General features: G+C 42.6%; 4 protein-coding genes and 1 non-coding gene across 5 annotated transcripts in view; 3 read left to right on the forward strand and 2 right to left on the reverse strand.

The window, feature by feature from the left end:
- Nucleotides 1-3,742: 3,742 nt before the first annotated feature.
- LOC120699103 (protein NRT1/ PTR FAMILY 2.7-like) lies at nucleotides 3,743-18,162 on the reverse strand. The gene is made up of 4 exons (XM_039982969.1): nucleotides 17,823-18,162; nucleotides 17,470-17,687; nucleotides 4,792-5,330; nucleotides 3,743-4,698 (listed from the first exon to the last, which is right to left on the reverse strand). The coding sequence occupies exons 1-4, from the start codon at nucleotides 17,932-17,934 to the stop codon at nucleotides 3,876-3,878; spliced, it is 1,692 nt and encodes a 563-aa protein (XP_039838903.1). The 5' UTR covers nucleotides 17,935-18,162; the 3' UTR covers nucleotides 3,743-3,875.
- Nucleotides 18,163-40,973: 22,811 nt separating this feature from the next.
- On the forward strand, nucleotides 40,974-41,080 carry LOC120701711. The gene has a single exon (XR_005686267.1). It is a non-coding gene; the product is annotated as a small nucleolar RNA R71 (small nucleolar RNA).
- Nucleotides 41,081-51,305: 10,225 nt separating this feature from the next.
- Nucleotides 51,306-53,308, forward strand: LOC120699104. Its single transcript, XM_039982970.1, has 3 exons — nucleotides 51,306-51,693; nucleotides 51,839-51,898; nucleotides 52,906-53,308. Exons 1-3 carry the CDS (start codon nucleotides 51,445-51,447, stop codon nucleotides 53,062-53,064), a joined length of 468 nt encoding a protein of 155 aa, XP_039838904.1. The 5' UTR covers nucleotides 51,306-51,444; the 3' UTR covers nucleotides 53,065-53,308.
- Nucleotides 53,309-66,037: 12,729 nt separating this feature from the next.
- On the forward strand, nucleotides 66,038-67,755 carry LOC120699105. Its single transcript, XM_039982972.1, has 3 exons — nucleotides 66,038-66,234; nucleotides 66,941-67,228; nucleotides 67,429-67,755. Exons 1-3 carry the CDS (start codon nucleotides 66,157-66,159, stop codon nucleotides 67,510-67,512), a joined length of 450 nt encoding a protein of 149 aa, XP_039838906.1. The 5' UTR covers nucleotides 66,038-66,156; the 3' UTR covers nucleotides 67,513-67,755.
- Nucleotides 67,756-69,936: 2,181 nt separating this feature from the next.
- The window catches only part of LOC120699106 (ruBisCO large subunit-binding protein subunit alpha, chloroplastic), a 4,415-nt gene continuing 2,662 nt past the window's right edge, over nucleotides 69,937-71,689 (reverse strand). The window contains exons 7-8 of the mRNA XM_039982973.1: nucleotides 70,725-71,176; nucleotides 69,937-70,444 (exon numbers count right to left, since the gene is read on the reverse strand). Of these exons, the coding sequence (XP_039838907.1) occupies nucleotides 70,154-70,444; nucleotides 70,725-71,176 (743 nt within the window). The 3' untranslated portion in view covers nucleotides 69,937-70,153. The remainder of the gene's footprint in view (nucleotides 70,445-70,724; nucleotides 71,177-71,689) is intronic.

Consider the following 71,689-nt stretch of genomic DNA (forward strand, 5'->3'; position numbering starts at 1 on the left):
TGCAAAACTTGTTTTGGGTGAGGGTTTCACACTATATGAACTATAGTTGCATATCTAGATAGCGTCTTCTAGTTTATATTTTGTGCAATTTAGTTGGAGCAATAGATTAAGGTTTTAAGTTTGCCTAATTCACCTTCTCCCCTTCTTAGGCAACGAGCACCAATTCCTTTCAATTTATATTAGAGCCGAGACTCACTTCTTTGATAAAGAATCGCCAATTCCATTGGCAAAATGTTAAAATCGGCTTATAGGAACTATGACGCTTCACCTCCTCGTGAGTTAGCTCATTGAGGATGGATTGAATCCCTTCGAAATGGCTTCACGGTTCAACGGGGAAGGGTTGAATATTTTACCATGCAAATTTCCCCAACGGGTTGAGAGAATCAAGCACAATAAGAAGAAGAATAAGGAAAAGAAGGAGAAAAGGCCATGCATGAAGCTTCTATTTTTCTTGGAGAATGGGTGGGTGGTGGTGAACAAGCTCACTTGATGAGTCAATCAAGTGCCACACCAACTAGGAAGCTTCATCATCATCGAACATGTGCCACATGACCAAAGGTATGAATAGCAATGTAGGTGATGATGACTTCGACTCTCCTTCATTTGAAGATCTTCTTGACTTGATCCAAGAGCAAGAAATAGTCATGAAAAGACAATCTAAAGAAATTAAACAACTTAATGCTCTTGATAATATTATTTGTACTCTTGCTACAAATTATGATGACTTGTTGTGCATTTTCAAATTGCTTAGCCAAGAGCATGAGAGCTCAATTTAACCATCGACTGTTTGGAAATGGAATAATCTATCCCATGTGCAATCCCTATCTCTAAGGTAGATGCTTTAACTTTTTGCATTGAATCAATTGATAAATCCTGCTCTAACCCTTGCAATAAGAAGTGCTTCGAGAATGTGGTTGTAGAATCATGTGATGATCTCATCACCAAAGAAAATGGTGAGCTCAAGCAAGAAGTAGAAAGCCTCATCAAGGACTTGACAAGATTGAAGGGCAAGAACATTATCCAACCTTCTCGAGATAAGCACAAAGACATGGTGAAGTATGAAATCAAAGAAATGTGTGAGAGAATTTGCAAATATGGGAGAGAAGTTGATGGCAAAACAAGCCTTGGGGTACAAAAAATCTAATACAAAACACCTAAGAAATCATGGACTTAAGGGGAGACCATGTAAAAAATTGGATGCTGGTAAGGATCCAAGAATGTGTAAGTGGTTCAATTTGTAAATTCTTGCAAATTTATGCTTGCTTTGATTGTGTTGTTATCAATCACCAAAAAGAGGGAGATTGTAAGGAAGGCCCCATTAGGCCATAGTTCGTTATTTTGGTGATTGTGTGAGAACATGATCATGGGACTAACAAGTGTGTCAAGTGATTGATCTTAGGTCCCATGGATGAAGCACAAAGCCCTAGCAAAGCAAGAAATGAAGAAATAACTCAAAGAAATGTCAAATTGGATGAGTTCAGCATAAAGTAGGGTGTCAGTTAAACCGACGATGAAAAATGAGAGCGTCAGTAAATTGGACAGTGCAATTGGATAGCAAGTGAAGAAAGTCCAACAACACCAGTTAAACCGATGGTACAAATAAAGAAGGTGACGGTGCAATTATCTTACCATTGCCTACAGAGCATGTTAAGCAGTGAGAGACAAGGTCTTCAGCATGGGTTGAACCGATGGTGGTTGGATGAAGTGTCGGTGCAATACATCGGTGTAATGACGTAAGCAGAAGCTGGCATGTCAAAAGGAAAGCTAATGACTATATGCAGCTGAGCAGGGTGACCGGTTGATTCGACACCCCTCAGGCAGAGTGTCGGTTCAACCGACACTACTGCATTTTTACTAGCCGTTGGAGCAACGGGTCGACGGAGTTATTGGGCTATATATATGGATCACCCTAGGTTATTTAAGTCTACTGGAATTGAGAAAAGTCACACACACCCTGAAGAACATCACCAAGCCACATGAGTGCCATTTGAGCACATCCTTAGGTCTTAACATAGTTTTGAGAGTGTGAGTGCTAGGTTAGCTCTTGAGAGAGTGAGAGAAAGCAAGGTGTTGTGCCTTGTGTGCTGTGCTTGAGTGAAGAAAGCTTGTATTTTAGTTGCCGACCCCTTGGAGCCTTGGAGACACGCTGCCACGTCTTCAACCCTTCGGATTGGCGTGGAGCGGCATCGACGATATTGTGCGATGACGTGAAGAGCCCGTTCCTTTGTGGAGAAGCTCCTCAATGGAAAACAAGATTAATGTGACCGATGAACTTGGCGTGAGACTTTTGGTGGCCTAGCCTTTGTGGCAAGACAAGGGTTCTCGGAAGAGACTTGCTTGCCGGTAAGCAATACTATTGATTGAGTGCTTCAACAACGTGTACTAGGGGTGGCTTAGTGCCTACCGATACTACAGGATAAATCTTCTTGTCGAGAGTTTGCTTCCCCTCATTTCTTATTTACATTTCCACATTTCATACTTGCAACTTGTACTCATTTAGTGTAGCATCAAGCTATGATTTGATATAGATTGCAAAAAATATTTTGGGTGAGGGTTTATACTAGATGGACTGTAGTTACATATTTAGATAGCATGTTCTAGTTTATATTTTGTGAAATTTAGTTGGAGCAATAGGCTAGAGTTTTAAATTTTTCTAACTCATCTCTATCCATCTTAGACTATGATCCCGATTCCTTTCAAGCACAATGGGAACGGGGGAGTCTCTAAAAAAAGTCAAAATTTTAATGTGGTTTTTGTAGAATAATGCTGTCACTAAGGATAGCATGCTTCAGATAAACTGGCAAGGAGACTCTAAATGCTATTATTTTGTGATCAAAATGAGAAAATATCCCCACATGTCTGGATCGATCTGGGTCAAAATTATTTGCCGAAAAGGAGACAGAACGTATGTCTTTGGAGGCGCAACAATAATTTAGTGGGTCATCTGAACTACAGAGATCATTTGTCGTGCTTGCACTTCAATAAATTACTGGGCAGGGCTTTATCCAGGGGACACGCTATACGTGAAGGGGTCGGTCTGATGCTGCAAGTTACTCAGGCATTCTCGCCCTCGTCTGCATGTCCTGCTGCTGTCATAGAAGGATCAATTCTTGTAGGCGGTTGCTCCAGCATTCTTGTTCTCGCATCTAAAGTTGCTCAGGTGATCCCGTAATGGTTCTTAAGCCGCGCTCAATTATTCCCGTAATGGTGATCCCCTGATTTAATTTTCTTGAAAACACCAAGTAACATTCAGGTGGAGGGTGGTAAAGGGCCTTCAAATTTGACTTCGATAATCAAAGGGCCGGATCGGGCTCTGTTCTTAATTCAATTTTGTAACTAAAATTATATAAGGATCAAGTTGGATCATCAAAACATCACTAGGGTCATGGTCAGTTACCACCTTGTACGTGCGTCATGCACATCTTCAGTTCTTTCTTGGAGGATCAGGCTCGGGCAGTTGTTCTAAGCACAGGATCACCAGATTTTGTTGAAAAAATCAAGTACCTTTCAGGTGAGGCTGCGCGTGTATGGAGCACTTCTTCGGTTCTTTCTTGGACCGTTTGTCGGTCTATCCACACCCTGAACTTGTGAGCTTCATGTATTTCCATTGGCTCTTAATGAAATTGGGGTTACCCTTCGCGTTGAAAAAAGCAAACCGAACCGAACAATCAGTACTATTAATTAAACGCTCAAAATTGCATGCATGCATCGGATTCCGGTCTAGATGGCTACAAGGAGCAAATAAAATGAACTAGTAGATTTTATTCATCATACTGCCTGTTGTCCGAAAGAGTGTCTAACTAAGCAATACAATTCTCCAAGCAAATGAAGCTGGCACCAAGCCTTCATTTTCCTTGATCGCCCTCGTCGATCACTTACGAATTACGACTCTTGTACAAGCTAGCACAGACCAGGAAATACCCAAAGTTGACCGCCGCCATAACTGCCACGGCCCAGTACACGTTGTCTAGCCTCCCCTTGTTTATGTTCCCGGGCAGCCACGCGGTGACCCGCCTCGCCACGTCCACGAACACCGCGCTGAGGTAGAATCCCAGCGCAATAAGAAGCGGCGCCATGGCCGTCGCGGTGCTCCTCAGTGTCTTGGGGAACTCCTGGTAGTAGAACGCCATGTTCCCGGGGAAATGCAGGGCCTCCCCGATGCCCACGACGCCTAACGGGATGATCAGCCACAGAACGGACATGGGCGTCACCAACCCTGGCGCATCCACGTTGGCGCCGTGGTGTGCGCGCACGACGTGCAGCCGCCGGCGCTCCACCAGCGCCGCGGCCACCATGCCCGCGAGGTTCACGACGTGCCCCAGCCCGACACGCTGAAGCGGCGTCGGGAGCGCGCCCGTGGCTCTGCGCCAGAGCGGGAACACGGCGCGCTCGAGGACCGGCGTGGCGGCGATGAAGGCGGCGAGCGAGCTGACGGTGATTGACGCTGCTGGGATCTTGAACCTCGGGCCGAGGGACCGGTCCATGGCAAGGGCCTGCAGGATGGCCAGCCCCACCATCACGCCGATTGACACGCTGATGAGGATGCCCGACGACCATAGCGGCAGCACGGCGAGGAGGGACTTGAGGTCCTCGACTTGCTGCACCGTGCACAGTCGCCAGCCGCTGGGACGATGGCCGCCACCTGGTGAATCTGGCGTACCTTGGCTGGCCGTGATCAATGCAGCACGGTTTAGAAATCTGCAAGGTCGGAGAAGACTCACGAATATGCACCACGACCCAAGTAAATCAAATGTTTCATCAATCACTTGAATGCAAGAACACGCAACGCACCCGAGCCTCTTAGTCGGGGCACCGTCACTGCCAGAGTCCACGACGGTTCCATCGCCAAGGTAATAATGTGCTCGTCCCGTAACATCGACGCGGGCCTTGCGCACGGCGGTCACCACGACGCGCGCGAGCTCGGTGTACGGGCTTCCGTTGGGCGCGGGCATCCTGAAGTAGCGCGCACCAAGTACCAGCATGACCAGGCTTGCCACCGCAGTGCCGAGGCAGATGCTGAAGCCAAGGACCCAGGAGACTCCGTCCTGGAGGTAGACGATGGCCGTGTCGCCGACGATGAACGAGGCGTAGAGGAAGACGAAGTACCAGTTGAAGAAGGTGTCCTGGTCGCGCGCGCTGCCGAACTGGTCCGCGCCCAATGTCGCCACGTTGAACCGCGTCCCACCAGTGCCAATAGCCAGCAGACACACCGCGGCGTAGAGCACGGTGAGCTGCCCAGGAGTCCCATGCTGGCACGTGGCGGACGGCGAGGCGCAATGCGGCGGCCGCAGGGATGGCAGTGCCGCGGTGAGCGTGAACAGAACGAATGCCTGGGCAATAATAGCGAAGTCTCATCAGTTTTTTTCGAGGAGACAGAATGGTTATTCCCTTACTGTGTATATATTAAAACGAAATAAAAAAGTGGCACAATACAGAAGAAAAATCCTCAAGATATGAAAAAGGAAACAAAAAGTTGAAAAAATTAAACAAGATGAAATAGCTTTGCGGCTTAATTTTGCTCGTAGGATAACTAGAGCACAAGTTCTCTCCTCTTGAAATACTTAGCTCATTGTTGCACACAAGGCGCAATTGCTTTGGAGATGAAGTCATTTCATTGCATCTAAATGTGATTGGTAACATCCACGAAGAGAGGGACATACATAGGCTTTTTGCAACTGTCAAAAATGGTTGCTATAGGGCCATAATATCATATTCGCTCGCAGACGTGGCAAATACTTGCATGGTTAAAAGATTGGACCATATAGTTTTCTATTTCATTGCAATAGCTAGCTAATTGCCACGCAATGAAGCATCCATTAGATAGTAGTTGCAATAACTGATGTTGTTGCAACAATATGTTGATAGTGCAACAACATGTAACAATTACAACAAAAACGTGGTCATGGCAATAAAAGCATTGTAACCACAATTTTTAGTAAATGGTGGTAATAAACTATTCTTGTAATTATATATTTTTGTGGCAAAAAATAATAATAAGTAATAATAAAAATTATAAACATTACTACTATCTGGCTTTGAACTTAAGATCTAAAGGAATACGATACTATACCACTACAATAAGAAGGCACAAAAACGTGGCATATAGTTAGTAAACATGCCAATAGTATTTATATAGTGCAACATTACTTAACTTGTTGCAATAAAAACCTTTTTGTTGCAACTAGTTTTTTAGTTATTACCACACTAGTTTAGCGTGGCAAAATAATCACCTTAATGCAACGTCTTAAGTTTGTGGCAATACGACAGATATATTGCAACAAAAATTCAATTGTGGCAATATCATGTACTTATTGCAACAATTTATATGTTGTTGTAATATTTTTGGTGGCCGAAGATTGTTTCCCTACAAGTGGTAACTGCATTTTTAAATCCCCCAGGACTAGAAGGGGATCGTCAACCGAAGGCAGATTCATGCTGCATCTCTGAAGAATGTATCTAGTGCCTAGTCTGTCAACAAGAGTAGCTAGAAGAAAACATGGTTTTTTGACATGCTGATTTCTAGAGCCACACTGCTTTGTGACAAGTCAGTTGTTCATATGCTTTGGCATATGAGAAAAGAGGAGACCCCCTAATGCACGTAATACCGACTGTCTGTTTCTGCTATCTCAGGTACGGACTTCAGGGACTGTGTTAACTTAACAGTTGCTCACTGGCAACGGAGGAGATTGACAAATTGAAAAAAGGACCAAGGCCCAGCTACTTCTTTGACGTTCTTGATCAAAATGTTCTGAACTCTTGTGAAGGACAAAATCTTTGGGTAATAAGCATTCTGTTGGACAATATTGTGCTAAGATCTTCCTAGACAAAGTAGGTTGCACCAACTACTTGTATCGTATAAACATTTTTTTGAGGTAATATTTCGGGTATGTATCTCATTTTGAGCATGATAAACAAAATTGAATTGTGCATAGTTCATAGAAATGGGTGATTGGCAAGCATACAAATGATACTTGGGGTTGCAAAAGACAGTTCGTTTGGGCAATGCATGATTATGCTGAAGGCCAAACAGGAGTTAATGAAGGAGTTTGGTTGATTATGGTTGAGAGATGTCTTTTTACCTATGATTATTTGTAGTTGAAGCAAATGAACATAAATCAAGTCAATTGGAGTTCAAATTATGTGATGAAGTGCTGATAGGCACGTAGACGGGAGGATTGGAGCCGATGGACCACAAGCGGCCAGATGAGGCAATCCATATCAGGCTCACTTGCAGGGCACAAGAGGTATGAATGCACGGAGGGCATGCACAATGGGCATGACATGTAGAAGAACATGATGCTAACACTAAGCGCAAATTTTAATGGGAGTAGCAGCCATGTGTTTTGATCTATCTGGCTATTTTGTGGTGATATTACTTTTAACAATAAACCTATTACATCTTTTATGCATGTAATATTTCGTGAACTTTTCCATAATGTCAAAAATCCAGATTGCTTGCCATGGTGTGGAAGCGATGGCATGGAGGTCTATGCAAAGAATGGCTAGCAAATTTCTGTTTACATTTATGTGAATGGTATGAGTTATGGAGCCTTTTACATCTATATATAATTGACATGATGATGTAATAATTGACAATGGACATATGCATTGCATAATGCAAAAAGCAGAAACTTTCTGTATTTTCTAAAAAAGATGACGAAGAAGACGATCATCAGCTTGTATAAACTAAGTTAAGGTTGGCACCGGGTTCATGTCACGAGATGACTTGGTGGCGGGAGTGTTCAGCACATGACAACAACTTAGGCCTAGGATGAGACGGGACATGCATACACATTAGTGTGCTTCCTTAGAAACTAAGCAAGTTCGGCTGTTATGCTACTAGATACAAAGTAAATATTATATTCCATTTCTTATAAATTTAGGATGCATATTTTTATCTAATATTTAATTTATCTAAGTTTAAGATTCAAAGTTTTATCCTAAATTAAATTTATCTAAGTTTATCAAGTCTAACAAAAAAAATGTATTAACTTCTACAATACCAAAAAACAGTGGATTTGAGGACATGAACACTAGTACAGAAATGGTTTTTAAACTTTGACATTTGTCTCGGCCATATTTGGATCCGGGACTAATCTAGGCAATGCCTAGGGGGCACGGGGTCCTTTACTCCCGGTTGGAATCACCAACGAGGACTAAAAATCACCATTTAGTTCCGGTTTATAACACCGTAGTTTTTGCTTTAGAAGAGTCTAGCATAGTTTCACAATTTTTTTTGCTAGCTTAAAAGGAATTAGTTTAGCACTTTGAAAAACTCACCTTAGGCTTTAAATTGTTTTGTTGCATACATGCTGGTGCATATTTTATTTTTGTATGATTGTGCTCAAGTCCCTAGAGTTCCCAGAATTTTCCTGGAATTTTCTGAGCCTTCCTTCTATTTTCTATGCATTTATTTCAATTTCTGGGCGATGGAAATACTCTTTTTCTTTTACTTTTCCTTTTTCTTCATTTTCCTTGCTAACTGGGCCGCCGGCCCGTTTTCCTTTCCATTTCCCCCCGCCGGCCCGCATTTTTTTCTTCTTTCTCCCTATTCAAACAATGGAAAAGATACCACATGAGATGTAGACTAAGAAACGTCCTGGACTGTCTTTCCTCAAAGTTTGATGTTAGATAAACTCACTCCAAATCAAACAAGTGTTTGTTTGTGGGGTATCCGAGGAAAACCAAAGGTTATTATTTTTATAATCAAGCAGAAAGCAAACTGTTCTATTGCCCGCAATAGTGTCTTCTTAGAGAGATTTTCTCTCAAAAGCTGTTAGTGGGAGCAAGGTGCAACTTGAAAAAAATTGGGATGTACCTAAAACAGTTTTAGCCCCCATTGAACCTTCACGGGATGAACAAAGTGTTGTAGAACTCCAGCTAAAGAACTAGGCCCATGAAGGTCTATGAACGTCGTGCACCTCAAAAGTTCACGCTTCTAACTATAGGGCAGCGTTACATATTATTATTGAATAATGATGATCCTAAAACCTATGCAGAAGAGATAATGGGACTAGACTCTAATAAATGGCTAGGAGCCATAAAATTAGAAATAGAATCCATGCATGACAATCAAGTTTGGAACTTTGGTTGATCCCATTGATAGTGTTAGACATTTGGAGTACAAGTGGATTTTTAAGAAAAAAATAGACATGGATGGAAATGTTCATATCCATATGGTATGATTGGTGGCAAAAGTGGATTTTTTAGAAAAAAAATAGACATGGATGGAAGTTTCATATCCATAAGGTGTGATTGGTGGCAAAAGTGTTTAAACAAATTCTAGGTGTTGATTATGATGAAATATTTTCTCCCGTCGCAATGCTAAAGTCTATTTGAATTGTTCTAGCTACTGCTGCATTTTGTGACTATGAGATATGACAAATGGATATCAAAATAACATTCCTAAATAGAAACCTTAGTGAGGATGTGTATATGATACAACCTGAAGATTTTGTTGATCCTGGAGATATGCAAACTTTGGAAGTCCATTTATTGACTAAAGCAAGTATCTTGGAATTGGAATCTTCATTTTAATGAAGTAGTCAAAGGGTTTGGTTTCATCTAAAACAAAGAAGAGCCTTGTGTTTACAAGAAGGCTAGTGGGAGCGCACTTGTGTTTCTGGTGCTATATGTTGATGACATATTGCTCATCGAAAATGATATTCAAATGCTTGAGGTTGTTTAATATGCATTAAGAAATAGTTTCTCAATGAAAAAAATAAGGAGAGGCAGCATATATTTTCAGCATAAAGATCTATAGGGATAGATTGAAAAGGCTAATTGTATAAAGCCAAGTTACATATATTGACATGGTATTGAAAAGGTTCAATATGTAGGATTCAATGAAGGGTTTTCTGCAATACCACATGGTGTTAGTCTCTGCAAAAGTCAGTGTGTCCCTCGACACCTGATGAACAAGAAAAGATGAGTGTGATTCCATATGCATCGGCTACTGGATCCATAATGTATGCCATGCTTTGTACACGCCTTGATGTATCCTGCGCTCTAAGTGTTGCAAGTACATATAAGTCAAACCTAGGAGTGGCACACTAGGTTGCAGCTAAAAATATCCTGAAGTACTTTAGAAGAACTAAGGATAAGCTCCTTGTCTCTGGAGGTGAGGAGGAGCTCGTTGTAAATGGTTACACTGATGCTAGCTTCCAAAATGAGAAGGATGACTTCAGATCACAATATGGATTTGTGTTTTGCCTTAATGGTGTAGTAGTGAGCTAGAAAAGTTCCAAGCAAGAGATGGTGACCGATTCTATGGAGGCCAAGTACATAGCAGCTTCGGAAGCTGCGAAGGCTATTTGGATTAGAAAGTTTGTTTCTGAGATGGGGGGTTGTTCCTAGTTGATAGTGCATCTAGGCCCCGAATGAGTTTTGGAGAGTGTTGACGCTCAGTAACAACCAATTCTAGGCGTCAATTTGATCAAAAAATCATGAGAATTTGTATTTCTTACATGCATCATCTATCAAATAAATCCCAAAACACACTTTACCCCTAGAGAAATACAAGATGTGTTTTAAGCTAAAATACATGTTGCAAGTGTACTTTGGTCTGAGATAAGATCACAGATGAAATTAGAGCGCAAATTTAGGCTCAATTGTACCAAAAGGAGCCCAAGTACTCAAGTAAACCAGCTTAGGACAAGGCATTACACATGCTTTGGACAAGAGGAGGCCCAGGACAGCCCAACCCCACAAGTTGGGGTGGTTGGAGCCGTTGGCAGGCCTGCCGACCAGCCCACGGGCCCCACTGCCTTAATCCTTCGATGTGGCAGCCTCCCATTGGTCCTAGACGTCGGTTCTTGGAGGATCACCTGCAGCTCACCCCATGGCTTCCTGCTATAAATATGAGAGAGGGGGGAGAGAATACCATGACACACCACCAAGTGAAGAGCTTCTCTAGCTTGTGTTTAGAGTAGAGGAGAGGGTAGAGGTACTAAGGAGGGGCACCGGGTTGTCGGCGCTCTTCTCCAATTTATACCTCCACAAGAGAGTAAGGAGGAGTCGGGGAAGTGCCGGGTTGTCGGCAGTCTTCTCTGCTTGTACCTCGACGGATGCTTATTCGGTCATTTTAAGTGTTCGTTTCTTCCTTATCTAGAATTAGAGTCGAATTGCAAGTTATTTCTTCTGCCTTTTACTGGATTGAGTGTTTACTTAGAGTAGTGAATGATCCTAGCTTAAGATAACTAGTAGAGACGAATAATCTTGGCCAAGGTTAGGATCAGTGCGAAATAGTGTAGACGTGGTGTCTAGGCTAGACCTTACCTCACTTGGTTGTTTTGTATGCCTATGGTTTGTAGAGGTAGCCAGCAGGTGGTGATAGCCCTATCCGTTGTCCAGTAATCCTCCACATTTAGTTAAGAAACAGTGCACAGATGCTGAAGCAACTGGCTTAATTAAGTAAGGAGAAACTAGTAGCCCGAAGTTTAAAGCGAAGTTATTCCTTCCTTAAGCATAGATTCTAGGAAATCCTCTCTATCTTGTTTTTCCCACAGGAGTGTGTGTGTCCTTGGATGAGCCTGAATCCGTAAATAGTGTACTCATGTTCCTCAATGGATACGGTACCCTAGAATACTCCTATGTGAAAGCTACAATGGTATGCTTGCGCTTGCGGATTTTATTCGTGACGTTACAAAATACCAACAGTGAGTTGAATGACAACATGATTAAAGAACTATTATCTTTGCTATAGAAATTATGAGAAGGAGTTTATTTGAAAATCAATTTGTAAATTGCCTCATGGTACATGAAATCAAATATAGAGGTTATATTATTAATGGATGTCAAGCAAAGTGTGAAAAATATAGAAGCAAATGATCATGCAGTGACAACAAATGATTTCTATCTGTGGCTTGACACATATGAGAAGTAATCTGCCAAAAGTATTATTGCAAATCGAGATTAGCATATGAATTATATGATTGGTCTTATCGGAAGTTTCAGATATGGGATATTACTTACAAATCAAGACCAAGCAATCAAAGGGAAGTTTCAAATGAAATTCATTGATGATGCACAAAGCTTACCTCAATGTGGTGAAGGTAAGTTGGGAAGAAACCAATCGAGATGAGTAGAGCGAGGGACTAAGCAAGCATTGGTGAAGCAACGGCTTACCATGTGCGAATTGCTAAGGTGAAGTGGCAAGTATCCGTGGGGTTTTCAAAGTATCATACGCCTTACCGAGAGAAGCATTGCAATGCATCAAACATATTTTGATTAATTTTGGAGTGACTTATGGATTCAAGTACACTTTACCATGAAGGAATGGAACATCCTAAGTCACTAGCTCAAGTATGAAATGCTGAAGAAAGATATGCAATGCTGGAATCCCAAGTTCGAGAAAGACAAAGTATGGCACGATTGAAGCAAGTCAAAACTCAAGTGATAGAATTAAGATTTTCTTTTAATCTCGAGTAGAGGTGCACCGTACTATCAATAGGGATGCAACATTTGTTGATTAACAACACTCAAAGTGCTCATAGTTACCCATGTGAGAACCATGTGTTGGCTTGGAGGACCAAGTGAAGCTATCTGTCTCGGTTTGAGTCTTCTCTGGCTCAGACCAGTCTGAAGGACCGGTTTGACCACTAATGGCTAGTTTATTCGAATAGACTGGTCTAACCGATCTATACTGACAAAGCAATGGCTAGTTTTAGAAGGCTAGGTATTTATACCCCTTTGCCCTCTCTTTTGAGAGTTGCTGGTTCTTCTGCATCTCTAAGCTTTCTAAAGCCATTCTCTTGACTAGCAGGCTCACCCCAACACTCTTCGTAAGTTGTGCTAACTAGATGGCATATCCTTTAGTTGGGCCGACAGATCAAGTGTGTGTGTGAGCAACAAAAGAGCTCCTATGAGCATTCCATAGCTTGAGCACCAGTGTTTGAAGTCAAAGCAACTCGTGAAGCATTTGTTACTCTTGGAGGTTTGCCTCCTAGACGGCTAGGAGTTTCTATCTAGCCACCAACGTGTGGTGATCAGCGGCTGTGGTGAGCAGTGACATGTTTGTGAGGGCTGTGATCTAGCCTCCTTGCTGGAAAGGATCATCTTAGTGAGGTGGGAAAGTGGCTGGAAGAAGACCCGACTCGGTGGAAGTAAGGTGGAATAGACTCGCATCCTAAAGAGTTCCTCAATGGAGATTAGGATTCACTTGTGATGAATCTGAACTTCGGTAAAACAAATCCTCGTTTCAACTCTTCGGTTGCCTATCTTGTTGTCCTCTAGCTTTAATTTGTGCTTCCGCTTCGATCTAGTTGGGTGTCCCTTCTCTGTGTGCAGGGACTTGCTTGAAATACTTGATATCACCCACAAAGACACTTCACCAATTATGGTTTGTGCTAGAGCTTGAGAAGGAAACTTACCACAAAGTTTGTATGTTTTCTGCTCCTGACCGGTTTGATCGGTCAAGCCAACCGGTCTGACCGGTTGGTATTTTTGTCAGCTGTTCTAAGTGTTAGACCATTCTAATTGGTCAGCCTGACCAGTCGGTGTACTAACACCTGCATTAAGTTTTGAATTTGCAAAAGCGCTTTTTCACCCCCCCCCTCTAGGCGACATCAAGATCCTTTCACTAGTGCATCTAGTCGAATGGACCTCTATTGTGATAATAGTGGTTCCATTGCACAATGTAAGGAGCCAAGATCAAACTAAAAGTCCTAGCACAAACTGTGGTGTTACCACCTGATTCGAGAGATAATAGATAGAGGTGATGCGATGATATGCAAGGTACACACGGATCTAAACATATTGCTGATCTGTTGAGGATGGCCCTCTCATATCTGAAGGATGTGGCACATATGAGTTCCATGGGTATCAGATACTTGATTGGTTGACTCTAGAGTGATTGGGAGATTATTGTGATCATGTCTAAGTTTGTATTTTTTTTAATAAAGTGTTATTTGTTCCCTGATAATTATTTACATTGATTAATTATTACATGACTTGTTTGCGAAAATCTCTTCTTTTATTATATTATTGTTCTAAATAATCCCTAGTTTTCACTATTATGAGGAACAATAATGTTTTATAAACTAGCACATGTATTGATTGATGATCATGTTTCATATACCATAGATATGGAGATATCAAACCAATAAAATGGACACATGTTAGGGAACATGGTGTTGGATGGACCCACCACGAAACACTGTGGAGTTAGTTGTCTTAAATTTGCTATCAGTTGATCTTGAGTGGTATACCCGCTGAATCCTTAGACTTGAGATCACCATTGTTTCTCACTATGCACAATGATGCATTTTGGGGCTACCAAACACCACTCTGTAACTAGGTGCCTATAGAAGTAGTTTTTCAGTGTATCATGAAACATGGAATGTGGTACGAGTGGATCAAGATGGAATTTGCCCCTCCTTGACAACGAGAGAGATATCTCTAGGTTCCTCGATGCAGTTGGATTAAGAAAGTGCATGGTCCTTCCTAAGTGATTAAAGAGTTAATCATAAAGTGACTAAATTACTCATAAATTGTAATCTGCTGCAAGATCGAGTTAAGCGGTCCAGCTATTACAAGGGTGGCACGACACTCGCCTTGAGCTTGGCTGGTATCCCGAGGCAAAGGTTTTGGCGATATGGTCTTTATGTGTGCGAGTCAGTACGCCATGCTAGGTGCCTCTGCTGATTAGTAGTGCAAGAATGGTTCTTGTAGCACAACTTTGGGTAACACAACGGGTTGGAACAAAAACTTGTCTATATAATTGTCTCTAGTGCAGGTGCGAGATTTTTGGTGATATGCCGTAGATGCAATCATGCGTGGGCTGGATATTGATCCTAGAGATTAGAACCCTAAAAGGCTTCTGGTTAGTGGGGTCTACATAACGAGAGGCAGGGCCAGGGGCGGATGATGATCTCGCAACATAAACCTTAGCAGCGACCGCCTCTCCACCTCATCACAAAACACTCTGTTTTTTAATTTAGTCGAACATGTCAGGAAAACTACTAAAAACTTGGAACATTTATAGTGTATATCAAATTCAAAATTATACTAAATGATCCACATGCCCTTAATTTTTTCACAACTTCACAACATTTATAAACACAAAGTAATTTTTTAAAAATAGAAAGAAAAAGGAATCTACTGGAGCACTAATTTTGCACCAACTCCCTCCAACTCAATTTATATTTTTGATTCCCTTTTATTGCTTTACAAGGAATGTAATACCTCCTATATATTGCACCAGAAAAAATACTAGAAAACATTAAGCTATGGAGTAGCTTGGCATTAAACGAACACCATTTCTAGTTGTGGACAAATTGGTCCAAGATTTGAGGTTGCCTCGTGTCATCGTTAGAGCACACATATGGAAAAAGTCTGATCTATAATCTACGTGGAGGACTCATGGCGATAATAAATAATTAACCTACCATACCACCAAATCTTGGGTCATATATCCAAGAGTTGAGCAAGGCTTATTTAGTTTTGATGTTTATTTTATTTCATGAGAAGGTAAAGCCCATGTTACTGTGACAAATTCCTAGAAGTTTGAATCAGACATAGAACTTCCTTAGGGCATGTGTTACACACGATTTTAATCCTATTTTGTAACTCATAAAACTAAAGCTTTTGTGGTCTGAAAATAAAAAAGCTCCAAGGTGAGTTGAGTAATGCATTTTCAAACATAAGTTAGAAAGATTGGCGACTAGGGTACTAAGACTTTCACTTGTAACAAAGTAGCTTAAGAAGTCAATATTCATTCCTTTCGAAAATTGTTACTACTTGTAATAGCACCCTATCATTTTCTGTTGTTTTCTTGTAAAATGAAAGGTGGAAATGTAGTTGTTAGTTGTCAGTGTCATAGCATCAATGCACAATTATCCTGGATGCATAATATATAAAGTTCATTTATGGAGAGATTCCGACATGTTAATTATTTGTTGATTTGTCATATTATTAACCATCAATAAAGACCTCAAAAGGAGAAAATAAGGTCCTGTTTGGATCCTCCAGCTAATGGTTATAGCAGCTAAAAAAACTTGATCTGCGAGGAAATTAAAGGTCGCCCCCACGACATTGCACTAAGTAGAAACCTCAGCCAAGCTGGCCAAGAAAACCCTTGATGAACCTCAGCTTCACCATATAGAGGCGCACTGGAATCTGGCCCGACCATGACCCGCTGTGTTAGGGACCACTAGAACTACACTCTGGTAGGATGGCCAAACCAACCAAAAGTGCCACAGGCCGGCGCCCTACTACTTTTTTGAGTTGCCAGCGAGCTGAGGGGTTCTTTTGCTGCCACTAGGATTTGAACCCTAGTTGGTGTCTTGCTCGACTAAGAATCTTACCACTACAGTACAAGTGTTAGCTAGGCAAATTTTGCTATTATGGATCCAAACAGGTCTGCTAGCTAATGAATTAGTTAATGATATATTCCAGACAATTGAAATATTTTATTTCATTAGCTGGTTGAACCCAGCAACTCTCAGCTAATAACGTCAAAAGGGTATTATATTACCCCCAACCCAAATGTTAAATTTCCCGACACAAGGGTAGCATGGTCTATTAATTTTAATAATTAGCAATTAGTTGGTGGATCCAAATTAAACACACCAAGCTAATAGCTAACTAATCTTTAGCTAGCTGAAAGAGACTATTATAGATTAGCTAGCTAATCATTACTTGGGGAGGATCCAAACAGGACCAAGCCAGAGGACATATGAATATCAGGCAAAAAGCACAAGTGTAACTGAGATGCTACTGGACACTGCATGAAGCCAATTTAGTTGTTTGGTGATCTATAAAGATTCAGTGAAACTGATATCTACCCTATGCGACCTAGGTATTTTGTTAAACCTTAAAATACCCAAAAAATCAATTTCTATTAGGAAACTGAAACAAAATGTTTCTTGATGTAGCGATAAGAATGTTATCACAAGGAGGTCATTCATCCTACTCTGAGTCACTGGTTTTACTTTTACAATGAAGACAAGCTCAGCGCCAATCAGAGGATCCCAGCGTGAATCCTCAAGGAAGTTCCAGTACTTTATTATCGACAATACAGCACTATCCTTGTCCCACTTGAGGACACATCTCCAATCAGCTAGGAAAGAGACATTGCAATCACCACGAAACAGCGACAACACATTAAATGCAAGTCATCCATCAAACCAAGAAATTAAAGTAGGACATTTAATTTCGATAGTTACGTAGTTGCTTTGCTTCGTATTTAGACCAGTGTCACTAGCTAGTAGGGTCTTTGCATAGTTATCAAGACTGAGAACTAGATAACCAATCAGAAGAGTGTCATGGTGATTATACTACCCTCACATCCCATGAAACTCCTCTCCTCTCTCTTCATAATAACTCTATCATATTAGTAAATTCAATGCCCATAACACTACTATCATACTCCCATTGATATTGGCCTTACGAGTAAAGTGTATACAGTACCTACCACTAGTAAATGATGCTTATTATGAAGATGCAGGAAGCATGTATACACCCACGCACCAGGACGTTTATAGCTGTGCCGGCGAGGATGATGGGGAAGCAGCCGAAGTAGGAGTCAGAGACGACGGCTCCGGCAACGGGCACCAGGTTGAGGGAGCCGCGGACGATGTTGGCGATCTGCGCCGCGTCGATGCTCTCCACGTTGTACTCCTTGAGCAGGTACAACAGCAGGTTGCTGGTCGTCCCGTTGATGGCCAACCCCAACCCCAGCATGCTCCCTTGTTCCATTCATCCGTGCAAGCAGTCATATAGTCATGAAGACAGAGAGATCATATATATCATCAGATACGATTTCTTGACGAGATCAAAGAGAGATCGTTCAGAAGGAGAAAGAGAGGTGATCTCATATGCACCTGCAATGAAGGGGAGGGTGATCCATCCTCCCTTCTTTCTGCCTTGTCTTTCCTGGGCCGCCTCCCGGTCAATAGGCTTGAGCTGAGAACCAGGCGAGCTCTCTATCTCCATCTCCAGCTCCAGCTCCGCTCTCTCGCTAAACTGGGCTCAGTTCACAGGAACCATGGGTCTGGTCTGTGTACATCATCAGCCGTGCATATATAGACATGTGCAAATAAAGTCATGTGGACCGACAGCAACATGCTCGAGCATTATAATTCATTTGGTGTGTTGGATTTCAAAGTAGGTGCGCGCAATTTGATATGGTTTGGTATTCGCATTGCGTCCATCTAATAATATCTTATAAACTCCACCTATTGTTAATATATATATATATATATATAATGGAAAAAAATTCCGGCTTCAAACCCCTTTAGAGAGAGGCATCAGTCCGTAATTATTACAGTCACACACTGAGAGTTTAAACCAAACTGAGTTTAAAATTAAAGACCACTACGTAAAATGAAGGGCCATCTATGGGACGTGAATAACTGCAAACCCGAGGACTCTAGAAGCTGGCAAGCTTTGACTAGCCGCTCCCTTTGGTCATCAGTGTGCTGCAACAGAGCTCACGATCGGAGCCAATATGTCCCCCTGAAAAGCACCTTGATTATTAGAGACCTCCAGATTCTTGTGGGCTTTAAGCTGAGATGCTCTCTCAATCGAGTCTTGGTCTGCTAGCATCATATTTCTTTTACTCTTTCGAGTTGGAGTTGTTGCTGGAATTTTTTTGGAAGTACCGTCATGGGCTGTTTGCCCATAAAACGACTCGGCCACCCAGGCTCCAGTGTTGTCTGCAGCTCCAGTAGGATTCAAAACCACTGTAAGACGATCATTGTTGGGATCTGCAATGCTAGAAAGGGCAGTAGCTTGAGCAGCCATCAAGGCACTTGGTGCACTACCCTTACCAGTAGCAGTCCCTTCTTTTCCTAATTCCTTGTCCCTTGGGTGAGCATCGCCAGCATTCTTTGCATTAAATTCTTTGTCTGCCTCTTCTGAATTCTTCTCCTTATCTTTGTCTCCAGTCCCTTCTTTTCCTAATTCCTTGTCCCTTGGGTGAGCATCGCCAGCATTCTTTGTATTAAACTAGAAAAACTGGCACGGCCTCGCCGCGCCGCGACCTGTAGTCCACTGTGGTAGGACCCCTGGTTTGTTTATTATTTTTGTGATACAAAGAAGATTGTGCAGGGTGGTGGCTAAAATAGAGAGAATGATGTGGAAGCTCCATGGAAAAAACTTAATTGTTGAGCACTTGGAGTAACACTTCGTTGCACGCACATAATTATATTTTTTATGATAACAGGCTTTGGATCCCTATGTATATAGGGAATATTTATGAACTTGGCATATATGATACACCAAAATATTACAGAATTGTGTTGTATCTTTGATTTTTGGTAGTTGCGAAGAGCAGAACTTTTTACCCTTCCTAAACATCTTAGCTATTTCTGCGAACTAACAGGTAGATCATATCATGTCTTGTGACATTCACCATACTTACAACAAAATATAGTGCACTGACACCAAGATTTGGCAGCATACCATAGTGTCGGTGTTCCGAATCACCGGCTAGTATAAATTTGTATGCGCGTCACAGGAACAAATGGTAATACAAGGATAAGACACAAGATTTTATACTGGTTCGGGCGGAATGTCCCTACGTCTAGTTCGAGCTCTCGTGCTTTTGTATTCAATGTCTACAGTAGGGGTTACAAACGGGCGAGAGAGGGAGCTGGGGTCCCAAGTCTCTGGATTGCGTGCGTGTGTATGCGTGTGTGTATAAACGGGCGAGAGAGGGAGCTGGGGTCCCAAGTCTCTGGATTGCGTGCGTGTGTATGCGTGTGTGTATGAGTGTGAATGCGTCGAGCGGTTATGGATGCGAGTGTGGATGCCTTGCGAAAGGTACGTCTCCCCCCTTTTATAGTCCAAGGGGTGAGCATATACATGGAGGGAGAAGGGAAAAGTGGGGGTCGTGCGAATTCCGACCCCAGCCTATCATCTGTCCAATGCCCTATGGTGGGCCCCGTTGACCTATCTTGACTAAACCGTTGAGGCGCCTTATCCGTCCGTATTGGCACAGTGTCAATCACAGTGGTGTGGAAGGTACTTCCCACCGAAAGTAGGGCAATTATTGCCTGGCTCTCTCTCATGGCTATCCTACGAAGCCTAGCTACCTATTAAACATTAAATGTTATTCCCAACCATAATTACCCCTAATCCAAACACCTTTATGTGATAAAACTATTAGGGGCTTGAGACATGATATCTAAGTATGGAGCGATAGTTCAAATGAAGAAGCAGCACCATTACAAATTAGAATAAGGCGCAGTGATTATATTCTTAATGGAATCAACTCAAATCAATATTAAGTGCAGTACAAACGGTGTCAGATATTTGGTTGAGCACCTTGTCAGTGTTGGTTAGTCGTGAGATTGAGTGCGGGGGGGGGGGGCAAGGAGGGGGATGATGGGGCTTCCATTCAGCCCGGCGCTCATGGCGGTGCTTGAGTGGCCGTCGGCTCAAGGTTGACCCAAAGTGGAGGCGTGGGATCCGTATGGAGCGGGGGGGGGGGGGGGGGGGCGGGGAATGAGAGGTAAAAATCATGGAAGAATGGTGGAGGATTTTTCTTCCGATAGATCCTAGGTCCCGTAGTCATTGTCTGCTTCCATTCGTAGGTGTTGACAGCCAAAATTGGCACCAACCGGTCTGACCGGTTTGACCTAGCAGTCTAACCGGTCGAGGCACTGTGGCCTGTCCGGCAGGGACCGACCGGTCTGACCGGTCCAAGCAGAGTCCGAGTACAACTAGAGATTTTCATAGATTTAGATCTTGTAATAGGATTTCTTGCGGGACAAATCCACCCACCCTATAAATATAAAGGGCCACGGCCGATTGAGACATCCAATTGATCAAAAAACACATCAATACATTACTTTTCCTTATGTTTATTATTTCTATTTTTATCTCCAAACCCTAGCCCCTTCTAACCCTTTTCTGTTGTTCTTCCTTCGTCTCCGCGACATTTGAAGGCGTTCTAGGTAGCCTGCCGATCCTAGAACAACCCTACGCGCGCTTGCCCTGACGGGGTCCCTCCCGGGCGAACGTTAGTCGGATTTCGCCATTCTGCACCGGCGAACCGGTCTGACCGGTTACCCCGACCGGTCTGAGCATCGGCGCTGCAATTGTGCCGTCACTCACCGCGCAATCAAGCGCATTCGTGTGTTGGCCCTAGATTGGCGCCAACATATTTTGGCGACTCCGCTGGGGAAGAAAGATCATGGTTGTAAAACCGATCTAATCTACTTCATATGCTACCATGGTGAAGCTATCGGATCCCGGTGAGATCAACATCAATAATATCAGTAGGTCGTCTATTGATGAGTTGCCGCCCGAGGATCGTCAAGTTTATGAAGCCTTCATCAAGGAGTGCGAAGAGGAGAACACACGGTGCAAAGAAAAAGAAATCAAAGAAAAGCGTCGGTGGTTCTTGTCTCACTTTTCCAAGAATCGGAAGGGTGATATCTCTAAGGACAAGGAGGTGGTCATTCTTTCGGATGAAGATGAGAAAGCCAAATCAAGTGCTATTGTAAGTGCTACAACACCGCCTACTTTAGAGCAAATTAGTCAATTGGTGGTTAGTGGTCAAGAAAAATTCTTGCTACTGTTCAAAATATGATTGATAAATCATTAGGCAAGCAACCTTTGATTGATGATAGTGGTACTCCTAGACCTAATATTGATGGCACTTTTTATCATAATACTATGCATCTTGAATCATCGGCAGCACATGCGCCCCAATACTGCATGCCGATGAATTTTTATGGTCAGAAAACTCCAAAGCAGTATCACGCGCATGGAGCGGTCGATGGAGCGGTCGGACCGATCCTGCAGACCGGTCAGACCGGTCATGGAGGACCAGTTCTGGAGCTTTAGTTGCATATCCATCGTCTCCTGAACCAATTACTAGTGTATGTTATGTTTCGGCTGGCTTTAGCCGAATGAATAATTCATACACTATGTCTCCTCAGGGTTCAGGTTATTCATATGGTACAATGCCAAATAATGGATATTTGCAGCAAATACCATATACCGTATGTGCCGAATAGCTCTAATACCAATGTTCAAAGGCCAAATGATTCTTATTTTAATTAAATACTTGAGAAGCATAAGAAAGATTTGGCTGTTATGTTTAAAGAAACTTTCGGCGTAGAATTGAAGGATAAAACTCTTGTTTGTCAAAAACCATATCCTGAGAGTTTTGATTCCATACCATATCCTTCGAATTTCAAGGTGCCTGAATTTATTGAATTCACTGGAGAGGATAGTAGAACTACATGGGAGCATGTTAGTCAGTTTAATGCACAAATGGTAATTTATGGGAGTCTTGATCATTTGAAAATTAGAATGTTCCTTTTGTCTTTATCTGGCACTGCTTTTTCATGGTTTTCGGCATTAGCTCCTAATTCTATCCAAACATGGTCTCAGTTAGAGCGTAAATTTCATGAGCATTTTTTGAATGGTGATAATGAATTGAGGCTATGTCATTTAACATCAGTTAAACAAAAACATGATGAATCTGTTGCTGAATTTGTTAGAAGATTTAGAGATATAAAAAACCGATGTTATAGTTTGGTTATTTCTAAAAAGGATCTTGCTGAATTAGCTCTTAATGGTTTGAGATCTCATATTAAAGAAAAATTAGAGGGATATGAGTTTCTAACCGTTAATCAAGTGTTGCAAAGGGCTTTGGCTCAAGAAAGCCGAAGTAAAGATGCAAAATTTAAACCCGATCGTCTTAGTATGCATATGCTACAAGGAGAATCTTCAGACGATGAGGGTAATGAAGTATATGCTGCTGAATTTGGATGGTCATCTAGTGATAAGCCCAGCACTTGTACTTCTTTGAAGCCGATTTCTAAAAATCGGCGAGATGAGATTAAATTCACTTTTGATGTGACAAAGTGTGATAGAATTTTTGATGAATTGGCAAAGCTTCGGAAGATTAAGTTCTCTCACACTATTCCATCAACGGAGGAGTTGAAGCTGCGTGCATATTGTAAGTTACACAATACTTTTTCTCATGCCACTAATGATTGCTATGTTCTTCGTAGACAAATACAATCGGCTATAAATGATGGACGATTGGTTGTTCCTGCAATGCAAATTGATCAAAATCCTTTTCCCATTCATACACTTGAGTTGTCAAATCCAAAAGTATTGATTCGGCCGCATCAAGCTGAATTGACTAAAGGGAAAAATGTGGTGGTTGGTGAGGAAAGGCATGAGAAAATGGTGCTGCAGAGCAAGACTCCTCGAGTTGCAATGGAGGCTTCAACGCTCGGGGGGCAGGACAAGGAAAAAGGGGCCGATAGCGAGTCGACCGGTCTAACCGGTTCAAAAGGCGGTCTGACCGGTTATAGAACTGGTCTGGCCGGTACGCCTAGTAAGTCTGGGAATTCCTCCAAAAGCAAGACAAGGCCGAGTTTCAAGGAACTCTTGGCCAAATATGAGAAAGAGAGAACTGCTCAGAAGAGGCGATCAAGTAAAGTTAAAGATATGAAGTCCTCAACGAAACATCAGGAGCAATCGGATTCTCATCCAAGACAAGTTCATACGCCATCCAATGAACCGGTTACTCTATGGTATTGCTGGTATCCTTACTTTTATACACCTATTGATTATAGTAGGATGCATATGCAATCATATTATATTCAATAGCCTCCTATGTATCCAAATCATGCATGACTACAAAGACTGATTGTTGCTAGCAATAATCCGGTCAAGCAAGATGTTAATTGCAGCAAAGAGAATGAGAAGAGCAAGGAGCAAGATTCAAAATATTTACATCCGAGGTGGTGTCCCTCAGGCTTATCTCATACTCAGAAGCGAAGGCTACAACGTATGCGCAAGAAGAAGGCAATGGAACAACAACTGGATGCCGTGCCAAAGACGTCAGCGACAATGAAGAAGGTGTGGCGGCCCAAACAAGTTGTTTCAACATCAACTTGAGCAAAACATGGTTGATAATTGTTTATCGCCTTTAGAACAAAAAATGGCCGATGTAGTGTTAATCATCGCCCTTAGACAATTTTGGCTCAGAAGAATATTTTTTGGCAAGCAAGCTTTACCAAAAAAACAAGGGGGCATATGTTGATAGCCAAAATTGGCACCAACCGGTCTGACCGGTTTGACCGAGCGGTCTGACCGGTCGAGGCACTATGGCCTGTCTGGCAAGGACCGACCGGTCTGACCGGTCCAAGCAGAGTCCGAGTACAACTAGAGATTTTCATAGATTTAGATCTTGTAATAAGATTTCTTGCGGGACAAGTCCACCCACCCTATAAATACAAAGGGCCACGGCCGATTGAGACATCCAATCGATCAAAAAACACATCAATACATTACTTTTCCTTATGTTTATTGTTTCTATTTTTATCTCCAAACCCTAGCTCCTTCCAACCCTTTTCTGCTGTTCTTCCTTCATCTCCGCGACGTCTGAAGGCGTTCTAGGTGGTCTGCCGATCCTAGAACAACCCTATGCGCGCTTGCCCTGACGGGGTCCCTCCCGGGCGAATGTTCGTCGGATTTCACCATTCTGCACCGGCGAACCGGTCTGACCGGTTACCCCGACCGGTCTGACCGGTCTGAGCATCACCGCTGCAATTGTGTCGTCACTCACCGCGCGATCAAGCGCATTCGTGTGTTGGCCCTATATTGGGGCCAACAGTAGGTTCGTGATCTCCTCGTCCTTGGAGCCTATGAGGCTTCTAGTGGACTATAGAAACTCTCGATGCTACTTGCGCTGGCAATATAATAGATGTTGGATAGAAATCACACGACTGCCAATTGTTGTCGACGGGGCCCAATGGTGAGGCAAAAATTGCCCCCCCCCCCAATTAGTGTTGGAATTTATTCAATAATTCAATGGAAAAGAATTAAAGCCCACTACTAATGCTAGGGAATCATGAGGAGGTAAATATTGGTGATTAAAATAGAGGATTGATGGCCGGTTAATAGTGCAAATTTATGGCCATTATTGCACCTAAAAATGTCCAGGTTCATTGAATCTGAGGGTGCCGCACGGCTATATAAACCAGCTCTCTCTCCTCTCATTCTCACTCACTCAAGCACTTGCTTCAGGTAGTCCTGCTTAGGAGACCTCTCCCTTCTCTCTCTGCTGCTTTCTGCAATCTCCATCACTAGCACTGCGCGCACAGTCCTAGTGAGGGCAGGCCTCTGAAACCATTGCCCACTGAAGGTCTTGCACGGGATAGTAGGGCAATCAGGTTTTTGGAGAGTGTCTTGACGCGACTGCTCGCAAGACTCCCGAACGACTACATCCTCTACTTCTTGGTGACCTGAACGACTACATTCCAGCGACCAGAACAACTACTTCGTCTACTTCCTGGTGGTCGTTCGTGGGACTGCATTGTGAACATCGTCCTGCATCGACATCGTTCGACTACTTCAAGCAAGGCCAGTCGAATAGCATGGATGCTATTCCAACTGGTGACGGAGCACCCAATGCCTCCGGCACTGGTCCCTCCTTGGGGTACAGTCTAAAACTCATGTGTTTCATTCTGTTTATTTTTATGTTAATTTTGAACACTTGCAAATGCTCTGTTTCACTCACAATAGTCATGGAAATATTGTTTATTTACAGGTTTAATTTTGGAATTAAAATATGTCAGAAAATGCCTATATTTCTAATAATTCGAAAACCTAATTCTGTTAATAGGCTTTCGGTAGCTAGCTTTTCATCATCAATCAAACCGCCACCATTTACTGGTTCCAATTACAAGCGTTGGCATGAACGGGCTATATTGTGGTTTACGGTAATGCGCGTGATGTTTGTGACAGTGGGATGCTCTTAAGGCTCAATATGGCAAACAAATGTGGGATGCTCTTGAGGCTCAATATGGAGTTTCTGATGCCTGCAGCAAGTTGTATATCATGGAGCAATTTCTGGACTACAGGATGGTTGAAGATCGTTCTGTGGTAGAACAAGATCATGAAATACATACGCTGGCCAAAGATCTCAAAAATTGCAGCAAAGAGACTCCATGTGTACTTCCAGATAAGTTTGTGGCCGGAGGTATCATCGCTAAGTTGCCACCTTCTTGGAAGGATTTTGCTACTTCTCTAAAACATAAGAGGCAAGCGCTCACCATTGATGGACTCATTGGGACTCTTGATGTTGAAGAGAAGGCGAGAGCAAAAGATGCACGTAGAAAAGGAACAGTTGGAACTTCTAGCACCAACTTTATTCAAAAGAACAATCCCCACAAGAATAAGAAGAAGCCATTGCAGAACCAAACAAAGACTAAGCAGACAACCACGTTCAAGAAGAAGAAGGGAGCTTGCTTTGTGACAGTCCGGACCACTTTGCTGCAAAGTATCCGAATCGCAAAGGCAAGAAATCTGCCAATATGGTCATTAGCGAGCCTGGAGGAACATCGGGGTATGGTAATTTACTACCTACAGTTCTTTCAGTATTTTATTCACTCGAGTGGTGGATGGATACTGGGGCTAATATTCATGTGGGTATTGATGCTTCTTTGTTTTCTTACCAGGTCGGAGGGACTGCCTCCTTGTTGATGGGGAACGGATCATATGCGTGTGTTCTTGATGTTGGTACGGTAAATCTGAAGTTTACTTCGAGGAATACCGTGCAGTTGAGGAACGTGCAGCATGTCCCCACCATCAAGAAGAATCTAGTCAGCGGCTCTCTACTATGTAGAGATTGTTATAAGTTAGTATTCGAGTCCAATAAATGTGTCTTGTCTAAATTTGGTACTTTTATTGGAAAAGGTTATGATAGCGGAGGCTTGTTTCGCTTGTCTTTGTCAGATGATTGTAATAAAGTTGTGAACAATGTTGTTAATGTTGATGAATCAAATGTTTGGCATTCGAGGCTTTGTCACGTTAATTTTGGTTGTATGATGCGGCTAGCTAATTTGAGTTTAATTCCAAAATTTACCTTTGTCAAAAAATTTAAGTGCCACGTATGTGTTGAATCAAAACAAACTCGCAAGACACACAAGGCTGCTGAGTCGAGAGACTTGGCACCTCTTGAATTAGTTCATTCCAATTTGTGCGAAATGAATGGTGTGTTAACAAAAGGTGGTAAAAAATATTTCATGACTTTAATTGATGATTGCACTAGATATTGTTACATCTATTTGTTGAAGTCAAAAGATGAAGCTTTACACTACTTTAAAATTTATAAAGCTGAAGTAGAAAACCAACTTGAGAGAAAGATTAATAGAGTTAGGTCTGATCGTGGTGGTGAGTACTTCTCAAATAATTTCACTTCATTCTGTGAGGAACATGGTATTATTCATGAGAGGACGCCTCTCTATTCACCCCAGTCAAATGGGGTTGTCAAAAGTAAGAACCACACTCTAACTGATTTGGTTAACGCCATGTTAGATACTGCGGGACTTTCCAAGGAATGGTGGGGTGAGGCTATATTGACTGCATGTCATATCCTAAATCATGTTCCTACAAAGAATAAAAAGATTACACCATTTGAGGAATGGGAGAAGAAAAGGCCAACACTTTCATACTTACGTACATGGGGTTGTTTGGCCAAGGTCAGTGTGCCAATAACCAAGAAACGTAAGTTTGGACCTAAAACTGTGCATTGTGTCTTTCTAGGTTATGCTATTGACAGCGTTAGTTATAGATTTCTAGTAGTGAAATCTGGAGTACCTGACATGCATGTTGGTACTATAATGGAGTCCAGAGATGCTACATTTTTTGAAAACATTTTTCCTATGAGAGATGAAACAAGTTCATCTAGGCAAGAGTTTATTGAGAATGATAGCTTTACTGAATCGATAGAACACAGTGAACTTACACTTATGGAAAATCCTGAGGAGGATAACAATGAAACTCTTAGGAAGAGTAAGAGATAAAGGACTACTAAGTCTTTTGGTGATGACTTCATTGTATACCTCGTGGATGATACACCCATAACTATTGAAGAAGCATATTCATCTCCTGATGCAGACTATTGGAAGGAAGCAGTGAGGAGTGAGATGGATTCTATTATGTCTAATGGTACCTAGGAAGTTGTTGAACGTCCTTATGGGCGCAAACCTATAGGATGCAAGTGGGTGTTCAAAAAGAAGCTCAGGCCAGATGGTACTATTAAAAAGCACAAGGCTAGGCTTGTGGCCAAGGGTTATACCCAGAAAGAAGGAGAAGATTTCTTTGACACTTATTTACCAGTTGCCCGATTGACTACAATTCGAGTGTTACTTTCCTTGGCAGCTTCTCATGGTCTTCTCGTTCATTAGATGGATGTTAAGACAGCTTTCCTTAATGGAGAGTTGGAGGAGGAGATCTATATGGATCAGCCAGATGGTTTTGTATCAAAAGGTCAAGAAGGAATGGTGTGTAAGTTGCTGAAATCTTTATATGGTCTCAAGAAATCACCTAAGCAGTAGCATGAGAAGTTCGACAGAACTTTAACATCTGCGGGCTTTGTTGTAAACAAATCTGATAGATGTGTGTACTATCATTTTGGTGGAGTTGAAGGAGTGTTGGCGCCTATCAACGTCACCACCGGGAAAGCAGCGATGACGTCCACAGACGCCAATTTTGGGGTGGCAGTATTTCATGAACCACGAATAAATCCGCAAGTGCACGGAATACCGCTGTATTATTTTACCCAGAAGTATACCGGGGTGTCATTTGTATTTCCGCAAGGAAGGCGGTGAGTGAAGAGATATAGACTAGTTGATGAACTTTATCTAGATTAGATACTCTCATGCATAAATAGGGGTAAAATATATAACAACTTACATTTTCTAGAAGGTAAAGTGTGGTTTAGGAACTTTATTGGACAAAGATGCATGTCAGAAATGCGAACTCTCATGATTTTCTGATCAAGTTGCGCCTGAAAATGATCGTTAGTGAGCGTAAACAAGATCCCCCAAGCTGTCCTTTGCTCGTCCCGAGCAAAGTAGGACAAATCAGGTTGTTGATCAGAAAATCACTTTGACTCGTACCTTATTACCTGTCATGTCATAGTCTGAAGCAGAGAGATTCATCTATAAGCTTAAATAAGTTGGCTATCATACTTTTGCACAATTACCTTACTCCTTCATGGGGCTTTTTAGCTGTCTCCTTGTCTTGGGCTATTGAGAGTTAGAACGGTGCATAGAGTAGTACTTACTTGCTCATAGATCTGCATTCCATCTGGAAGTACTTTTTGAAAGATTTTTGAAAACATGGAAAAGTTCCCAGGATAACTCTCTCGAGGTACTCAACTTGTATTTTCCATACCAGGGCAGTATTTGCCTTCGATCTTTCCTACTACTACAAAGCTTTTGTGGAGCTCAAGGTAGGATAGGAACAGGGCATACTTGCATTCTATATGTTGTAAAGTTAAAGAGATGATCCATGGAGAAACAGTCATGCAATCTCGATCAAAAGGTGCAAGTGTATGAGTGGATGGATTGTGGCTTACTCCTTGAGGTAATGGTTTTCTCTCTCGAATCATCCCTATCTCTTTTTTTTAAGACATGGTTACCCCTTTTTTTTGGGTCATGCTTCTTTGTCATGCCATCTTTTCTCTTTTTGGGGCAACCATAATCTGACTTTATTTTATTTCAGGGATGTTCTACGAGAGAGATCACCAAGATATGGAGCATTTATTAAAGTGGACTGGATGGATGGTGGTGCTAATTCCCAGTGTAGGAATGTTGCAAATGGATGGGTCATGTACATGCTTATGATCGTGAAAGCATGAAAAGCATCTAACTAGGGTCACACAATTTGACAAAACTCAACAGAACATCAAGCAGCATTGTGTAAGGTTTTTCATGGAATATGACATATGGCTCTGGTAGGACTTTGTGTATCACTGGGGAACTTGCCTTTTTAGATTTTCGAAAATAACTCCAGATTTCAAGCATCACTAGAACAAACTTGCACAACTTTATTTATCATATCTATACTCACAACAACTTAGACTTGGATCAAGCATATGCAACCCTAGGAACTTTCAGGTTCATAGGCAAGGTATTTGCATAACCAACAGATTTAAACTCAAGAGAACTCTCATTTTCAAACATAGGCACAACAGATATGGTAGAGCAAAGCAAAACTCATCCTTTCAACTTATCATAAAGAGTTAAAAAATTCTTACCGTGCATGATGGAAAAGGGAAATAAAGCAGTAAATATTTATTTTGTTTTTGAAAATTTTTATCAAATTTTATTCAAAAGCAAGTAAAGGATACAGTTAACTTAGGGGAGGGAACCTTCCCCAAGCTAGCTCTTAGTTTAGGGTCCGAAAAGTAGGACCTTTCTCCATACCTCATCAGGTTGAGGTCGTTTCGTCCGTACCTGGAGAAGTAGTAGTGGTCGACGACGTCTTATTCTTCTTGCGTCATTTCTTCTTTTTCTTCTTTGATGGCGTAGACGGTGCAGGAATTGGATCCTTGGATGTAGGATAGACGATCTCCAGATCTTCCCATGCTATATTGGTGATGAAATCAGGGATCTTCGGGTCGTCTTCCACTGGCTCGGTTGGTGGAGTATGAATCTCCCAATCCTCCCAAGCTGGCTTGGGAGGGGAGTGATAATCTTGATCATCCCAACCGGGTTCTGCCCATAACCCCTATTTCTCAATAACCTCGTGAATCTGGAATACCTCCCTCTTGTTTTGAAACTTGAATTTCATGGTCTTTCCCATGATGCTGAGGCTGATTCTTCCTATCCCTACATCAACTCTGGTGTTTGTATCCTTGAGGAATGGTCGCCCAAGTATAAGCGGAATCCTAAGATCTCCTTCCATATCGAGGACTACAAAGTCCACTAATATGTAGGTATTCTTGACTTTTACCATAAGCCTTTCCATGACTCCTTCGAGATATCTTATCGTGGAATCCGCCAGCTGAACACACATAGTGGTAGGGGAAATTGATGGATAGCCTAGCTTTTCAAATGTTACCTTGGGCATGATGTTGACGCTGGCTCCAAGGTCACACAGGGCGTGATCAAATTCACAATCGAAGATTGAGCAACTGATCACTGGGGTTCCAGGATCTTCTCTTATTGTAGCTGCTAACTCTCCCCCACGTACCTCTTCTTGGGCGTGCGAGCTTCTCTGCATAGCTGAGGGGTGTCCTGCTAAGTGAATTTTTCCACATAGCATTTATGACATTGATGCTTTCTAGAGTTGATTCGGGTTGCCCCGGGATCTTCCCTAGTTCAGCAGCAGGTGTGGCAGCAGCTAGCCGAGCTTATTGAGTTTCTAGCGTCTTATTGAAACTCAGCTGGTTCTTCATGGCGATGGAGAATCCGTCTATCTTGGCATGGATGGTCTCCATTGATTTGTCTATAGCGGCCAACTTCTTCTGAAAGGACTCATTGATCTTCACTTGGTCGTAGACAAGATCTCTCAAGGTAGGCTGGTTAGGATTGAAAGAATTTGAATTTTCATTACCTCCTTGGTAGTATGGGCGAGGTTGATTCCACCCCTGACCTCCTTGTGGACGAAACCCATTCATTGTTGCCATTGAGAAATAAAGCTTCCTCTTGGGTTTTTCGGCAGTTGTCGCCCGAATGTCCAATATTCCCGCAGACCTCGCACGTCATGTGAGTTTCCAAGGCTTGAAGTGTTTGCATTTGAGCCTTAACTTGGGAATAATCCTCAAATTTCTTGAGGAGGAGATCAATCTTCATAGCGAGCATGTCAGCCTCCTTGACGGAGTGCATGCCTCGCTGGCGCGGTTGGAGGCGATCATCGCTCCAACCTTGGTTGGAAACCATCTTCTCGGTCAAAGATGTAGCTCTTTCAATGGTCAGCGAGAAGAAAGCTCCACCCGCAGCGGCATCCACATGATCACGAGATGACTGTGTCAACCCGTTGTAGAAGTTCTGTAGAATGAGCCAATTATCCATTCCATGGTGCGGACACGCTAGAATGTACTCCTGAAGTCTCTACTAAACTTCAGGAATTGACTCATTTGATGCCTGCTGAAAATTTGAAATCCGACCATGAAGAGCATTGGTTTTGCCCATCGGGAAGAACGTCAAGAGGAATGCCTTGGCACATTTGTCCCAAGTGTCCGCAGCAGCCTTGTTAGCATAAAACCACTGTTTTGCTCTCCCCAAGAAAGAGAATGGAAACAGACGGAGCCGGATTGCATCTTGCGATACACCCTTGATAACAGAAGTACTGCAGAGCTCCAGAAACTGCTGGAGATGAGCGCTGGCATCCTCAGTGGCCTTGCCACAGAAAGGGCTGTCCTGCACCATCGTAATAAGGCCCGTCTTGATCTTGAAATTTTCCCCTCCAGTGTTAACCTCAGGCCCGGTGGGGACTTGGTTAGCACACGGAGCAGAGTAATCACGGAGTGCCTTCTGGGCCATAGCTTGAGAAGCTGACGATGATGCAATGATTGGTTCGGCTGCCGAGAGTGAGATTTGAGTAGGTACAATATGAGGTCGAACTCTTCTCAAAAGTGACTCTAGATTGGAATGAAAGTTTTGCGGCAAGTCGAAACCGGTCATACACTATCCTGTTTTCATATCAACAAAGACAAGAAAACAAAGCCAAGTTAGCTTGTTTAGCAAGCAAATACCAATTTCGATTTTGTTCATAACTTTGTCTATATACTTTAATCTGTGCCTTCCCCAGCAACGGCACCAAAAATGCTTGTTGGCGCCTACCAACGTCACCACCGGGAAAGCAGCAATGACGCCCGCAGATGCCAATTTTGGGGTGGCAGTATTTCATGAACCACGAATAAATCCGCAAGCGCACGGAATACCGCTATAGCATTTTACCCGGGAGTATACCAGGGTGTCATTTATATTTTTGCAGGGAAGGCGGTGAGTGAAGAGATATAGACTAGTTGATGAACTTTATCTAGATTGGATACTCTCATGCATAAATAGGGGTAAGATATATAACATGGTAGGAGGTAGTGTGACACACACACAAACTACCCTCTTGGATAAATAAATAAATAAAAGAAAGGATAAAAGATGCTCTAGGCCGGGAGCAAGGCAGAAGTTAGAGCTCGAGTCAACTGTTCTAGGCTAGCTATATCTATACTATCTCATTGGTTAGATCCTCAGAGATTAAACTACACAACATCGAGACTGTTATCGAAGCAACGGGAGGAGCCCGTACACCCCGGTGGCTTTATGTACCTCCTACCCCCCATGCCGAACGAGGAGGATTACTCAGGCTCGGACAGGGCTGTCACCACCTACCGGCTACCTCTACAACCCGTGGGTATAGTTGACATCCAGCAACTTTTAGCTAATCTAGATACCATGTCTACACTAGTAAGGGAAACTCTTGTGTCCCGTGCGGAGCCCCCACCCTTCGAATGGACAGACATCACACTATAGAAAACATATGAATACTAGAGCAGTTGATAGAGTTCTAAGCATGATATGTTAACCATCTCAAGCACAGGGCGATCATGCAATGCATGCATTGAACAATAATGCAACCATATCAAGAAACATATATCCGATAACTCAGAACATACTTTGAGCAGATATCGATAACCATAGTCTAATTCTATTACAAACAACCGAATATTACAAGAGAGAGCTAGAAATGAACCTATACCAGACTCTCGAGCAGATTCGGCGACTCGAAGACTCCTAGACTTCTCCTAAACTCCACTAAGCCTAAAGACTATGCAAGATGAGCTAGAGAGAAGAGGTAAGTGTGTGTGTGTTTGTGTGTTCTAATCTCCACACCCATTGTATTTATAGCAAGGAGCCATGGGGGTGAAACTCTCCAAACCGACCTAAGGGACCAACCAGGAGACAACATGCGGCTTGGATGAGGAGGTGGGGCCCACGGGCCAGGTCGACCGACCTAGTATGTCGGTCGGCCTAACAGTGGCGCCAACCGCCCTCATCTTCTTCCAGCAGGCTGTCCTGGGCTGCCTTGTCCTAATCCCTTTGGTCTTGGCCTGTCTTGAATGGTTTGAACTAGGTTCTTGGGCTACACTTGGTCCATTTGAGCCTGAATCGTCGCTCTGATATTTTCTGTGATTTTATGTCGGGCCAAAATGTGCTTGCAACTTGCATATTAGCTCCAAAACACAACTTGCATTTTCTAGAAGGTAAAGTGTGGTTTAGGGACTTTATTGGATAAAGATGCGTGTAAGATATGCAAACTCTTATGATTTTCGGATCAAGTTGACGCCTGGAAATGATCGTTAGTGAGCGTCAACAAGGAGTGATTCTGTGCTTGTATGTGGATGACATACTAATCTTTGGGACAAGCCTTAATGTGATTAAGGAAGTCAAAGACTTTTTATCTCAAAGTTTTGAGATGAAGGATCTGGGAGAAGCTGATGTTATCCTTAATATAAAACTAGTAAAAGAAAGTAATGGTGGGGTGACTCTTACACAGTCTCACTATGTGGAGAAGGTTTTAAGTCGCTTTGGTTATAGTGACTGTAAACCTGTCTCAACACCTTATGATGCCAGTGTGGTTCTAAGGAAGAACAAAAGGATAATGAAAGATCAGCTGAGGTATTCCTAGATTATTGGTTCATTGATACATTTAGCTAGTGCAACAAGGCCTGACATCTCATTTGCTGTGAGCAAATTGAGCCAGTTTGTTTCAAACCCGGGAGATGATCATTGGAAGACTCTTGAAAGAGTTATGCACTATCTAAAAGGTACAATGGACTATGGAATTCACTACACCAGGTACCTTAGGGTACTAGAAGGGTATAGTGATTCAAATTGGATTTCTGATGCTGATGAGATAAAAGCCACAAGTGGATATGTGTTTAAACTTGGAGGCGGCGTTGTTTCATGGAAGTCTTGCAAGCAGACCATCTTATCGAGGTCAACAATGGAAGCAGAACTCACAGCATTAGATACCGCCACAGTTGAGGCTGAGTGGCTTCCTGAGCTCCTAATGGATTTGCCGATAGTTGAAAAATCGATACTGGGTATCCTAATGAACTGTGATAATCAAACTATGATTGTCAGGGTAAATAGTTCTAAGGACAATATGAAGTCTTCCAGGCATGTAAAAAGGCGGTTGAAATCTGTTAGGAAATTGAAAAACTCCGGAATTATTGCCTTGGACTATGTTCAAACGGCGAAGAACCTGGCAGATCAATTCACAAAGGGTCTATCACGAAATGTGATAGACAATGCATCCTTGGAATTGGCCATGAGACCCACGTGAGTCATTCTATAGTGGTAACCTGTTCTATGTGATCGAAGATCCTGTGAAGTAGGATGGTCAAACAAATTATAGTCTGACTGAGAGAAGAGAATCTTTGTAAAAGGCTCGTAACATGTGAAAGGTGCATTTCTCTTCTAATCTGTATGGCAGGATAGTTTATAGCTTAATGTGTTTCATGTGGTTTCTAGAAAACAAATAAGTTGCTTTCTTGAAACAAAGATGTTGTCCTATAGAACATCTGAAAGGAACACACCTATATGAGTCTGACTGCTGGTCATAGTCTATGAGAAGTGTTGTATTCTCTAGAAACTCATGAAAGGCCTGGAGTATGACTTATAAGCTCCAAACCGCGGGGATGCTTATGTAGCCTAGTACCAGTGTAGGACTTTGGTAAAACTTGTTCGCACAAGACTGACAATTCAAGGCATAGTATATTGTATAGTTGTGAGTAAGTGTAGCCCCAGTTCTAGATAGAAGTTCAACTTAACAGTCTATGTCAAATACTGGTATATCAAAAGAGGGATTGAGAGTATTTCTAGTGTGGCTTGAAATTCTTGGTGGAGATTGTTGGAATTTATTCAATAATTCAATGGAAAAGAATTAAAGCCCACTGCTAATGCTAGGGAAACATGAGGAGGTAAATATTGGTGATTAAAATAGAGGATTGATGGCTGGTTAATGGTGCAAATTTATGACCACTGTTGCACCTAAAAACGTCAAGGTTCGTTGAATCCGAGGGTGCTGCACGGCTGTATAAACCAGCCCCCTCTCCTCTCATTCTCACTCACTCAAGCACTTGCTTTAGGTACTCCTACTTAGGAGACCTCTCCCTTCTCCCTCTGCTGCTTTCTGCAATCTCCATCGCTAGCACTGCGCGCACAGTTCTAGCGAGAGCAGGCCTCCGAAACCATTGCTTGCTCAAGGTCCTGCACCGGATAGCGGGGCAATCAGGTTTTTGGGGAGTGTCTTGACACGACTGCTTGCAAGGCTCCCGAACGACTATGTCCTCTACTTCTTGGTGACCTGACCGACTACATCCCAGCGACCATAACAACTACTTCGTCTACTTTCTGGTGGCCGTTCGTGGGACTGCACTGCGGACATCATCCTGCATCGACATCGTTCGACTACTTCAAGCAAGGCCAGTCGAATAGCATGGACGCTATTCCAGCTGGTGACAGCGCACCCAATGCCTCCGGCACTGGTCCCTCCTTGGGGTACAGTCTGAAACTCATGTGTTTCATTCTGTTTATTTTTATGTTAATTTTGAACACTTGCACATGCTCTGTTTCACTCACAATAGTCATGGAAATATTGTTTATTTACATGTTTAATTTTTTAATTAAAATATGTCCGAAAATGCCTATATTTCTAATAATTAGGTCTTTTAAAGATTCTTTGTCTGCCTCTTCTGGTTTCGTCTCTTTATCTTTGTCTCCATCTTCTTTTGGCTGCTCGTCCATGTTAATTGGCAGAGGGTTATTTTCATCCCCCTACTTCTCCACCCGAAGCTGAAGTTCGTAGACAAAATCACCAATCACTATATCCACAAACTCAGGAATGAGGTCAAGGTTTATCACAGCCACCTTCATTCTTGGCCTCCCATAGCGCTTCGTAAACTTCATATCCACCATACTAGGGACCCCAAAAATGGAGCCAATAGCCCATATGATAGGAAATTCCTTGAACTCTTTGGGGATTCCTCATAATTGAATCCAAATTTTTGGATTTTCATATTTCCAAATCTCTGTATCTTTCTTTTCTTTAATCCCCTTTTTTGCATTGGCACATCTCGCCACCACTGGGCCCCATAGTACCATATGTTGTAGTTCAGCTTCAGAAGGAAAAGTTGTCGCAAATGACTTGTCACCAATTTCCTCTATCACCCAATTCCACTTTATGCTTGGTAGAAGATGCTCCAACTCAACTATGACTAGTGCTGCAGTAAGAGAACCCTCGGAGATCGTCACCACGGCATCTCTGGACTACACATATGAGTTATTCATCATTTCCATAATAAGAGTTTTCACGGATTTCCACACATATGAGTTGGGAGTTTTATTCAAAGAATGAAGCATTTTTTATGTTTTAATTAATTTTTTTTGTTTTTATTTTATTCTATTCTATTCTCTTTTTTTATTTTTGTGAATGACTCAAACTAACTAATGTTTTTATTGTAGACACAAGATGAAAGGAAAGGTCAGATAACTTACCCAGATACATTGGCACCTCCCCCAAGCTTGAATGAAGCTCTGTAGGTTGCCATCTTGGTCGATTTTTCTCTTTTTTTTATGCAGTATAAAGTCAAAAGAATGCATTTGCGAGAATTTAAACATGCCATGATGTGAAAGGGAAAAACTATGCGAGAAAATAAACTATCTTATATGCAAATGCAGGAATGGATAACTACCATGTACCTCATGGCAAGGGCTCAAGTTTCTCGTCCCAAGCGAGACTATCCATACCTTGAGTTCGGTCGTCGACACCTAATGGAGACCTTGGTGGCGATGCTTTCTTCCACCATAGGCAGAGATACTTCGATCTCTTTCTTCCCAAATTCCACAAAATTCTTACGTTGGATATTTTGCTTCGCGTTCCGTTGGTTATATACACTGATCTCCTCCCGAGTTCGAAGATTCTCCACAAATTCGATGAGGGTAGAGTTGGATGGGTTATATGGCTTCTCCAGCTCTTTTATGGATTCCTTCTGGTTGAAACTTTTGATATGTGAGCACTATTCATCATTCGGTCTGAAGCTGAATCTCTCCTTATGCCCATTGATGTTGAGTTGGATTACTCTAACTCCCGCATGAATGTGTGCAGTTGTCATACTCAAGAATAGCCTTCCCCAATATGAGAGGGATCATAGTGTCGACTTCCATGTCGAGAATGACAAAATCAATGGGGACAAAGAAATTCCGTATTTTCACCATAATATCCCCGGCAATCCCCGCAGGATGACGAACTGATTGGTCTGCTAGCTGCACACACATGGCAGTAGGAGCAAGCACATGATGGTTAAATTTATCATAAATTACCTTTGGCATGATGCTGATACTTGCTCGTAGATTGCAAAGAGCATGCTTAAAGTGTTGAGGTCCGATGGAACATGCGATGGTGCGGCATCCTGGTTTCTTCTTCTTCAGAAGAGGGTTGAGTATAGTGTTGACATCCTTAAGTGCCAAATCCAACCGTCAACTAGACTCATTAATAAAGGAAAACTATACACCTTACTCACATATTTGTATCACTAACCTTGCTCCACAATTGTTTTCGAGTTTTGTACAATGTAGATGAGCAAGAGCAGAATAAGACGAAAACATGCAGTAGATGCTACACAACTACGTTGAAGATCGCATAAGGCATCACACACATACAAAGAGGGCCCATCTTGCAGAGCAAACGGGCGCGCCACGTATAATGCACACAAGGAAAGAAACAAGGGCCCACCTATCAGCCTGCCAAAGAAGGATAAGGACGAGGGCCGGCCGAACCTGGCTTGACTTCTATCCAGGTGCATTTCGAGGAGGAGTCACCCCCAAGTCTCCTGATCACCTTCCATACGTGCATTTGGTGGGAACCGAGCTCTTTTAGTATAAATAGGGCCCCCTCTCACCCCTCTCAACACACACACACCTCTCATTCCACTTTCTCCAAGGAGGCTCTCTCTCTCTCTCTCTTGCTCTCTTAGCTAGGTAGTGGATCTAGGCTAGTTCTCTTTAGCGCAGAAAGTCATCCTTGGGGTCATTGAGCAATCCTCAGCTCCCGGTATGGCTTTGTATTCAACTTGTCAGACTTCAATTCATAATATAGAGATATGCCATGGTCGCTTTGCTATCTTGATAGTTTATCAATTCATGCTTAGTTTGTTCATGAGTTATGCTAAGGTCTTGGTTAGGCCAGATGATCCGGGTATGGATAGGGGTTCTTGTGCTTTTGGGCTTGCTCTAGCATTTTACTTGTCCATCCGAAGGGTGGGAGACCCGGGGATGCTAGGGTAGTGACCTCATGCACGAGCGTGGTGCTCGAGTATGCAGGATCCTTCGGATATGTCCATGCTCCACGGTGTAACTGGGGTAGACGGTAGGTGGTGACAGCCATGTCCGTCCGGCGTAACAGCTGTGTTGCGTTTAGCGTATTCCCTGACGTTCGGGTTCGATGTAGGAGTTTATGCAAAGAGGTAACAGGACTGGATGTACTCCTATGCAGGACATTCTCCCCGCTATCCCATTTTTCTGGCACCTGTAGTCCTAACCATGTCCTAACATGATCCCAGCTTTGGGTAGAAGCACTAGGACACCTAACCTAGCCTAAGCTCCAACTGACTTAACGTAGGATAGATTAGTCCTTTATTTTGTCGTTTCTCTCTTTTATTCCTTCCTCTTGGAGTGTGGATATGTGATGTGCCGCATTACCCTTGCTTAGTTCTTTATCTTGACTTACCCCTGTTAGAGTTTTGCCTATTGCTTGAGGCACAATATCATGGTTAATGTTAAGTACAGTACCTTTCCCACTGCCATCCTTTGGGACAAAATAAATAACGATACCCTTACTCTCCAAGTGAAATGCTATAACGGTATATCCATGCGCTTGCGGATCCATCTGTAATCATATCAATTATACCACGAGAGTGGCACTCCTTGGGTGCAGCTGCTAGGATGGGTTCGGTACCCTCATTTCTAGTGATTGCACTAAGGACCGCCAACAGGCATTTCTGAGGCCGTTGCCGAGGTCTTCGCGAACCCGATAGCAACTTAAGAAATGCCAACATACAGCTGTGCTACACTCACCCGTAAGCTGCACGAACTCAGTGGTTGGCAGAACCCTCTTATTGCCAAGGATATTCTTGAGATACTTGGCGTATGTGGGAACCTACACGGTGTCAAAAAGTGGTGTGTTGCCATAAATCTTCTTAATTACCTGACAAACTTGATGAATTGCTCATCGGCCACCGGCCTCCTTCTCCGCTCTAGAAATGGTAAGGCTGTTATATCGTGGTACTTTCAGGAAACCCTTGGGACTTCCTCGGTGTCTTCCTGGGTAGCAATGTTGTTGGATTCTTCAGCCTCCTCCAGCACCCTGTCTTCAGCATCAGTATCCCTAGCGGTTACGGTCTTCCGCCGTGTACCTGCATCCTGCGGAGGATGTGGTCTCTGTGCGGATTGTCTTGCCCACACAGTTACTGCATTCACACTTATTTTTGGGTTCACTTCCGGTTGCTCGGTTAGCTCCCCCCATGTTATGATTACGATAGCATGAGGCCAGTTGAGTTACTTTAGTTTCTATCATTTTCTTGAAGCTCAGCTGATTTTCAATAACAGAGTTAAGCCTCTCTAGCTGTGCGGCCAAGGACTCAAGAATTTTATCATTAGCAAAAACTTTCTTACTAATGTTGTCATTAATTTGTTGTTGGTCGTACATGAAGTCTTTAAGCGAAGACTGAAAACTGTTATTAAAATCATTACCTTGTTGTTGGCCGAAGGAGAGGTAGGGCGTAGAATTCCAACCTTGCTGAGGATGGTTGTCTGAGTTATTGGGAGTGTTATTCCCAATGAAGTTCACATCCTTTTGAGTGAATGGGCAAGAGTTGTCCGAGTGTCCAGTATTGCCACATTTCTCACATGTCATCTGAGACTCCATAGTCTGGTTAACCTTCTGGTGTGGAGATTCCAGCTTTTTCATGAGAAGATCCATTTTGGCTACCTGCATATCAACACTGTTGATTTCATGTATTCCTTTTGCATGAGCCAGCTGCCTATCTCCCTTCCAACTCTGGTTGGAAGCAACCTTGTCGATGAGCGCTCTAGCTCCAGCAACATCGAGGCAGAGGAATGCTCCTCCTGTTGCTGTCCATGTGATCTTGCAATCGTTGGTTGAGGTCATGTTAGAAGTTCTGAATGATAATCCATTCTTCCATGCCGTGGTGTGGGCAAGCTGCAATGTATTCCTGAAGACGTTCCCAGGCTTCTAGGACTGTATCGTCCTAGAGTTGTTCAAAACTGGAATTCCTATTCCGAAGGGTGTTGGTTTTGCCCACCGGAAAGTACTTGACCAGAAAAGCATTGGAACACGCATCCCAAGTATTGAATGCATGCTTGTAGGTGTAGAACCACGTCTTTGCTTTCCCAACCAAAGAGAATGGGAATAGTCAAAGACGAACATTATCCATCGTAGTGCCTTTTGGGTTGATTATGCTGCACACTTCCAGAAAATTCTGTAGATGAGCGTGGCATCCTCTGATGCCTTTCTACAGAAGGGACTTGCTTGGACCATGTTGACAAGCCTAGTCTTTATCTCAAAGCCATCAATGCCTTGATCATTGTTCAGTCTAGTAGGGATATGGCTATTGAACGGTACTGTGAATTGACGGAGTGTCTTCTGAGCCATGGGTATTGAAGCTGGTGTTGTCTAACCTTGATCCTAATAAAATTTCTTCTGGTAGGATGACTATGTGTCAAACAATTCTCCCAATTCTTTCTGGATCTGAGTTGAAGTGATATGGTAGATCAAAACTGGTCCTGCACTGCTCTATAGAAATCACAAAGATACCGAAAGCAATGGTAATCCTGCTAAAATTAGAGGTGATAAATTAGTAAATTTTATCAAACTATTCGACGATATCTTTAGCCAATTGCTTCTCCGGCAACGGCGCTAGAAATGCTTGTTCGCGTTTCTTATGCCCAATAGAATATGGATTCCGTAAGCGCATAGAATCACCATTGTAGCATTTCACCTTAGAGTATTCCAGAGTATCGAAGAATTTCTCAGGGAAGCACTATGGTAAAGAGTATCTGTGACACCTCAGGTGTCTAGCTATTAGAACATAAGGTTATTTGAGTAATTGTGTGTTTAACTTTGTTTGATAGTCAAAAAATTTCAAAGCAAATTAAGGGCATATTTGTAATTACACAAAATTACTAGCCCCTTTTTACAAAAAGTTTTAACTTAGGGAGTGATTTCAAAATTTTGAAGGGTTTTCTTACAAAATGCAAGTAATCATGATTTTGGCAGCTTTATTGCATTTAAGTCCAAGATTGTGATGAATTTGCAATCAAAAAGGTGTTTTCCTTTATTAATTCAAGTTCTTCCAAATTTTTCAAAATATTTCAAAATCCTTTGATCTAGTGAAAATTTACACAACATAAAAGTTGTAGGTTTTGAAAAACTAAACAACTTTCATTTTGGGCACTTTTTCATTTGATCCCTAGATCAAAGGGAAATTTTAGTTTACAGTCAGCCCCTTACACTTTTCTGGTTTTGCAAATAGGTCCTCACCTCGTTCTTCAACCTCTAGCTCTCCAGGAGCTCGGCAGGCCGCCGCTGTCGGTTTCCCCTCGCCGCAGTTTAGTCTCGCCGCCTCTAGACCCCAACCGACCTCCTTGGCCCCCTCTTGGCCCCACCCTTTTCCTTTTCTGGCCCACGCGAGCTAGCCACGACACGCCGCTAAGTACCGCCCCTGTTCTTCTTCTCCGGTGAGCGCGCCACCGCTGATTTCGCCCCCAGAGTGGCCGCACCGCCTCGGAGCACTGACGTGCCACCCCCACGCATCGCAAACAAGTCTCTGCCGCCTTTTTCCCGACCCTTGCTGGCCATCTGCGCTCGCGCCACGCCACCCACCCGCGACACCTCGCCGGCGCCCGTGGAGAAGCCGACGTCGTCGCCATTTTCCATTCTTCTACTGCAAAACCCATCCCCGAGCTTCCTCTTGTGCTCGTCCTCCACTCCTCGGCCTATAAAACACCCCACCAAGCCCCATCGCCAGCCAAACCCCACCGCTGCCCCACCTCCATCTCCAGCGAGCCTAGCTCACTATGGACCCGCTGTTGTAGCCTTTCCCCGACCACCACAAGCCTCGTGCGATCTTTGCAGTAACTCCGTGAAGCTAAACCCCCACTTCCCGTCACCAATCCCCCACCAAAACACCTCGCCGTCGTTCATCCTCCGCCGCCATGCTCTGTTCGCCGCCAACGACCCTACTCCAGTCACCATTTCTGGCACCCAAGTACACCCAGAGGTACGCCTCGACCCGCTGAACCTCCGTGGACCCCTAGACCTCACCGCCGGCGATCACCGTCGCTGGAATCGGCCGGTCAACCCCTGTCCTCCCCTCTGACCTGACCTAGGGACCCGATTGCATTCTTTCAAAACATTCTAGGGTCCTTTCTGCAAAAAAATCTTTTCCTTTTATTTCTTTTTCAGTGAACTTCAAAAATTCCTAGAAAAATATAGAAAAATCAGAAAAATGCCAACCCAATTTTGTTGTTTCCTTGTAATTAGCTCTACAAGTTTGATGTTATGAAGTTTTGCTGAAACTTTGTGTATTTAAATCTAAAAATAGGATTAGTTAATAGCCCCTTTTATTTGTATCCAATGTTCAAAAATGATTTTGCTTGTGAGCTTTGAACCATGTGTTATTTAAAGCATGTCAAACTTTGCAAAAAATTTCTAAAACCTTTAATAAACTTTATCTTATGCTTTCAAAAATTTCTTTCCTATGTCTTGTTTATGTTTTAAGAAAATAATTAAAACTTTCCTTTTAGTAAAATAAAAACCTCTTTTCCATAAAATTTTATGAAGTTTATTAAGTTTACTTTCACTCTATAAACAATTGCCCAATAAAGTAAAATTATTAAGATTTATCTTAATGTTTACTTTATTAGTTTCCAATTCTTTAGTGAAGGAAAGCTATACTCTAGCACTTCACTAATCTTTAAATATTGCATAGCATATAGAAGCGAATTCATTAGCAGACGGAACATACGAGATCATCCAGGAGCCAGACGGGGATTTCTCTGAAGCTCAAGATAACATTGTTGAAATAACTGAAGTCCCGAACTCCGATTCGGAAGAACCCCAACACACTGACTCTATAGACTCTTCTAAAGGCAAGCCCCGGTGCATAATCCTATTATTTTATGCAACTTATTACTATTTGCTTGTGCATTTAAGTTATTGGAGTTGATTGAAAACCTTAGATGCATAATTCTAGGTTCCTATTGTCTGAATACTACAAACAGAGTTCGAATAGCTGCTATGCTAATAGGACCGGTAAAAGTCGAGTGATTGCCTATCACTCGCGAGCTTATAGGAGTTGATTGTTTACTTTATGCAATCACTATAAGGATCATGGACAGATTTGGTTACAAACTTCATATTGAAATCCGTCTGTGTTAATAAACTTGATAAGGCCGCAATGTGTGGTAGTGTTGGTTAAGTGTTTGAAAGTACTAGCCACATGCCGTAAATATGGTACGCGGCAAGCCTAGTAACCAATCGGCCCGGCAAGTGGACATACCCCCCCCCCCACTCTCTCTTAGGGATAGGATGGATAAAATGAATGAGATGGAAATTATGTTAAGTAGCGCTACAACTATGACTATGAGGGACGAGGTGTGGTGCCCTATAGTCGGGGAGAGTGGCCCTGATCCACGACCCGAAATGAAAGGCAAAAGATTGCTTGAGAGTGACTCAATAGTGCTCCAAGCGTGTGTGTTAGGTTTACCTTGCAAGGATTAAAATTCGGTTCGAACTGTTCCGCCTCTCACGGATAATGAGATTGCTTAATCTCTTTGCCACATAGAGTAAGAAGTGAAACCAAGATAATATTCAATCTTGTTGAATGCAAATATATCCTCTACCATGTTTGTATAGTTAGGTGCAAACCTAGAATGGTTACTTCAACAAGAATCTGAAAGCTAAAACTTGAAATTAAGGACCTACTCTTAATTGCTTTTAAGCAAAAGAAACCCCAGAACCTTCACAAGCCTTGCATGTCTAGCTAAAGGGCTATGATATACCCTTAGACGGGTCAGTCTTGCTGAGTATTAGTATACTCAGTCTTGCTTGTGACCTTGTTTTCAGGATTAGCTATGGAAGACTTAAACACTAGTTTGACTTTGGCCTAGTGTTTTACCTCCGGGCTGGTCTATGGAATGGGAACCATCTTCGACCAGCTATGACTCAGCTGAATGATGTCATGTTTGGGCTTACCATGACATCTACCCACTACAGTTGTGTAGTGTTTTACCTTCCGCTACAGAACTTCTTTCTTATGTTCTACTTCTGTGAAAACTTCTCTAGTTTCCTTTGGAATAAAACTTGTAAAAGCTAGAATTTCACTCTCTAGACTCAAACTCTGATGTAACATATTTTGTTATCAATATAATGTGAAATATTATGGAATTGTTGTATCTCTGACTCGCCTTCGTGCGGGATGTATACTTGTGTTACGATCCGATATTCTATGGTTTCATCAGGATGTTACCCGACAGATCAGTGATTATATCGGTTGAGGTGCTTTTAGGTGTTTAGTGCACTCAAACTGGTATAATTCAAACTGGTTCTGCCACAGTATCGAAGAATCGAATGACAAACTTTACTAGAGATATCAACCAACTAACTTAGTGGGGGTAATCCTGATATGATAGATAAGATAATGGCCAAGCGATGGCCGTCTGACATAGGAGACTCTACTCTAATCCTTAGAGAGGTAAGCAGCTAGGAGGACAACGAGCGAGAAAGACTCCTTAAACACTTCTAAATTATCGAGCTAGCCTCTCTAGACTAAACCTTGCTTCTAACTAGTTATCGGAAACCTAGAGCTTACTTTGGCGGCTGGAAGAGGAAGGACTTCAGAAAGGGGTGAGAGGGGAGTCCTACAGCAACCTGCAACTAGTGCTATGAAAACACCTGAACATGGTGGACTACAAGGGACAGACAGGGATGTCACCACTCACCACCTGCCGCCTACCACAATGGTACCATGGGGTCGAACACACTTTTTAGCTAACACTGAGCTCAGACACCATATCCGTACTTAGTGTTAGGATTTCTCTTGTCACGAACAAGAGAAATCTCCCTCCACCTAGGGAACTGACTTGAGCTCCCTAATCCGGGCGAGAAAACCCATAAGGTAAGAGATCCCGATAAACAAGAAAGATACAAAGCCTAAGCTACATGAATTACTTCCGCACACAAGCAAGATAATTCGACAGGGTAGATAAATGTAGAAAGTAAAGCTGAATCGAAAAGATAAAGAAGATAACTTGTATTGATAAATGTCAAAGGAAAAGATACAAGAGCTTATACCCGACTTCCGATGACGACTCCAGAATCCTGAGACAAGCTCAACTCAACTCTATCTCCCAGACTACCTAACCTACTCTAGAAAGTAAAAATGAGAGAAGAGAACTCCTTGGTGTGTGTATACAAGTGAGGATGGGGGTGCTATTTATAGATGCTAGAGGTTGGTAGTTGGCCAAGCGTCAGTTGTGCACAGTTGTAGCGGTTGTGTTTAACTTCCATACCAAAGTTGATCTTGAGACGCTGCAAAGTGGGGCCTGCCGGCCTCTCCTAGGTCCGCTGGCCTGGGATTTTCTCTGTTTGGTGCCGACCTTCTCGTGGAGATCTTCTCTAGATGACGGTGAAAGGTTGCTTCGGTTTAAAGCTAAAATTTGTAGGCAGGCAGGCCTCTCCTGGGTTCGGCACGTCTTGGCCTTCCATTTCACCAACTTCTTGATCAACATGTGTATGATGTCCAGAGAGGCTGTTCCGGGCCAAAAGATCAGGGTAAGTGATGCAGGTGGGTCCTTTAATCCATGTGTTAGGCCTTTCGGTCCATTTGATCAAACCAACTTGCAATCCACGATTTAGAGGCTTTGTAAATGTGTGACACATAGCTCCTGTACCGAGGATGTGGCATGGTATGTTGAGGTGCCAGGCTGGCCGGCCTAGGGGAGGCCGGTCGGCCTGGGTTTTTGCCTATTTTTTCTGATTTTTTATGTATAATCTCCTGCAACCACAGCTCATCCAAAACTTATTGCACTTGTTAGAAATAAGTAAAATATGTATGGAACATGGTGTAAAGCTCAATTATTCCCGAGTAGTTGATGGTCAAAATGGGAAATAATTTCCATCAACATATGCCCGGTCGGCCGACCGGGTTGGTTGGCCACGGCCCACAGGCGCCAACCACCCCCAGCTTTGGCTGGTGGGTTGTCCTAGGTCTCCTTTTGTCCTAAAGTTGAGACATGGCATGTCCTAAGCCGGTTTGACTTGGTCTTTGGGCTGCACTTGATTCATTTGAGACTTAATCTACGCTCTAATTTTATCTGTGATTTTATGTCGGGCCAAAGTGTGCATGCAACCTGCATATTAGCTCAAAAACACAACTTATATTTTTCTAAAGGTGAAGTGTGATTTAGGACTTTATTTGAATAAAGATGCGTGTAAAAAATGCAAACTCTCATGATTTTCTGATCAAGTTGACGCTTAGATATGGTCATTAGTGAGTGTCAACAGTAACACCCTCGAACTCCCTAATTTCTTGAGTTTAAACAAATTCCATTTTGATCACTAAAATTAAACTCAATGAACCATGTCAACTCTCATGTTAAAACATGCCTTACCCATGGTTGGCTTGCATATACTTTATGTCAACCTTCTCATGTTAAAGCATGTCATCTTTCAAAAATTCAAAAAAAAAACATGTCCCCTCAACGATGTTGAAATTCCTACCAAAGCCATATCTTGATCTCCTCAATGATGTTGAAATTCTACCAAAACCATATCTTGATCTCAAGGCATAGCCCTACCTCAAAAAATAGGGATAGTGTGAGGGGTAGCACGGGGGAGGTGCCGACCAGTCGGCGCTCCCTATCTTGTACCTCGACGGATACTTCCTTTTGAAGTAAGTATTCGTGATCTCCTATGGTGGTGAGTCTTTTGGTTAAAGTAAGTTGTATTCTTTACTTGCTTGCGGGATCATCGCCCATACTTGTTGCTGATGCCCTAGTAGAGGGCCCCTGATAAAGACGGGTAAACCCTATATGATTACTTGCTTGCTAGAGTAGTAGTCGACGGCATAGACGTCGTGTCTAGGCCCTAAATTACCTTTATTTGCCTCATTCCCTACAGTGTTGTAGGGGTTGGCGGTAGGTGGTGACAACCCTGTCCATCCATCACATTTCAGCATGTCTTGTGAACTCCCTCACATTCGGGTTTGGCGTAGAGCTGTTGGCCGGAGGTCCCTAGCAGACTAGGGTTAAACCGGTGCTGCTGTAAGGATCGCCGGGGTGTCCGACCCTAGAGGGGGAGGGGGTGAATAGGGTCGCTAATTCGCTTTCTAACCTAGGGCTCAAACTACTTGCATAAGATAAATCTAACACGTCCTACACATGCTAGTTATGACTAAGGTTTATCTATGCTACTCTCTACTTACCCCAAAAGACTTGCAACCTATAGCCAATCCTAATCAAACTAACTAGGAAAGTAAAGGCACGCAAGATAGAGTAAATGCGGAAATGTAATATGGTAAGTAAAGAGGTAAGGGAGAGAATATGCAAACTCCCGTGAAGACACCAAGACACACGATTTAACGTGGTTCGGTTAGGACACCAAGTCCCTCCCTACGTCCACGGCCACTTGTCCAACAAGAACAAGTGTGATGCCGAGTCTCTTCGCTTGATCACTGTCTTGCGTTCGCCACCAAGGCTTTCGGCAAGCAAAGGCTATGTGGCGCCAAGTCACCAAGACAAGGTCACCGCCACCGTCTCTCTCAAAGCGTCACCAACAGCACCGTCTTCACTATCGGAGCTTCTCACCAAGAGGGGTCTCCTTCCCCGCACAAAGTGTTGTTGCCGCTCCACACCAAGTCGGAGGGTCACACGACGATTACAATGATTGTTTGCCGCAGCAAGACTTCTCTCAAGGGAGCTCTCGCAAGAACTAATCCCTATTACAAGCACTAAGCCTACTCTCGCAAGAGTGCTTAAGCTTATATGATGTACAATGAAGCTCTATGGTGGTTGGAGGTGTTCTTCAAGTGCAGTGGACTTCTCTATCTCTTCAGCAACTCCAGCACACACCAAATGAGGCGTGGGGTGGGATATATATAGCCCAACCCTCCAAAACTAGCCGTTAAGAAAAGCTGATAGATTTCCTTAGCACCGGTTAATCCGACGCTCAGGAAAATCATCATCGCCGGTTTAACCGATGAGTACATTTTCCCAGCAACTAGCCGTTACTGCTCCAACGGCTACTTGATCAATTGCACCGACGCTCTTGAATTCATCGTCGGTTTAACCGGTGTATGTAAGCTCAGAAAACACCAAAAAACGGAGTCTCTGGACAACTGCACCAACGCTTGTCTTCAGGCATCGTCGGTTCAACCGACGCTAAACCCTATCCTCAGCTTCTGGGTCCATTGCACCGACGCCATCATTTTTCCCATCGTCGGTTCATCCGGTGCACTCTGCTGACTGAGTCTTCTCTGAACTCATTGCACCAGTGTATGTAATTTGCCTCACGTCGGTTTAACCGGTGAGTGCAAATTACCTCTGTCTTGGTCCTTTCGACCTGATTTCTTTGGGGTTTTGTATATTTTCATCCCTTGGACCTATAAGCCTGATAATGATCATCTTAACACATATATTAGTCCAAGTGTTGTGTGTGTCATCAATCGCCAAAACATTATATTGAAATATGGCATGAGAGGCTATTTTCGCTACAGCTGCGAAGTAAGCAAGTGGAGATTGAACTTATCTTTCCCAGAATCTCGTAAATCAAGGAATCCTCTCTGTCCTCGTCTACCTATCTCTTGTTTGTCCTTGGACGAACTAGCTAGAAGGCTAGTACCTCCATTCCTATGGAAATATGATACCCTTGAATGCAAGTTAAAAAGTACCAACAAACATTAACAAGTTAAGTGAGCATTTTTACTAATTTATGTTGGTATTTTTCTAATCTAATTAAGCAATTTATGTATCTAAAAATACTGTTGAAATATATATGAGTGGAGTCTTGTTTTAAAGGTTTGTTCGAAAGAGAAACGATTGTGCAATCATAATTTGAATTTGATAAACAATTTAAGAACTACAACTTTTAAAATTTTGAAATTGCTTCCTTGTGCAATAGCAACCTCCGTTGCTTACTATGGTAAACACTGCATGCCCGTGGGATGACAAATTTAGAGCCGTGCAATAGTAAACGTAGGCCGGCCGAAACAAAGTCATTACTTATTTCTAAAGCATGTAATGTTTTCACCCCTAATTTTCTGTTTTGTTCAACTTCTATCATCGACCGCCATGCTTGGTCCATCTGCGAGGCAGTCCAACCCGTCCTTGACTCAGTCTAATATTTATGTTTTTTTTCCTTTGGTTTGTCATCGTGTATTAACTTATTAAGGTAGGATGCGATATCCACACGGCAGATGCAGACGCTCCAAAACAGTAAAGCGCTAGAAAGATGTTGGCGCCCCCGCCCCGAGAGGCAACATATATATCAGTATTTATAAAGTTTTGTGGCAGGCTCAGTCAAATTTGATTTGAGTTGTTAAATATTTGTCTATGTGGTGTGCAGCGTTAAAATCTACATATGGATCGTTCATGCATCGATAGCGAGAAAGCATGTATGTGGTAGTTATCATAGGTGTCGATGTTGTAGTATATGCAGTGTGTAAGTGTGGGAGGCTATTTAACCCATCACCAATACACATTAAGGGGGTTGATTTCGCAAAAGTCTTAAAAGTTTTCTGTGAAATTGATGTTTGTGGAGTGCAGATTGATTTCGCCAAAATTCAGGCGGTTTTATGCAAAAATAAAGTAGGCTGAATGCCGGTTAATTTTACCCATATCCAGGCGTTTTGCATAAAATTGCCATCAATAGAGTGCATGTCGATTTCGTCAAAGTTCAAGGGGTATTTTGTAAAATTGACATTCACAAAGTGTGAGGGTCCTTTGCAAAATTTTCATCCATGGACTGTGAATTGATTTCATCAATGTTCGGGGGTGGGTAGGGATTTGCGAAATTTACGCCTCAACAGTTCATAGCCGTCGGATCGGCCAATTCGACGGTCAAGGTGATTTGGGATGACATGATCACCCTCCGATGCAAGAGAATGCACCAGAATTAGTAAGAAAGATATTTGTATAATTTTTTGTCCGTAACCCACGGCATATTTGCCTAGGTAAGTTGATAAGCATTAGAAGTTAAAGTGTGTAAAATTCATGGTTTTGGAGTTAGGGCTTCAAATTTGGATACCAGCTTAAGGGAGTAAAATGGACTTCACAATTTGAACTAGTTATCTTAACGATTCCAAATTAGCTAGCTATATTACAGGACTCTATGTCTGGTTGATCCGTATATTAACTTAACGTGATATAACTTATCTACGCAAACATATTACATCTCGCTTGTTTGTAAGGGTCATTCTTTTAAGAAAAAAAACACACCCTATCCAAAAGGAAACGCCGAAACGGCTAAGAAATCCTCATCTTCCCCAAAACCAGTCGGCCAAGCCAAAAAAAAAAAAAGGAAGCTAAGGGAGGACAGAAACTGAAGCCAAATTGAGAGGAGAGGCGGAGGAGGAAGGAGCACGCTCAGGCCAAGATGATGTCGCCGGCGTCCACCCACCCGCTCCCCTTCGCCGCCGCGGTATCCCTTCTCCCTTACCGCGTTTCCCTTCAGCTCTCCTGCGCCCCTGGGTGGAGCAGCAGAAGCCGCCGCCTGGCGGTGGTGCGCGCGGCCACGGCGGGGTCGGCGGCGCCCTCCTACACCTCCGACTCCCTCCTCCTCTACTTCAAGGTGGAAGGCACTATGGAAGAGAGGGCCATTCCCAAGATCACCGAAACACTCGAGGTTTCAATTCACCCTTGTTTCTCCTGATTTAGTTTTTTTTTTAAATTACTTAACAGAAAGGAATACAAAATCGTTAAATTTTTTTAGAGAAAAGTACAAAATCGTTATATCGATGAAGTAAGCAATATTCTATTCTACATTGTAGGGTATGGAAGGGGTCAAGGACCTGGAGGTGCTTATCGAAGAAGGCATTGCAAGTGTTGTGGTACGTCAGCTTTTCTTGGCACGTCTCGTTCAGTTACTGCTCCCACTAGGCACAAGTTAGTACGCTCGTCTGTGTGCATAGGTTTTCAATGCCGCATAATGTGCTGTCCGGCTCGAACTGTTGTAGCTACCCTGTGCAGAAACAGTTTCATCTTTCTCTTGGTAAAAGGAAAATCGTATTGTTTAATCTGTCGTTTGAAGAAGGAACATAGTTTTGTGGAAACTTGAATTTACTTGGGAGAAAAAATTAGGTGCAAAGGAGATGCCTGTCTTGCAGCCTTCAAAGTTAAATGGAACAGTCAAATCAATTTGTAGAACTACTGTTTCATTGAAAGTCTAGAATCTCAAAATTCAACTTTGCAACTGTTCAAAACGTTCAGGCATGAATATTCAATGCAAGGCTCTCCAATCCAGGTTGCAGATGGTATTGTTGGTCACAGATTGAACTTTTCTTCAGTTGCGGCAAAATAAATCACTTCTTTCTTCTTGGCAATGTAGTAATTTAATAGGAGTTTATTGTATCACACTGGTTACTGATTGTTTTGGATTGTAGAGAAACATGGCTAGGAATATTAGTTTTGGATTGGAGACAAAATCACACAACCAGACCAGCAATTTCATGGACCATAAATGACATTTGACCATTATTAGAGCACATTGAGGTACAATAGCCGCACTCAAAAGGACACGAAGACCCAGTTTGTAGCTAATACAGTACCAAGCACTAGGGAGGTCACAACTGCAAGTAAATTGATGTAAACTATCTGCTCAAATGTTTCAGTGCAATGGATATTATGGATATTCTCGAAATACAGTAGATACTGGTCTCATCTGTAATATTCTGCAGTCAATTCTGTGTTACATTTCGAAAGCTAAGTGTCACGATGATGACCATAGAATGGCGAGTTCCAACTGACACTTCTCCATTTATGTGTTCTTTTCTTTCTTAATATGATGTGCTATAATTCTGCCCTTGATGTACAATCATGGTATCACGTCTTCTTTCAGTTAACAAAGGAGACAACAGTACAAGCTACCGGAGTGGCCTCCAACCTAGTGGAAGCCATACAGGGAGCTGGGTTCAAGCTGCAAACACTAAGCCTCAGCTTCGACGATTTCGATGAGGCAAAAGCAGGAGTTGGAGGTGGTGTTCAACCCAGCGAGTGAGCTAATTTGTGTTGTCATGTGTTGTGCCAAATTCATATACCTTGCTCTCATTCCCTGATGGTTCCCTCAGATTTTGTTTAGCTTCTGTACCATCCTGCCCCTTGCCTTGTAATATTTGAGCATGACCTCATAATTTCTAGCAAAATTGTCAAGAAACCTATGATTCTTTTATGTACTTTTGTTTTATCTTGAATTGGAGCTGTTGTTCAAGTTTATATATGGAAGGTTAATCTTCCAGATCGAATTAGATTAGCTAACCTGGTCTGTTATGCTGTTTTGCCGCCTTTTTTTTTTTTTGAGAATCAGCCGCTTGTTAATTGAAGTCGGCTTGTTCATTTGCAAGCTCTATCTTTCCTATTTGTTGCAGCTTTTGGGCCCGAACAGCTTGGGCTTCCCATCCATTAGGATTTTGGGCTTAAATTGGAATACCTTATATTTGGCACTGAACCTTGGCCTGTTTTAAATTGCGGAGAATGTATCCGTTAGTGCTGAAAGTTCTCCATTTGTATCCGTATGCTTTCGGGTTGTCGGCTTAAACTGGAATATGCTACGTTTGGCATTGGACCTTCTGATGTTTAATTTATGGAGCATGGATCAGTTAATGCTTATGTGTTTGTTCTCACTCTAGGTGTAGACACATCTAACTAATTACTAAAAAGTTTTTAAGTAATAGCTAATGACACAATTACTGATAGCTTTTTAGTAAACATGATTTAGTAATACAGTTTAATATTTCAGATAAATTTAGTCAGTAATTTTGCCTCTTCTCGCTGCTGCGCTGCCATCATAGTCTTCTTCATCCCAAGCGTCGGCATGCACCGGCAAACGGGAGAGCAGGTCTCCAGAATATCTCGCCTTTGGGATCCTGCACTGGGAGAAGACGAATAAGGTTTTTGGGAAGCGCCTCGTGCGACTGCTCAAAGATCTTCGACACGGCGCGTCCTCCGTCCAAGTCTGGTGCTGCGGCATCTCGTCGTCTGCGATGTCATCTGCTGCGTCTTTGTCCAGTCAGTGTCGTTCGTCTTTCTGAAGGCCAAGACTCAGTACGAACACTGTTATTTGTTCCGTTTTTTAATCATGTTTTCTGAGGTCATGATCGTGCCGCGTCTTGCTACTAGAACTTTTTTTAATCATGTTTTCTGAGGTCATGATCGTGCCGCGTCTTGCTACTAGAACTGTTCATGCTAGATTTATTCATGTTCATGATTTATTTATTTCAGAATTTAATCATACAACTACCTAATTATTCAACAGTAACCAGGTAGGAGATGCGGGAGGACAAGATGCGTCTCCAGAAATAAAGGAGACACCTTTTGGGAACACACGTCTCCTATATGTCTACTAATAGGTGACGCGCTATAGAAGCCACGTCTTCAATAATAATACGCATCCGCGTCTCCTATATTCTAAGATCTAAGGTGTCACGGCTTGGAAATCCTCGTTTCCTATAATATTGTTGAAAAGAGATGTTTCTTGATCTTGCGCATCTCCTATAGCCTTTTCTCTCGGACAGATCACTTTCTCCTTCAGCGGCTCTCCACGTTCGCTGCTGACGCGTGCCCGCCCCACGCTCCCACTCGCTGCCGGGCCGGTAGCATACACCAGCGCCGTCCTCACTAGTGACGACCTTTGTGGGAGTACGTTGCCAGTTGGCCACCGGCACACACACCCTCCACCCCGCATGCACCTCACGGCCGAGGCCTCGCTCCTCACCTGCCAGGGGTGGCGAGCTGATCAGGCTCATCCTTGGCCACTGTAGGCCGGGCCCTATGCGCCCACCGTCATCCCTGGCCAGCGCCACCTCTTGAAGAAGCAGTACCGCGTGTGCACCACCGCCAGCATTCCAGCCCGGCCATCCTCCTCCGCGTAGCCGGGTCTTCTAGGGTTTCCAAGGTGAGCTTTTTGCTAACAATGCGCGCTTAATTTAGTTCACTACTACAAAAAAATATTAACCGCGACCTTTGAAAATGGCCTCGGAGGCGGGCACAATTTTTAACCGCCTCGGTTAATGCTTGTGATTAACCGACGCAGTCATTTTCATTAACCAAGGCGGTTATAAAAAAACACCTCTGAAAATCCATTTTTGGAGGCAAGCATTATAAGTAGTCCACCTCCAACAATACCTCCATTTTTGGAGGCTGATATTTATAAGTAGCCCGCCTCGGTTAAAAAGGCCAAGACTAGAAAAAGCCCAACTCGGCCCGATAGATGGCTCCAAGTATATATATACTGCACTTAGGGTTTTCATCCTATCTCACCCCTCTCCTCCCCTCCCTCTCTCTCCAATGGTGTAGCGACCTGGCAGCCCTGCGGCCTTGTGGTGGTATGCGGGCGGCAAGCTCCTCCACCTCCCCTCTCCCATTCACTGGTGGCAAGGCGTGCAGCGGCGGCGCAGATCCGTGTGAGCACAGGCTGGTGAGAGGCCAAGGAGGGGCATGGGAGGTGCTAGCGCTACTCATGGAGGGCCCGGATCAGGCGGCAGCGAGTCCAGATCCGGCGGCTGCGCGCGGCGCGGAGCTCTGCGGAGTGGGCTCGATGGAGCGGGGCATGGCAGCGCAGGGCTCAGCGGCGTGGGGTTCGGCAGCGCAGCGGATGGGCTCGGTGGGCCTATGGATGGGCTCACCGAGCCTATCCATTGGGTTTTCATTTTTTTGATTTTTTATTTGACATACCTGTTTCGGTTAATGCCTTTTTCCCGCCTCGGTAAAGTTTTGTGTAGTAGTGGTTCCTTTGTGCGTGCATGTAGAGAATTGTTGATCATCTTGAGCTCAGCACCATCCTGCTGGACGGCATGGCTCCGCCAATACTCATTGAAGGTTAAGTGGTTCAATCATGTGCAATAGTGTGATCCTCTCACCACAGGTGCTCTGGAGACCAAAGGTGAGGCTTTTCTTTTCGTAATTGAGGTCCAAATGCAATTTTATTGGCGGCCCATTAATTTAATTGTTCATGTTCTTGTATGTTTTTGAGTGACTATAAGTATTTCAATATTGTGATGACTTGTATTCATTTTGCTTGGATATTGATAAAATTTTCTTGCTTAACAATGTAGATGGTTGACCGGAGTTGGATGTATCTTGAGAACTGTAGATGTGAAGAGTACTTAAGTGGTATAAAGTCATTCATTGCCGCATCAGAGGCAGACAAGTTGGATCAGCGCATGTCTGCCATTTGCTGTCCATGCATTGATTGTGAGAATGTGAGAAAGTTCCCAAGTTCGTTGCATGTGCACGCTCATCTGATCATTCAGGGATTCATGAGTGACAACTTCTATTGGAACGAGCATGAGAGGAGGGTGTTAATGATCGATACTTGCAAGGTGGTCTTATGGGTGAAAATATCTCTGCCGGTCATCAAACTGCTTGCCTAGATGGCGATGAAAGGCTCCCTGACTGTCCAACCTACCAGGATGATGAAGCAGAGTGTGACAATCATACATCAAGACATAATATAAGTGAGGATTAGATTGTTGATATTGGTGACAATTATGCCAGCATAGCTGACAAAATGGAGGAGATGGTGCGTGATGCAATGTCGTATGATGGGTGCAGTATTGGGGAGTTTGAGAAACTAGAAAAAATGGTGAGAGATATGAAGACCCCACTCTATCCAAGCTGCAAGGAGAAGTGAACAAAACTCTTCACATCACTTAAGCATCTGCCATACGAGCATATAAAGGAGACGCAGGTATACAAGACGTGTCTCCTATGTTTATTACATGAGACAGGGATTGACTAAGTTAGGAGACACGATATAGCAGGGTCTCCGATGACTACAATTATAGGAGATGCGGGTTAACAAGAAGCATCTCCGATATGAACTATTAGAGGCAATGCGGGTTCGTGTTCCGCATCTGTGGCACTATTTAGTGGAGACATTGTATAAACAATATAGGAGACGCAATACGAGATACACTTGTTACGTATAGGAGAAATCGCATCTCCTTTGACTTCACATAAGAGAAGCAAATTTGGAGACGCAGAAAAACTGTGTCTCCTATGGGATTTAATATGTATCTCTTATTACGCTTTCTTACATAGTGTTGGCCAAGTCTTTGAAAGTATCCCAATGATACAAAATACAATAATTTGGACATGCATGAAATCTTTCCACGCCCATCGTTAATGGGCTGACAAGCTTTTCTGCTCGATATATATGTGATGGCTAGCAAAACATTGTGTTATTCTAAATGGAAAAGAATAAAGCTGCTAGTCCTGGCAAAATCCCCATTGAATTTTAACAGTCTTGCTGGGACATTGAAACCTGACATTCTAGAGCTTTTTGCTGACTTCCACATAGGTGGACTCGATGTCAAAAGGCTTAATTATGGTGTTATAACACTTTTACCTAAGGTGCATGATGCTGCGAAAATCCAGCAATTCAGATCAATTTGTTTGCTTAATTTCCTATATAAATGGATCACTAAAACTCTAACTATTAGATTGGAGAATCTTGCGGGCAAACTCATTCTCAATTCCCAATCTGCCTTTATGAAGGGCAGAAATATAATGAATGGAATCCTCACTCTTCATGAAATCTTACACGAGACCAAAAGGAGAAATGAAGTTGGGATGATCCTAATGTTGGACTTCGAGAAGGCTTATGAGAAAGTGAATTGGGACTTCCTATTCTCTTGCTTGAAGCTTTGGGGTTTCTGTGACACTTGGTGTCAGTGGATAAGAATGGTTGTGTCTGGGGTACCATGTGTGTTAAACTGAACAATAAAGAAGGGACTTACTTTGTGAGCTACAAGGGGGTACACCAGGGGACCCTCTTTCCCCAATCCTCTTTAATTTTGCAGCTGACTGTCTTTCTAGAATGGTCAGACAAGCACAGAGAAATGGGCTGTTGTGTGATTTGGCTGATAATCTGATAAGTGGAGGGGTGGTCATTTTGCAATATGCAGATGACACCATCATTTGTCTCAAAGACAACATTGACATGGCTAGAAACATGAAACTCCACCTCTAATTGAATGAATTGATGTCTGGCTCAAAGATCAATTTCAGTAAGAGTGAGGTGCTCTTAATTCATGGTGATCAGGATAAATGCCTATCATATGCAGATATATTCAACTGCCAAGTTGGTTCCTTTCCTCTAAAGTATCTTGGTGTTCTAGTTAGTCCCAGTAGGCTTCATGTTAGTGATTGGGATAACCTCGTTGAAAAAAATACCAAAAAGTTGTTGGCTTGGAAAGGCAACTCCTTGTCCATTGCTAGCAGGACCATCCTGATAAACTCAAGTCTTTCTACTAGCTTCATCTTTCACATGTCGATGTACCTCTTGCCAAAAACTGTAACTAATAAGCTAGATAAGCAAATGGGAACTTTCTTTTGGAAAGGCAATGGCCTGAAAAGAAAATATCATCTAATTAAGTGGGGTATCATCTGCCAAAGTAAAGAAAAAGGGGGTCTGGGCATCAAAAGCATTAGGAAAATGAATATCAGTTTGTTATCTAAGTGGTGGTGGAAGTTGGACAATGAAAATGGTCTTTGGTAGGATATTGTGGAAGCCAAATACTTCAGAAGATAAGTTAACAATGGGACAAAGACAGGGGCCAATGGGTATGCGATAAACCTCTTTGCATCCTGGCCCCTGTCTTTTATGACTTGCGCAATGATATGTTCATCGCTGTTCACCAAACCCTTTCTGCTGGGGTCAACTGAAATTCAGGAGATGGCTTCCTCCTGTCCTATTTGAAAACTGGATGAACATTTTGGAACTTGTTAATGCTTATGACTTCGATAACATAGAGGATGTTGTCACTTGGAAATGGTGTAAACTGGAGAGTTCTCTACTAAATCCATGTATAATAAGCTAGCCTCTGTGGATGTTGGACAGAAGTTTATTCATATCTTGAAAGCCAAAATTTCCTAAAAAAATCTTCTGCTGTTTAGTGGAAAAGGGTGCTATACTGACTAAAGATAACTTGGTAAAATAGAAATGGTGGGGTGATCTTACATGGAGTGTCTGTCATGAATCTGAATCTATAAATTATTTATTTTTCCTCTACCTAGTGGCCGAAGTCATCTGGGGAATTGCGGGCCTCTATTTTGGGGCGACTAATATTCCTAGAGATATCATAGAGTATCGTGTTTAGATGAAGAGGTGGCTTCCTGGGGGGGCACCTATCTACACACTTTGCCTTGCCGGCATTTGTTGGGCCATTTGGAAGCGTAGAAATAAAGTGTGCTTTGAAAACAATAAACTGAAGCATCCGGCCAAGATTATTATTCATGCATGTGCTTTCCTATCTTCTTGGGCAGGTCTCTATGGAGCGGATCTGTGGAACAAGATTCTAGAGGGAGGCAAGGTTCTTCTCTCCTGTGCGTACAAAGTGCTGGCACAACAGCCCCGGCCGCTGATCTACCTACCGGCACCACGGGATGATACTTCGGAGAAGGAAGATGATGATTGAGGAGTCGTCTTGCCACTGTCTTGCTCCTCTACTACCATGCGTTTTGGCCGTCCTCCTAACTCTATCAAGTGCTTTTTCTCTTTTAGTCGTGTCGGACCTGTAATATTTAGTAGCTTTGTTGGAGGCTTGCCTTAGGAATCCTTTGGCCACTGTGGGGCTCAGTGCGGGGGCATCTGAGTTTTGAATGTCAAAATCTCAGATGATTCCCCCTCCCTCTCTCTCTGATTCCCCCTTCCCCCCTTTTCATTTCTGCTCCTTTTAAATGCTCCTTGTTCTGTATTAGATTGTCGGTATTTCAGTTTTGGTAATGTAAATGGGGTGAAGCCTCGATTTGAAAAAAATGTGATGGCTAGCACTATATTTGGCTTTGGAAGCAACCAAGTCAAGATACGTAATAGATCGTTGAAACTACCATTTGACCAACTATGCTTAGCCTTTAAAGTCAACAGCTCAAGTATGTAACGAAGCATGGTCCAGTATATTTTGGACATTCCATTCATCTCTCATATACATTTTCCTCCGCTGATTTTTTCACCATCTTGAAGTTTGCCAACCCCTTGGCAATACCAACCAATTGCTCCGCCTTGGTGTGATGCAACAACTGGCTTAGGAAATCACAGTGGTCAGTACTATCATCATCGATGAGCCCCTCATCAACACAATTGTTGACACTTGCTAGAGACCATTTTCAAGTGTTAATTTGATCAAAAAATCATGGGAGTTTGCATTACTTACATGCATCTATATCTAAAATAGTATATTTATAGCAACAGAATCATTATATTTACATGCATCTATATCTCTCATCAACACAATTATTATACCAGAACTCTCGAGCAACTCTGGGGACTCGATGCCTCCTAGACTTCTCCTAAACTCCACTAAGCCTATAGGCTAAGCAAGAATGCCTTGAGGTGAGTGAGAGGTTTGGTGTGTGTGTGTGTGTCCTATTCTCACTCACTCCTCTCATATTTATAGCAAGGAGCCATGGATGAGAAGCTGCCAATCCTCGGTGAACTGACCTTGTGAGCTAATGATACGCTGCCACTTCGAAGGTTTAAGGCGGTGGGGCCCATGGGCTGGTCGGCCGACCAGCATGGTCGGCCGGCCTGCCAGCGGCTCTCACCACCCCAACTGCCGGGGCTGGGCTGTCTTGGGCCTTCCCTTATCTGAACATCGATGTATGGACTGTTCTAAGTTGATTTGCTTCAGTTCTTGGGCTACACTTGGTTGAATTGATCCTGAATCTACGCTCTGACATTTTTTGTGATTTTCTGTCGAGCCAAAGTGTGTTTGCAACCTGCATATTAGCTCAAAAACACATCTTGCATATTTCTAAAGATGAAGTATGGTTTAGGGGTTTATTTGAGTAAAGTTGCGTGTAAGAAATGCAAACTCTCATAATTTTCTGATCTAGTTGACGCTTAGAAATAGTTATTAGTGAGCGTCAACATATAACAAGGCTAATGAGGATGCTAGCGCTCATCTCCAGCAATTCCTGGAGCCCTGCAGTACTTTTATGATCAAGGGAGTCTGGCAGGATGTGATTCAGCTCTGATTGTTTCTGTTCTCTCTTCTGGGGAGAGTGAAACAGTGGTTTTATGCCAACAAAAGTTTGGTAGACACATGGAACAATTGCACCAATTTATTCCTCGCAAAAGTTCTTCCCGATGGGCAAGATGAATGCTCTTCATGGGACAATTTTAAGCTTCTAGTATTGTCAAATGAGACCATTCCCGAAGCTTGGGAGAGGCTTCAGAAGTACATCTAGGTGTATCCGCACCATGGGATGTACAATTGGCTCATTCTTAAGAATTTCTACAATGGGCTAACACCGACATACCGTGATCATGTAGACGTTGCTGCAGGTGAAGTTTTCTTCTCACTAACCATTGACAAGGCTACAACTTTGATCAAGAAGATAGTGTCTATCCAAGGATAGAGCAATGAATGACTCCAGCCACACTAGTGGGGCATGCACATTGTCAAGGAAATAGACATGCTCACTGCCAAGATTGATCTTCTCCTCAAGAAGATTGAGGATTATTCCCAAGACAAGGCTCAGACGCAGACACTTCAAGCTTTGGATGCTCGCATGACATGAAAGGTCTGCGGGAACTCTGGACATTTGGGCAATGATTGCCCAGAAACTCAAGAGAAGGCCATGCATTTGAACGACAACAACGGGTTTCTTCCACAAGGAGGACAGGGGTGGAACCAACCACGCCCATACTACGAAGGATGTAATGGTAATTGAAATTCATTTAATCCTAGCCAACCAACCTTGAGGGATCTTGTCTACGGCCAAGTGACGATCAACGAATCAATTGAAAAGAAGCTTGCCGCCAATGACAAATCCTTGGAGACCATTCATGCAAAGATGGATGGTATCTCCACCGCTATCAAGAACCAGCTAAGTTTCAACAAGATGCTTGAAACTCAACTAGCTCATTTGGCTACTGCTACTCCTGCTGCTGAGTTAGGGAAGATCCTAAGGCAACTCGAGCCTACACTAGAGACTGCTAATGAAGTGATCACCAGATGGGGTAAGCCATCCCGAATGTCATCTTCTACTAACTATGTAGAGAAGCTCACAAGACCAAGAAGAGGATTGTGGGGGTGAATTAGCGGCATCAATAAGAGAGGATCCCGGAACCCCAATGATTAGTTGCTCGATATTCGACAACCACTTTGAGCAGGCTCTATGCAACCTTGGAGCAAGTGTCAACATCATGCCCCAGCTAACATTCGAGAAGTTAAGTTACCCTACACTTTCTCCTACTATGATGTGTGTGGAGCTGGCCAACTCCACTATACGATGCCCCGAGGGAATAATTGAAAAATCTTCATGTATGAGTCAAGTATTCATTCATACTCACGGATTTCATGGACCTTGACATGGAGGATGATATGGAAATATCACTCATCCTTGGGCAACCATTCCTAAGAGATGCCAAGGAGAGAATTGATGTTGGAGCAGGAAAAATTAGTCTCCGCATCAAAGGAAAGAATATGAAATTCAGGTTCCAAAATAATAGAGAAAAGGAATTGTTCTCGATTCATGAGAATAGCGAATGATAGGTGTTATGGGAAGAATCAGGATGGGCAGACTGCGAGATTCACAGTCCCCCATATGTACCCAACTAAAAGGATTGGGAAATCCATAGCTTGGCAGCCGAGGATCCATCACCTACGCCACCTACAACACCAAAGAAGACTAAGAATGTGTGCCATAAGAAAAGGATGTTGACGTCCTCAACTACTTCTCCAGGTAAGGATGAATCGACCTCGACCTGATCAGGTATGGAGAAAAGCCTTGCTCATTGGATCCAAAACCAAGAGCTAGCTTGGGGGAGGTTCCCTCCCCTAAGTCAATTGTATCCTTTACCGCTTTCAATAAATTAAAAATAAAACTCATAAAAACAAGAAAAATATTTATTTTCTTTATTTCTCTTTCATATGTGCCGTAAGAATGTTTTAACTTCTCTAAGTTGAAAGGATGAAATTTGCTCTGTTCTACTTAGCTTCACATGTCTAGTTTATAGCTTAGTGTTCTCTTGAGTTTGAGTCTGTTGGCTGTCATATATCTTTTGCCATGAACCTAAAGATCTTGTGGGTTGTGGATGCTTGAACAAGTCTAAGTTGTTGTGAGCATAGATATGGTAAATAGAGCTTTACAATTCTGTTCTAAGTGATGCTTGAAATCAAGAGTTTTTTGTTTTCAAAATAAATACAGAAGGCAAGTTTCTCGATGATGATAAATTTCTACCCGAGCCATATGTCATACAACTTTGAAAACCCTATAGATATGCTGCTTGTTATTTCATTGAGTTTTGTCAGATTGTTGTGACCCTAGTAAGAATTTTTTCATGCTCTCTTGATCAAGATCAGGCATACGCCCACTTCCACTTGTGAAATTCATACTCTGAGAAGTACCAATACTCCATGTGTTGACAATCTCTCTCTCCAAGGAGTATCCCAAAAAAAGAGAGACTTATATATAGACATGGCTATCCCGAAAAGAAAAGCAAGGCATGCCACGAAGGGGTAGCCATGTCAAAAAAAAATTGGGGATAAATAAAGGGGAGAGTAAATCATACAATCATCCATCCATCCATCCATCCATACACATGCACATCTTGATCTTGATTTTATGATTTGTTTTTCCATGGGGTTTAGCTAGAGTACGAGGCACGCCACGTCAAATCTCACATGGACTGGAATTAGCCCAGGTTCGGCCCTCCCTAGTTCTGATGATAGTTGTGTCGCTGAATAGTCTCATATTCTTGCAGGTTTTTGCATGGGCAAGGTATTTTATGTGTCTTCTCATTTCTTGCGTGGTTCTCCACAGCTTGAATGAATTTTTTAAGTTCTCCGAGCAAGCAGGCCTCCGTTTTTTGTGCTTTGTACATTCATGTCCTATCTATCTTTGAATTAAAGTAACATCTTCAGTAAATTGTTAAATAAATGGTAAATAAATATGTAATTTATATACATAAATATTGGAAAAGGTCTATTTACTAAAGAAAAAATCAAAACCTAACCAATTAATGTAAAAATGAGTCTTGGGGAAAACAACTATCATGCATTTGAGTAAACAAATGGTAAATAAGTATATACTTTTATATATGCGTAGATATTAGAAAAGGTTAATTTAACATATAGTAGCTAAAAATAAACACAGATAAAATTTTATACCACTAAAAATCTGGGGGACTATCATGCATTTGTGTAATAAAAAATAAATTCTTCCCCTGTCTCCTCCATGGATCTAGAAAATTATTTACTTGGGAATGAGACTAAAATATAAAGATTGAGCTCAAATAATTTTATAATCTTGTTCTCCTACTAAGATAACATAACTTCATCCAAAAGTTTGAGGTAAATAATGGAGCCCAAAATGGCAAATCCACACCATGGCAGCCGGGCACTGGGCGCGGACTCTGACCGCGGCCGAGGCCGCCGGCGGGCTCTCGAGACCAGCAGCTGATCACGCGATCGAGCGCGTGCTCCTCCGATCCGCATGCAGATGCGAGCCGAGGCAGCAGCCATCTAGCAGCAGCAGGCAGCAACGGCGGGAGCGATCGAGGCGAGGTGCGAGATCACGAGAGCCCTGTAGTATCCGAGCGAGCAACATGCATGGGATCAGGGACTAGGCGCCAAAGGCCAGCGCTACCACGAGCCTAGCTTATTCCCGGCGCGCGTACGACCGCTTGTGAGCCCCCTCTCTTGTATACATGTGCAGGCTGTGTTATGTGCTCTCCGACCCTCGCTCCCCCCGTGTGCGTGCGTGGCCGCCCAGCTGGAATAATAATGGAAGTAATAAAACGTAGGTATGTGGACTTTTTTTTTCCTGCTCCTGCCAGAGCTGGGTAGCAGGATAGATGCTGCAACCTTTGTTTTCTTGAAGTATTTCTTTCATTGAGAGTTTGTGTACCTATACATCAGATGGCACCATGTGTACATACTGATTAGAGAATGAGCTACCCGAGACAATTAAAATTTTGATTATGAGGTAATCGATCGATCAGCCAATTTTCACCATGTTTAAGGTTCCCGATTGAATTTATTAGTAGCTCTTGAGATGTACGTTCCCCCACTCAAGGTTTTCCTCGGGTCGTCGATCAGCCCGTGATGTTTAATCATCAGTAGATGTTTGGTGATATGCAAAGGAGAGATAACTCTTTCAGTACAGGAGCTGGAAAGTGGGAGAGCTGTGTGCAGCGATCAATGCAGGTGATGTGGTGGCTCCCAACCCCTCTTGTCACATGCGTTGGCCACGGCCTGGATACACTGCTGATGACGCGCCAAGTGTTGCCGCATTATAGTAATGGGGAGGGAATGTAAGAGCCATTTGTTTAGGGGGGAGAATTAGGGGGGAGGAATTTGATGTTTTGGAACCACCCTGAATCGGTCGGGGGTCATGTGATGAAAAAGTACATTCCTTTGTGCTTTTGCTAGCGCGCGTGTGAACCCCGTTTGGTTTGCATAACTACAACACTGCGCTAGCTGCAGGCTGAGAGTTGGCCGGATGTGGATGTGCAACGTTGTAATCAGGGTCCATCATTATTCACATCTACGGAATATCGCGCGCGTTTTGAACTATGCTAATAATAATTTAGTTTAGCAAATACTATATGCTAGCTAGCACCAAATAACGGATGAGTTGTACCCGTGTATGGAATGGAATTATTAGTAGCTAGTACATACATATTCGTACTTGTCAAAAACCGCGACAGGAATTAGCTAGTATATATCTACAGCCAGCCTGAAGATTAACGTCTCCAAATCTTTCTGATTATCTGTATATACTCATTTTAATTCAACGATTGTGCACATCAGCTGGTTGCGTGCTAACGCGGTAACAAACGTTATTAATCGTGTGGCTGTATTTAGCCTACCACCAGCTGTATCCCAACAACAAGATTTTACTTTGATTATAGTAGTCGACCATTTTTTTTCAAAAAAAAAATGCAATCATGGTCTAGCCTTAGCAGATTGTAAAAGACTACGATGTATAACCGTCACCCGACTCTCATGCCAGGGGGTCGTGTGGAGCAACGCTTTTAAATAGCCCCTCTCCTCGCCATAGCAGACTCGTTCAACCCACAGAGAAAGCAAGGACAGAGCGAGATAAAGAGGGGAAGAGTCTTCGGGCCTTCCGAGAGAGGGAGATGGTGTCCAGGGAGCAGAAGGGAGGAGTTTTGCATGAGAAGCTGCAGATTCTCCGAAGCGTTACTCATTCTCATGCGGTAATTTTCATCTTCGTTCTCACCTGTTTGTCAAGATTGTTTTGTACTCTTTCATATATTCTTCGTTCTCCTGGACGAATGAAACAATCGAGAGCTCTTTGCTGCGTGTACTGTTAGGGGTTTGCTGCTCAGAATGAGGGACTGATGTTCTAATTTACTTGAATAGTTTATCTGTCAGTTGTTGATTTCTTGCGTATGTATGATTGATACATATCGATAAATCGGTTGTTTATTTCTTGCAAAGTAATAGAGCTAGCTTCTTGAGAACAATGTTTTAAATAGCGGGCTATGATATTTAGCGGCAAAGATCCTAAAATGCTGATAGCGGAAGCTATAGCCAGTGGGCTATTTCTACTAGCTGTAGCTCTCCAAAAAGGCTATAGCGGAAGATAGCGGCAGCTAGAGCCGGCTATTTAAAACCTTGCTTCAGAATCAACATAAACCTTCGTAAATCATGCCCAAAGTTTGATTATGTCTGAACCAATAAACAGCCTCAAAATTTGCTAGCCAATGAAATATGTCAAAACAACAAAGTTGTTTGTACAGTACAGTAGATCAGTAGCTAATGAATTCTGACTTAGTTACTGAAGTTAATAGAAAGTTGTACTTCTGCAGTCATGCTATTTTCTATTAACCATTATTGTACTTTCCCATCATTTCAACTTTGACCTGGAAACTGAAGTTGTGTAAGGCATGTTGCATGCAGGGAGATAACATGTCCATAATCGCTGATGCATCATCATACATCAAAGATCTGAAGCAGAAAATCGCAAAGCTGAACCAAGAGATCGCATCTGCACAACACGCCAATGTTTGCCAACCATTGGTAAGTGTTGAGGTCGTAGAGAACGGTTTCCTGATCAATGTGTTCATGGACAAGTGTAGCCCAGGACTGCTTGGTTCCATTCTTGAGGCATTTGATGAGATTGGGCTAAGCGTGCTTGAGGCCAGGGCTACCTGCGCTGGATCATTTCGTCTTCAAGCTGTAGGAGAGGTGGGAATTCTCAAACACCACATACACACTATATTATTGATAATCATGACACAGGAACTGAAGAGCATCAGCATATATATATGCATATCATCAGCCTGTGTTTCTGTTGAAATAATATATATGCATATCATCAGCCTGTATTTCTGTTGAAATAATAATACTCATTTCGGTTTGTATGCTCATTATTGAAATTGCTGCAGGAAGAAGCTGAGGATTTAATCGATGCACATGCAGTGGAGCAAGCCGTGATTCAAGCAATCAAGAACTGTCCTTCAAAAAAATAAACTTAGAGCTGTTCGGTCTAGTTTAATCTGTTGCTGTTGAAATTAGTGCTAGGAGCACAAGATTTTCCGTCTAAACTCCAAGTTATACCTATTTGTTATCATCCTTTAGAAGAGAGCAAAGTATATTCTCTTCGTGCATGTGTCCATCTTGCCTGTGTTATGCTAGTTAGGGGCATCTTTTGGTAATGTCAGTATATATTATTGCTATATCAATTCAGCTTCGTATCTAAGTTTATACTCTAATTAAAAGAATCCATCAGTCGCGTAGCTTGATGGACATGGCATGGCCCCGATCATCCTTGTCGCCCAAATTTTTTCATGTGTGCAGGACTGCAGGTAGAAAGATATACAGGCGTGGTAGCTAACATAGGGAAAGTCATCAGGTTTACTTGGTCAAATTTCTTAGCTAAATAGGGATCGATCTGGATAAGTCAGGGAGAATATTACTACATGGAGAATACAATGATACTATTTACATCTCTTTTGTGTGTTTTTTTTTTGTATGTGTGGTATGATTTATTGAGGTTTTTCCTTTTAGAACTTATATATATCCGCCTACTCGTCTTCAGGGGACAAATTGAGAATGCGATGCCTGATATACTTTGAAGCCTCGTAGGTTACTTAATTGCCTTTTCAATGCGTCGTAATTAAACCAAAAGGACATATAAATAGATCTCAAAAAAATCAGACAATAAAATGATTTGAAACACGATGACTCGTGGCAGTTGGTTTGGCTGGTACCTCAGTCCTCACGGGCAAGAGGAAATAAAAACCAGCCAGCAGCAAGTCCCTCTTGGCTGCCATTTCAGTCCGTGTGTCTACCCCTGCTGTCTGCATTTGCCTTGTGGCATCCCCAACCCCCAAGCTGCCAACATTAAGGCTGTTCGGCTGATCTGATGAATAGTATTTGACTGGTAGAATAAATAGTATTATGTGAGAGGAAATAAATTGAGACAAGCCGAGAACCGATCAACCGAACAGGCCCATTGCCCTGTTTCAAAAAGACTCCTCGCTTCAGGCTTCAGCAAAGAGAGCTATCTTGCTGCCTGAACCTGAAAGGCAAGCTACACTAACACAACTTCGGCAGTGCCTACTGCTACTATCTATTTATCTCGTCATACAATCTCGTCATCATCAACTGTTTTGCTGCTTGCTTCCGATCAAGGGCGATATAGAAAGTTGCTTCCTAAATAATAGGAGGCGACTAGGGGAAGGAGGTGGACTCTGCTGAGGATCCTAGCCTATGAAGCATCAACAACCAGGCCAGCCCAATACTAGTGGCCATACCCGTGAGAAAGACAATCAGCCCGACCATCTTCATCTAGAAAAAATACAGATTTTTCTTTAGAGTAAGAGGCGACATCACCCAGCCGCACGAGCTATACATCGCACACGTTGTAGAACGGCGATTCATCGCCTGAAGCTTCCCTATGCCGATCTTGGGCTAGATTCGGCCCAATAACGCTTGGCGGAGCACCAACTCATATGAGCCGGCCTATTGCTATGCTTTTTATGATATGTTTAGACTGTTTTATCTTTTTTTTAGGGCAATGTTTTATCTTTTTCTTTTGCAGCCGCCGGCTAATCTGTCTTCATTTCCTTCTTATTTATTTATTATTATTCTATTCTCTATTTTCTTTCTCTATTTTTGTTCCACTTTTTTACCTATTCTTTTATATACAACTTCTTATACATTCTTATATTTTTTATATTACTTCCTGTCGTAATATAATAGTTCGAGGTGTACAATTTATTTGTTCGCTCTGTAGATTAAATTGTTCTGCCTTGTTAACTTATTTGGTCGTGATTTTAATGTTTTGTTCATTCTATATAATTACTTATTCGTTATGCGTTAATTTTTGTTTCACAAATATAATTATTTATTTGTGTTGTTAAAATATTTTTTTCCAGTAGCTGAAACTAATTATTTAGTATTGAAAAAATATTTTTAGAATATATTGCAAATATAAGCAAGTGTGGTCTTATTTTGAAAATCTCATCATAACAAAGATAATGATGTAATCAAAATTTAATTTGGATACATATTTAAGACTTATAGATTTTTTTAATTTGAAACCCTTTTGCATGTAGCTGATGTCAGCGATCCCCGTCCTCATCTGGTCATCCCTTTCAAGTGATGGTTTCCACAACCATCACCTGAAACAATCTATAATCATGCCCTCACCCAGCCCCATCCATTACGACAAGACCAAAAATGTCACAGGTTTACAGCATTCGAATAGCAAAAGAAAACGGAACCGAGACCTAAGGCAAGCAGCCCCACAAAGAAACAGGTTCAACAGGGAACTGGAAGCAGAGCAATAAGAAGAACAGTAGAGCACTCGCTCTACAGAAGAACGACACGCTAGATCTTCAGCCACAACGCCCATAATAAGCCAAGGAAAACTGCATAACTCCCCAGACTACAATTGAACATCGCCACCAATTTATTTCAAAAATGATGATGCAAATTTCATCAATTCGCACGGATTCAGACCCAAGTAAAATCACCCTTCATCTGCAAAATGGCAATCCTACTCTACACCTTTTAGTGGACCTGAACCAAAATTCTCACACCAAAGTTTCTACCCTTTTCAACTGATCTCAGCCATCAAAACGGCAGCCTCAAGAACGTTAAAATTTACACAGTAAGGGTGCCCTCTGCGGGCTCAGCAACTTGAGGCTTCGGCTTCGGCTTCTCAACAACAATGGCCTGTGTGGTTAGGACCATCCCTGCCACTGAGGCTGCATTCTGGAGCGCACACCTAGTAACCTTGGCAGGGTCGATCACACCGGACTCAATCAGGTTCTCATACTTGTCCGTCATTGCATTGTAACCCACTTCCCACTCACTCTCCTTGACCTTCTCAACAACCACTTCACCCTCCACTCCAGCATTGTGCGCAATCAGTGAAGCAGGTGCCACCAATGCCTGCAGAAGGTGACAAGATATTGTAAAAAGATGAGTTGTTGCTCTAACGGAAACAATATAGATGTGAAAGAACTGGTCCGAATCATGCAAATGCTTATGTCGGCAACAAAGACTACTATCTCTATGTTTACTCACAAATAAACATAGCAACACACATCTTATATGATGGGTCCTAGTCACGTTTTATCAGCAGAGATAAAGGTAATATGTGATTGGACGTCTGGTGATAGTAAATACAGCTTATGCTATCTAACTCTATAGGCACAGATCAATTTATTACCTTTTGAATAATGTCAGCACCAAGGCGCTCATCAGGATCCTCAATTTTTTCCTTGATCGAGGGGACAATGTTGGATAGGTGCACATATGCCGTACCACCTCCAGGAACAATGCCCTCCTCGATTGCAGCAAAAGTAGCATTCTTTGCATCCTCAATTCGTAGCTGGCGGTCCTCAAGCTCAGTTTCGGTTGCAGCTCCAACCTTGATAACAGCAACACCACCAGCAAGTTTCGCAATTCTCTCAGCCAATTTCTCAGTATCATAAATCGAATCAGTTTCAGCAAGCTCCTTCTTTAGCTGTGCAACCCTCGCTTGGATCTCATCTTTACTGGCTGCATCTGCTATCAGGGTGGTTGTGGTCTGATGTATCGTGACTTTCCTTGCTGTCCCAAGTTGTTCCTCTGTAGCATTTTCAACCAACAAACCAAGATCTTTTGCTAGGAACTCAGCACCTGAAAGTGAAATTACATAATCTATAAGCAAAATGAAATTGAGAAATAAATAACCAAGGATAATATAATTGTTAAAAAGAAGGCCTGAATAACAAAAACAGCTAATAAAAGCAAAGAATATGATGCTTAGTTTTATGTGTTTATCTTTGAGGAAATCACACTATCCATTTAGTTATCGCAGCATTAACTTGCAGGGAGCACTTAAAATGTTCAGTAAGCTAAAACATCATAGTTCATGCAGGTGTACACAAAGAACCAGAGTTTCTCTGGCAGGCTGACACTACTAGTCGAAATCTTCAATATGTAGGGTTCAGGGTGTCGACTCGACTAATGGACCTAAAGGGATGAACTTCAACAAACTTGCAAGTATGCTAACAATTATAAATAACTCTGAAAGGAAAAGATGCAGTTCAACTTTTCAACTCAATCATAGACACATGTCAAACACCATTAAGCGACATCTCATGTTTTTGCATCTGATGGTTGTATAAAGTTTAGCATTACAGATGAAGA

The sequence above is a fragment of the Panicum virgatum genome, chromosome 3K, assembly GCF_016808335.1.
Source record: "Panicum virgatum strain AP13 chromosome 3K, P.virgatum_v5, whole genome shotgun sequence".
NCBI classification, from domain to species: domain Eukaryota; kingdom Viridiplantae; phylum Streptophyta; class Magnoliopsida; order Poales; family Poaceae; genus Panicum; species Panicum virgatum.

Bases quoted from the DNA above. Each gene is read 5' to 3' on its own strand.
- LOC120699103 (XM_039982969.1), bottom strand. From the start codon at position 17,934: ATGGAGATAGAGAGCTCGCCTGGTTCTCAGCTCAAGCCTATTGACCGG. The intron at 5,331-17,469 runs GTGCGTGGGTGT...ATTATTGCCCAG, and splicing joins GCACAGCTATAAACGTCCTG to GCATTCGTTCTGTTCACGCT. The intron at 4,699-4,791 runs GTGCGTTGCGTG...CCGACCTTGCAG, and splicing joins GCCCCGACTAAGAGGCTCGG to ATTTCTAAACCGTGCTGCAT.
- LOC120699104 (XM_039982970.1), top strand. From the start codon at position 51,445: ATGATGTCGCCGGCGTCCACCCACCCGCTCCCCTTCGCCGCCGCGGTA. The intron at 51,694-51,838 runs GTTTCAATTCAC...TCTACATTGTAG, and splicing joins AGATCACCGAAACACTCGAG to GGTATGGAAGGGGTCAAGGA. The intron at 51,899-52,905 runs GTACGTCAGCTT...GTCTTCTTTCAG, and splicing joins AAGGCATTGCAAGTGTTGTG to TTAACAAAGGAGACAACAGT.
- LOC120699105 (XM_039982972.1), top strand. From the start codon at position 66,157: ATGGTGTCCAGGGAGCAGAAGGGAGGAGTTTTGCATGAGAAGCTGCAG. The intron at 66,235-66,940 runs GTAATTTTCATC...TGTTGCATGCAG, and splicing joins GCGTTACTCATTCTCATGCG to GGAGATAACATGTCCATAAT. The intron at 67,229-67,428 runs GTGGGAATTCTC...AAATTGCTGCAG, and splicing joins GTCTTCAAGCTGTAGGAGAG to GAAGAAGCTGAGGATTTAAT.